Source organism: Populus alba, chromosome 18 (genome assembly GCF_005239225.2).
Source record: "Populus alba chromosome 18, ASM523922v2, whole genome shotgun sequence".
NCBI classification, from domain to species: domain Eukaryota; kingdom Viridiplantae; phylum Streptophyta; class Magnoliopsida; order Malpighiales; family Salicaceae; genus Populus; species Populus alba.
In genome coordinates, this window is record NC_133301.1 from 10,515,130 (window position 1) to 10,569,269 (window position 54,140).

The following is a 54,140-nucleotide window of genomic DNA, read 5'->3' on the forward strand; positions in this document are numbered from 1 at the left end:
TAAAGAAACTAATATTTATCTTAAGAAAGTAGAAATGGCTGTGACTGAAATGAAAGGCTAGCTTCTGAAAAATGTATAATATTAGTGATGAACATAATTACAGAGCTCAAGCATATATATTTTAGTGTAGCATATGTTAAATAAGCAGACAAGAAAAAAAATGAAATTGTCGAGTTGATGAAGCATATTCTTCTTTCAATTGATTAATTATTTCATAAATTGGCTCTCCTGCTTGCTCATGATCAGACCATATTCTGTCATACCACTATGTGGCTAGCTGTCTTTGTTGGACTCTCAAGATCCTCTTATACATATCTCCGGCCACTTGGAATCAACATATATATATATATATATATATATATATATGATGAGACCTGTCTGTTCCAGCTGCTTTCTTCTCGATTCTTTTCTCTTTATTCTCGTAATTCTTTTAACAAGCATCCAATGAGCTCCAAACATCTGGTCACAACCGTGCACTGTACAAAGAGATCTTCTCTGAAGCCTCCCAAGCATAGGAAAAATAATTAAAATCAATGAGTATTAAAGAAGACATTTATGTCATCTTGTAAGGAATTGGATGGTTTCATGTTGGTGGATTATCTTCGTTTTGTTTATTATAAAAAGAATCTCTTACATGATTTATAGGATTGCTTGAGGACATAATTTAATTTGGCTTATGCATAAATAACCTAATTATTGATGTTAATATATATAAACAAATACATACATAAAATATCCAAAATATTATTTCAATCTAACAACTTAAATTATTAAATGAGATTTCAAGATATGATTTATATTATCATTTTAAGTAAAAACTTTTTAAACTTGAAATTTATATTTGAACTCGTGACTTTTTAATTATATATATATTCTAGTCTTTAGAATAGGAATATTAATTTCCAAATTAAGACCCCATACCTTGCTATCACATATATACCAACAACATGTAGCTGTTGAGGAAGAGGAATAATGCACAAAATCTCATAATTTCTGCTTGAAAAAGAAACCAGAAGACTAAGAACGCGTAAATTTGCTATATGATAAGAATAATTGGGGGTCCACCGCTCCACTTTTTCAAATTAATTCGTCTTCCAAAGTATCATATTCTTATTGAAAATCAGTATATTATTCCCTTCCAAATATCACATATGTCTAATTAGCAGTGGAATAATTCCTTACTATATTCTCTTAGCCCCATATGTATCATATGCAGCGTATGGATCCAAGTATTAGAATTCATTGTTCTTATGAGTGGGTTAGAGAAGCATCTTACATGTTTCATCATTGATTCTCGCCAATAAGAAATTTGAACGTAGCAGCCCAGTTTATTCATCTTTTGTTCTTCCTTTTTCATGGAAACCTATCAGTACTGTACGCACCCTTAGAAAATCAATGAATCGTAACCCTTCATCTATCTATATTTTCTAATTAATATGGCCAACTGTTGATTCTCCATCAAAATCAGTGATCATGTTCATCGTTCATGTTACCTTAATTCTTATATTTAATTCCATAATTCTTTCAAGATTATGTAAGAAAAAAAATCTAAATAAAAAACAATAGAAGAAATTGACAGAAGTACATATAATAAGAAAATATGGATAATTTTTAAAGATTATCATTAATTGATTTCTTTTCATACAATCATGTGGTGGAGGAAATTATTATTGATAAACTAAAATAAAATCACTAAACTAATCAGAAGCTCAAGACTTATTTCTATTGTGGACAACTATTTAATGACATTGAAGAAATTTTTGTTTTTTGCATTTTGGTCTTTGTTATTTCCAACATTTATAGTTGACCTATTAAGCTTCATTTTTTTACTATTTAATCCTTGGATGTTGAGAGCGGGGAAAGAAAATCACTGAAAAGAAGCAGAGTGAAAGTTTTCAGAAGACTCATATTCCAATGACCAAAAACACTAATCTTAGTGTTGATAGGTTCATCTTGAAAGAGTATTTAATGAAAATGGTTTGGATATCTAATCTTATTAAAAAAAAATTAATGATTTGAAAGATTTTTTTTTAAATTTAATTTTATTTTTAGGTTTTAGATTAAACAGAGAGGCTTTCTGAATTGTAAATGAAATTATCAAAGTTTTTAGAGTTTTTTATAGGTGAAAATGAATTGAAATTTGTTGGTATTTGAATCCAAATACCTTGAATTTAATAATTATTTGTTGTAGTAGATGACATATCATCTATCTTATAAGCTAGGTGTGCAAGCCTTGTCTAGTCCATGAGCATCTAATCTTTTTTTAGCCTCCTTTCTATATATATATATATATATATAGATATATATAAAATCTTTTTTAAATAAATAAATACAATGATTTTTTAAAAACTAATCAATTATATCATGTTTTTAAAATGAAATTAGAGATTTTATATGTTAATACGCATAATATTTTAAAGATATTGCACATAAATATTCAATCAATAAGAATAAAATAAATATTTCACTATTTTTATCATTTCTTTTTTACATTTTTTCTTGAAATTATTATTCTTTAATCTTTGTATATAGTTGAATAAAAAACATGATGTATTATTTTTTATTTTATTGCTGAAAATTAGTTCACAAATTATTATAAGTTTTTATTTGAAAACCCATGCTTCTAAGAAAAAGATATTTTTAACAAAATAAAAAAAATAAGTTAATAAGAAAAAGGGAGTTTTGACTAAAGAAATAATTAAAATAATTATTTCAGGTACAATTTTTACTCTAAATTTAAAATTGAAATTCTTTCAGGTATTTGTTTTTTAAAAAAACTAGTATTTATTATATAAATAATCCTACTAGCTGGTCATGATACAAAACAATTTGCGCAAATTTAATTATTTTACTAATAAGGTCTGGATTTGGCATGCCGAAAAGACCTGAGACATGAAACTATGTAAATTCAAGAGGAAACATTAGAAAAAATAAAATCCTGCAGAACATTTTTTTCAAAAAAGAAATGCCTAATTTATATGCTATAGTTAAAAGAAGATAAAAAAAAAATGAGATTTTATAAAAGCTAAATAAAAAATAATTATGACGATGAAGTTATCAACATAGACATGTATGCAGGTTGATTAGTAAATTAATTATAATAACTCAAAATTACAAGATAATTTCTTTTAACTAATTCAACATTATGTCTTCCGTTTTGGTTATATATAACATTGATTTTATTCAAGTTAAGACATATTTATTATTAATAAGAATTTTTTTTTATCTTTAAATATTTATATTTGATTAATGAATCTAATATATGATTAATGAATCTAGAATAGAAGATAAAAATTCATAGAATAAAAATGTTTTTGCATAAGAAATTATAAAGTTTTTATAATTATGAGATTTATATTATATAAAACATTTATTTCTAAATATTCCTAGTCAATTATCTATTAAGACTAGACATTAATTAATAATTAGAATTGTTGAGAACCATACATATTATGTATCTTTCTTTCACGAAAGAAATCAGCTGCTTTCATTAACAAAGTATATGGATACTTGAAATTAATATATGCAGGTGTTTGTTAAATGATATGTATACTAAACTAACACACAAGATGAATTTCATATGGAGAGAATACCAATGTCTATGAAAAGAGTCACATGATAGTTGTGTAAGTGATTATTAGACTTGAGATCATTAAGTTATTATATATAGGAAGTATTATACTTTGATCCTGACCATATATGGTTCTAATTAAGGGTAAAAAAACGAGAAAATATTTTGTATAACATAAATTATATGAAGATTTTTGAATAATCAAGATAGGATTCATTCACTCTTGGTGAATTAGAAAAAAAAAAATATTTTATTTGTTCTTAAATAATATTGATTATGAAATTCTTGGACCAAGATAGAGTGAGTTTTAAATTTTATTCAAATAATCATGACTATAGTGTTGAAAACTAAAATGATTTAACAGATAAGATATAATTTATGCTATAATATTTAAATCAAAATATTCTTAATGAAGGATAATAATTATACTGAGAAACAAGCTGGTTACTAAAAGGTTAAGTCAAAAGCACTTATGACTTTTTTTAATATTTGGTAAATTATGTAGACATTGTATTTGATCTTTAAATATAAATCAATTAAATATTAAATTGATAATAAATTAAATTATTTAATTATTTAATCTTATTTTATTTAAGATTATGATTTATATTTGAGCCAACTTAAAAGAACCTAATAGGTCATATACATAAAAACCATTGTCAAAAATTAAAATTGGATGATTAATTAAGTGTGATTTGATTGTAAATAAATTTTAAAAATTAAAGAACTAAAATGCAATTAATGTAGCGGATTACAATTCTAGATCTAGAAAAAATCAAGTACATGGACGTGATTAAATAAATTTCTAAAATTATCTTAAAATAAATATTGTTATATATAGGATTTTTAGACTAAAATATATATATATATATATATATATATATATATATATTATTTAAGAAAAAAATTGATATTTTACCATTATAGGATTTTTAGACTAAAAATAAATTATTATGCTTCTTATATTTTGTACATTAAATGATACTATAAGAATATAGTACATAAACAGTTAAACACAAAAAAAAATGAGTTAGCATTTAAAGATATAATAATTTTTTTTTTAAAAAGATTATAAGAAGATTTTTCACTTTGTGTTTGTATAGATTACTATTAGATGTCAATTATTTGGAAATGACTTGTAGTTTGTGACATCTCAATCTTAAAATAATTATTTAAATATAAAAAGAATATATAATTTTATAGTAATTTTTATATAAATCCTAAATAATTCTACACGTTTTTTCATGAAACCCAACATAATCTTCATAAGTTTATCAATACTTATAAACGTGCAATTATCGATCAATAGTTCTTTATTTGGATACTTGATGGAAGAACATTATTTTACTCAGACACAGATGCACTAAGACTATAAGAATTTACACATCGTGTATAATTACACTAATCAATACTATCCTATGCGCACACTAATCTTAGCTAGACTCTTCTTAATTGGGTTTAGTTTTTTTTTAAATCAGCTTTTCCTAATTATAACGTGGATCACCTTCATTTTTTTGTCTGGTTCAAATAATAAACGTGGATAAATGGAAGTTACCCCGGCTTTCCGCCCAAAAATTAGCCGCCTTTAACGGCGCTGCCGCCCCTCTTCGTCAGCCATTTTTGCTTATTAACCCTATGGAAGATCACCTGAGTAGATTAGGTTAAGAATCACTAGTTCTTGCTTATTAACACGCCAGGCAATTAGTGGGGCTTAATAATAAAGAATTACATGCCTGAAACAATGTGCTGTTAGCAATACAAAGACACTTGTGAACACAGTTATAAACTATCATTATTTTGACCATATTTCTTGATCGTCACCAGAGAGCAGAGGCTACAGACTGCATTTTTAAACTCAATTTTCAAAGTTGGTCAAAAGCATTCAACGCGGCCAAAGCAATTTCAACATTCTCACCACCTTTACATTGTTTCTTGCAATCAAATAAGCAGATACATTGAATTCCCAGAGTTTTTTTTTTTCCCTGATGATCAAGCACATGAATCATGTGCCAAATGTAATTGTTTTTGGTTCATTTATGATTCGTTGTGATTATCTGCCTACCCTAATTCACAAACATTATATCGCGGGATAACTTAGATTAATTTGCAACCCGAGATAAATTTATATATAAAAAAAAAAAACAAAACAAATTAAAAAATTTAAAATTTAATATTAAATGATAAAATAAAAAAAAAAATGTAAAAAAATATATAAAAAAAAAATAAGTTAACTTGACTAATTCATGACTTATGATATAAGATCATGATAAAAAACAAAAAAAAAAAAAAACCATAGCTAAATATTTTTTTAGAAAAAAACACGAGTTAATTGGGTTAACTTGACTAACTTGCGAGCTATAATAACCTCACAGAAAAGAACAAAAAAATCATAAATGTTAAGAGTCAATAACCAAATCCCAAAAGATAAAAATGAAAAAAAAATTCAAACTTAGGAAAAAAAATCTTAATTAATTTAGGTTATTTTGACTAATACACGACACATGATCAAGATAAAAATAAAATGAATTTTAAAAAATAGAAAAAATAATCAAAATTAAATTAATAAAAAAAATCTGATATATAAATAAATAATTAAAAATAAAATAAATGAAGAAACGTGAAAGAATAGTAATCAAGAGAATAACTTTTCTCCTTCTATGTTGACTATTTATGTTTTCCTGTAATTCCCCTCGTCTTTATCCAAAATATAAAGGAAATAGCATTTTTCTACATAAATTTGGCAGATAGCGATGAAATTGTTTTTTTGAAGGTAGATTATGGTGAATTTTACTAATGAACTTCTTTATTATTATATTTTTTTTGGTAAATATCGAGCAAATTGTACTAAAAAATATATAAAAAAAATACGATGATATTTAATTTTTTTCAACAGTTTTGATAGAATTAACCCGATAATAAAGTTTTTATATAAATATATTGATAGAAATAATCCTTCAGTATATACCAATGAAATTATAAATAATATTATATTGAAATTGAAAAAGATAAATCATATAATAATATAATGCTTTATATTGATAAAATGATTGATGGAATAATGGACAATTCATTAATAATATTTAATTTATGAGATAAGAATCGATTTTAATAGCATAAAAGAGCTAGCCTTGCAAGTTCTGTAGACACCTTAGTTGCATCATTTCAGTTGTTTTAGCCCAATTCAATCTAGGAGGAACTTGCTCTTTTGTAGAGGTTTCGTCAGCATATATTTGATAATCTACTATTCAATTGTGAGTAAACTTTTAATGATTGAAAAACACTAATATCAAGAGACAAAATAAAATTCCCAATTTTTGACTTCTAGAATATATCACAATCATTGTTAAAAAGGAATAATGATTAACATCAAGATAGCATATAATAAATAAATAAATAAATAACAGAATATATATATATATATATATATATATATATATATGTTGGATTAAAATATCTAAATGGGATCTACTTCCAGGTTCATTGATCCAACTGTTAGTATCTGTTCTTAAAGTTTTTTTAATCATTTTTTATATTTAATATTATTACGTAAGAATTATATTTTTACCACGAAAAATGTGCAGAATAGAAAAAAGAAAAAGAAAAGAGAAAGAGATTAAAGTTTCACAGTAATCCAAGCTATGGATGGATTGATTGATTGATTAGGGTAACAAAGTGGGATTTAGACATGCCAGGTGGGACTTCCTCAACTTTAATCCCAACCCACCAGTTTGTCTATGATGTAAGATTAATCTAAGAAGCGTGCAAGAGAACAGAAAAATAACAGAGTATTTAAAGATGATGGGATTGACTCTACCAACGTCTTCTTCTTCTTCTTGTTCTTATTTGTGGTCACACCAAAAGATTAAGCCCTATTTTATGCAAGGAAAGAACTCCCGAATAAACTGCAAACATTCACCTAAAACCATCTCATCATCAGGCAAATAGATCAAACATTTTGTCACGTACTGGTTTTATTTTGTATTCAATTCCTTTCCCTTCCACACAAACTCAAGGAAATCAACAATGTGTCGAAGATGATGATTGATGGAAAGCCAAAAACGTGAGGTAAGAAGATTAAAATAATAGAGGGTCATCACCTCCATCCCCAAAATGGGGTCCATGCTGCTTTCTTAGTTTGTTTTCCTGTCATCCTCCCCGCTAGTGCTGTGTTTTCTGATTATGGCCATGCAAAAAAATATTAGGGAGACGCCAGCCACTATCATATATGCGATTAACTTTAGTGGCACGCATCTTTATAAGCTTGCTTTTATTGCTGTAAAGCCATTAATCTATCCATGTATAAAGAAAAGAAGCATTTGAACTTTGAAGACGAGATCCATTTGAACGGTGGAACAACTACTGCATGTAGATTAAGGATGCTAATTGGGTATGTTTAGCAATGTCATTGCGGGGATCACTAAATTATCACCCAAGAAACGCTTTTCAATCACTACTTTCTCTATAATGTCATGTAGGGTCAGGCATGAGCGCTCAACTGAAAGAAATGGTGATTAGCAAAAGTAGAACAGTGCGATCCTAGTTCAGCAGAAAGTTTGATCTTGTGTAGACGGATGCATGAGAGAAACAAAAACAGTTTTAGCTCAGTGTTACAGTGCAAAGAGGTTTTGAACAGTTGCAAAAGACTTGCTCAATGTTGTAAGATGCACAGCTGTGGATTTTCCAGGAGTGTCCTAAGGTATTGCTTATGAGGTTATGCCAGCCTACAAGCAGCTCAACAATGTCAAAGTGGAGAGTAATGGTCAGGAAGAAGCAGCACTTCCTCCAGTAAGAAAACCAAAAACCTGTTTCAAATTTCCTCTTGATGGTCGAGCAGTTATTCCAAATTTACAGACAAATACAAGACGACGCCGCATCTCCAATTTAGTAATACATGTTTCACTGAAGGATCTTCCATCATCAAAAGTTCCTGATCCAAGGGCCAAACATCAGAAAATGAGAATTACAAGAAAACATACTTCTTGAATTATTTGGCAATGTTCTAAGGAGCAAAGTAGGGTTGATGCCAACAAAATGAGAATAAAAGGCCAAACAAAATATATGCTGGGAAAGCACTATCATATCTTCAACAACAAAACAAGAAAATAAATAAATAATTTCTTCTGGTGTATAATTTCTCTTTTATGAGTGCCAGGAATGGCACAATCTCAATGCAATATGCAAGCATCATACCTTTATCATCGAATAATGATGTCAAAATAGCTAGACAAATACACACGCTGATATCTTCACCTGGAAACAAGTAAAGACATATTAGTAGTCATCTAACAGTTTCCGTGATTTCACAAGAATATATAAAAATAATATTAATAATTCCATTTCTCTAGCAAATCCATAACATAGCCATCAAAAGGACAATCACATATGCTTGTATTCCCTGTTTTTGAAGTTCAAAAGACACAAAATGGTATTGAACAAATGTTAAAAAAATCATTTCAAATGCTAAAACATAAAACCAAATTGGGCTAAAAAAAACCCGCAACAAATCTATCACTAAGCATATTCAATAAAAATCATTACTAGCAAGATCTCATTTAGGGATCCTTACCACTACGGCAACAAACTAGAAGTCTATGTGCTTTTCTAAGGTTCAATTTTGCAAAGTTCACCGCAGCTGGAAGATTGTTGAACAAGGAAAACCTATCCAGTTTCGAGCTCTGGAAGAAAAAACTTATATTTAAGTGAAACAACATTCCTATAAAAGAATAGTGCTTCCAGAAAATGGTTAAATCTTGTAAACAATTCTTTTTACACACCACCATAGGAAGATGCAAATGGGCTTCAGAATCTGGAAGATTGATAGAGACTGGTTCTTTATCACAGTTCAATATGCAATCAACATTAGACATAAGTGCAGCTGCATCAACAAGTAAACACAAAAATAAGTGTAAGAAGAAGAGAAACAAAATGGATAATCATGTATTATGGCTTGAACGACATTATCTACCACTTAATCATGTTGCCTACAACACTACAGTGTTTCACATATTCTCATAGCCATAGCAATAACTACACCATATTGCAGGCACTTTGATATACTTTCCCCATAGCAATATATGCCCGAGTATCATATACTATGCAAATCACCTCCTTCTGCACCTCCAAAACCCACCAAAATCTTCACAATGACAAGTACAACCCATATAGAGACTAGCACCTGAAACATACACCAACTTCGTTCACTGGACCCACTGCTAAAGCAGCCTCACCTGCTGCAACGCCCTCTGCCATTGACATTGTCCAAGTGACAGTACTCTTATTCATACAGAATCAGTCTAATAGATTCCATATTTATGACCATTTAAATTCCCTCTCTCAACACAATATAAATAAGGGAAGTCTTTCCTCAATTCATGAGCTTGGAAATCCAAAGAAAATACTGGACATATAAAAAGAATTTGATAAACCAGTAATCTAGAAACATGGGTTTGTACTAAATAAAAGATAATGGTGTTCAGAATGCTTATTCATAGTATTCAGCAGAAGCATGCCAACATAGTATGCCACCAAGAATGGGATGCAATGAACAGTTGATAAGCTTCTTCGGATTATTGAGGAAAAATATTATAGACCTATATTAATATAGAACAGAACCATCTTATGAAAATAATTGATAATTCAAGTCAAAAGGCTACTTTCCAAAAATCAAAGGACCAAAAAATGACTGCTAAACAGTACTCAAAATGAGCTTGGAAATCCAAAGAAAATACTGGACATATAAAAAGAATTTGATAAACCAGTAATCTAGAAACATGGGTTTGTACTAAATGAAAGATAATGGTGTTCAGAATGCTTATTCATAGTATTCAGCAGAAGCATGCCAACATAGTATGCCACCAAGAATGGGATGCAATGAACAGTTGATAAGCTTCTTCCGATTATTGAGGAAAAATATTATAGACCTATATTAATAGAGAGCAGAACCATCTTATGAAAATAATTGATAATTCAAGTTAAAAAGCTACTTTCCAAAAATCAAAGGACCAAAAAATGACTGCTAAACAGTACTCAAAATGCCTTGAAAAGAAAATTTTGCTTATAATATACAGTGCAAATGTGAGAAACATTGTGTTGTACTTTGGAAAAGTTGTGTGATAAAGCAACTACTTGATAGATAAGAAAATAAGCCATGTTTTGGAATTTAAGATTCCAAATCAAAAGGCATGTAAGGATTTTAAGCATTCATGATAATCTGATTTCTATGTGTTTTCATAATATCAAATATGTTAATTAAACTGAGGATAATGTACTATTTTTAAATTTCACTAAGCTATTTCAGAAAAAAAGAAAAGAAAAAAAAATAGTAAACTAAAAGAAATTGTGTTCTTTTGATATCTTACAGATCAACCAGGCTCTTCATAAGACGATACAGGTTTTGCTAAAACCTTTTGTTTTGAAGTAAATGCAACAAAATCTGATCTGTAACAGGTCTAGTTGAAGAGAGTTCAATTCCTAATTGGCATGTTTTCTATTCTTACCATTTAGACATTCCCTACAAAAAATACTAGAGAGAAAAGATTCAAAAAACAAAAAAACAGCACATATTCTTTACTGCTCAAATATTACGTTCAAAAAATGAGACATGACAAACATGACAGTAATAAAATAGCAGTTTCAAAATAATGAATCCTAAATTTCTGGAAATCAAATGGAATATTATTTGAACAGGATAATATGTTGAATTAACATATTAACATGCCAAATTAAAAAAATATATATATATGAAATAGAAAGCATACCATGTTTAGTTGTTCCTATAACAAGATTGGTTGATCCTATCCAAAATGTTGTACAATAATCATTAGATGGCTGTAAAGTAGTATCATCACTATGCATATTTGAAGCTAATGGTAGTTCTACATTAGAAACATCAGCCACATCATCAGCCATCTTCAGATTCTTGACAGTAACTTGAGGAGCATGCTCTCCCCTATGAGCACGATATACTCTATCCTTTTCAACTATATCAGCAACCTTTTGGTTACAAAGATCAGGTCCTGAACTAATAAGATCATGCACATGACTCCAGAAATGGGTGGGTGTCAAACCCCTTGCCCAACTTTCTTCATCGTCTCCAGCTCCTGGAATATAATTCCAGCTAAACTCTGAGGTAGTCTTATTTCGAAAAACATCACTTGAAGAAGAAGCAGAAACAAGTATAATAGGAGTGAAATCCCACTGATTATGATCAGGTACTTCATTTAACCAGATTACAGTCTTCTGTGATATCCATAAAGGGCGTAGAGGCTTTTTCAAGCAGGAAGAAATAGATGCAATATCAGCTCCACTTGCTTCCAACTGGTTAGTCCATTTTTCTATACGTTCCTCGATTGCCGCTTTCTCTGTATCTGGAACCCAAAGTGGTAGATGAAAAGAACAATCCCAATTATGATTTTTTAGTTTTACATCTTCAGCACAATTAGAATAATCCGCCACCTCCTGTCACAAGCAATTTGGTCACAAATGCACGATAGAAGAAAGACAACAACACAAAGGAATCCATATCGACATCAAGAAGCAATAAAATTTACGCTTAAATATAACTTGCAATGAGCCATATATACTCCAAGACAACATTTAAAAACAAACGGAAGTAGGATCGAATTAAATTAAGACATATAAACAACAAAGAAAAAGCTCACCCTATTCATCAGCAAACCAGAATCAAGCATTTTATTTCTATAATTAAGAATAGCACGGTTCAGAACACACGTCCAAATGGGTATTGTTTTGGACATGCTATCAGGAAACCTCTTCCCTTTGCGAGTAGAATCCACGATAATACATCCTCCTTTCTGTCCTAACCAATTTAACAAGAACCCAAAAATTCAGTATCAGCTACAAAAATAACAAAAAAACCACATAGAAAAATGTTATTAATAGGACTTGCCAGAAAGAAGAGCAACATGGAGATTAAGGCGAGAGGTATTGAAGGACCAATTGTTGGTGTGACCATCAGTGGATTTGAAGTAACAAGTAGAATGGAATTTTGGAGAGTACCAGAGGCCACAACGGAGGTTGGCTATAAGAGGAAGGTCTGGCCATAATTGAGAGATTTCGCCCACAAATATTGAGTCTTCGTGGATTGATTGCAATGCGTTGTAGACTGTGTTGTCTCTGCGTTTTATGCTTCTTGCTGCTCTGTATATGCTTAGTTTCCCGTCTCTGTAGTCCTCCATTTCAACTCAGTTTCGCCTGATTTCTATTCTTAGGTTTTAGAATTAAACAAGGCCAGGCCGCCGGGCAAAGAAAGATTTTATTTTTTTTGTGTCAGAATCAGACAGGGATGAATGAAGAGTTGATAATTACGAGGAAAAATTTTCTTTTAAAAAAAAAAAAACAAAAACCTTAATAAAATTAATATTTTTTAAAACACAAGGAATTATTAATTAATTAAGATATTATATAATCAATAAATTAACAATTTATTAATTTATATATTAATTAATAAAAAATAATTTACAAAGGTATTTTTTAATATTGAAATTAATATATATTTTATGTATTATGATTATTCGAATATTATTTAATTATTGAATTAACAATTATTATTATTCTATATATTGATTTTACCAAAACAAGTCCATGAATATAATTAGTATTATGAAATAGATGCCATATATCTTTCTATTTTTACAATAAACTAAAATTATATTTGATGTGTACTTGTACTTGTACTTGTACTTAATTAATATACTTTATAAATATTAAATCAAGCAAAAAACATCTATAAAAATATATATATATATATATATAATATCACAAATATTACAATAAAATAATTCAGAAATTAACAATATAGATGAAATGCATACCCAATTGTGTGAGAATAACATAAAAAATCTAACTTGTACCTAAAAGTAATTGCAACAATGAATGTCAAAAAGGTTTAAGCAAGCAAAGCAATAATATCAAATATGATAAAAAGATTATTATCTATCAATTAATATTGAAAAAAATAATGTCAAATGACACAAAACCATTAACAAAAATTTTAAATCGTGTGGGTTTTTCATTGTAGCAGGAGACATAGATTGCTATAATAAAATTATATTTTTGCCCTTGAGTAAAAAAAAAAGTGTGATGATATTGAGGGTGTTTTAGTCTTTATTATTGGTCCATTAGTCATTAAAAGATTGTTTAGGGATATATTATTATTTTTTATTTTTATTTTTTGCACAGTAAAAATATAGTTTTGTCCCTAGATTTAACAATTTCTTGAGTTGTTGCTAGGGGATTTTTAGTCTTTTCAAAAGCATTGAAATAGTTAAAATACTTAATTACCTTTAGAGTAAAAAAAAAAAAAAAACTGAGTTGTTAACCTAGGGCTTTTTTGGTTTTTTGCACTTTGAAATACAATAGAAATATTATTATACCCTGTGCAATGATTAATAATTTATTATGTTTTATACAATCATCCCATAATAGTTGATCAGAATATTTTAAAAGATCAAAAAACCTGATCTCGTTTACATTAAGGTTCTTCATTTATGATTGAACATGATCCTGATTCATTCCTATCACATCCATAACCATATTTCTATAAGAATTATTATTGTCATTTACAACTCCAAGCACGATGCTAACACTAAAAGTTAACTCAACCATCTTTACTGTCATGGTATTGTAAGAAACATATGGTTCTTCATGTGGATACTAATATAGGTATTTTTTTCATGAATGTTTTTTTGTAGAAAATGCATCGTTATAACATCTGGATCGAGAAACTTTTTATTCTTACACCTCTTATATGAGCATCTAATATCGCTTTTACTAATATTTCTCGGATTAAATATTGTATAAGTAATAAAATCCTGAATCTCATTATAATAATTCATCACCTACAACCATTAGGGTGAATCTCGATATAACCATTACGATAATTCATTAATTATATCAAACCTATATAAAAAAATAATGACAACATATATTAACTAAATAAATTTGCAAAAATATTGTTTAGCTCAAATTTATTTAATCTATTTTAATAGTTCTCTTAATTTATTATCAATTATTTATATAAATTTAAATTTTTACATATTTACCAAAAATTACAACTCCGCAATGAAATTGAAAAAAATATAAAATGAACTCATTAAATAAGTAATTATTTATTTCATCACAGAACACTGAAGTAAAAAATTCGACATAAGTTTTCATCAATTTACAAACAAATATATTTTTTTAAAAAAAAATCTAAAATAAACCCTAAGATGTACAAATCATAAAACCATACAATAAATTTAATTTGTATGTGAAAAAACTATAAAACAAGTAAACACCCAAACAAAATATATATACTTCAAAAAATACAAAAAAAAAATTAACATTTTAAAATTGTGTTCAAATAAAAAAATAATAGATTTGCTTATTTAAGATGAAGAATCCTTAATAAAATTTTTATCAGAACATGGATGCTAACAAATCAAGTGTTGTGGTAGCTAGATTTGTTGTGGGAGGTTGATTAATTGTGTTGAGATTGGGGGAAAGGGTGGTTGTTTGTTGAATAAAAAATGTATAAGGAAGAAAGAGAAATAAGGAAGGAGAAGAGGAGGGTTGATTGGCAAGTCATAAATTAAATATTGTTAAAAGAATGATTGATATAATTATTATGATGGTAACTATGTCGGTCATTTTGTCGGTAAAAATATCATGTTACCGTGCAATTTGTTTTTTTTTAATCTCATTGTAATACTGTCTGTAATTTTATTGATATATATTGAGGAATTTTTCCCGTCGGCGTATTTAAGGACGTAATTTACCGTCGAGTTAATCCTGTCGGTAAAAGTTTCACGTCATCATATTGTTTGACTTTTTTTATTCCTTATTTTTTCACTGTATATTCCATTGATATATACTAATGAAAAAGTTTTGTCCGTGCTTACCGAATGATACGGAGATGAAAAATTATGTCGGTAAAGTTCACTGCAATATACCGACAAAGACATTTCATCGGTTTTTTTGCTTGCATTAGTCAATTTTTTAGTAATGAACCCTATCCAAGTTATTTATTTTAAACAACCAAATTTCATGACAATCATTTCTTCATAATCCAAACCAACACTTCATTAATTATATGCAAACAAAAAATCTAATAACTATATCTTTGTGTTTGAATGATATGTTTGGCTTATGATCATGTGATCTAGAATTCCATACAAAAGTAAACGTGCAGCTACAAGGAGAGCAACATGCACGAATTTTCTCTTTATAGGAAAGCTCAAGGGATCAAAGCCAATAAAAGGATGGCGGCCACACACAAAAAAAAAAAAGAAGCCTTGATCAAATTAAAACCACGCTAAGTGAAGATAATTTTTAAAATGGGTGTATGGTTGTGGTTGTTTTTTTAAAGTATTTTTAAAATAATATTTTTTATTTTTTAAAAATTATTTTTGAAATTAACATGTCAAAACAATTCAAAACATAAAATAATAATAATAATAATTTTTAACAAAAAAAAATTAAATTTTTTTGAAGCATAGTTTGCACAATGTTCCCAAAATGGTGTTGCATGGAAATATTGCTTGGCAAAGTGTTTGTTTGCTTTCAAGTCCTTGTTCTTGTTTTCTTAACAAGTGTTTACAAGTTGTCTTCTTCTTAGAGACAAGCTGCAGATTAATTTCAGACAGAAGTAGAATTTGATTCAATTAGGATTCAAGTTCAAGTAGTGTATCTTTAGGATTGCTATCCATTGTTTTAAGTTTTGTATTTGTAATTGAAATATATATTATGTTAAAACATATGAATAAAAATATCTGATTTTCTTCATCCTTTAATTTCTACGTTAACTTCCATGAGTCTTTCAAATCAACTTAAGTTAATTTTAGGGTTTCAAAGAAAAAGAAAAAAAAAAAAAGAATAGATATAAGCACGCAAGATGAAGCAAATGGGTTAAAACAATTGTAAATGGATTAGGATTTCTTAATTTGTTGTTGTTTGGATAGTGATTTCCTTCATTGTAAACTCATTTTCCTATCTGCCGAAGAAAACAAGGTGAGTTGAAATTTGCAAAACAATTAGGGTTTTCTTTTTCTTGTTTTGAATTGTGACAGGGTCAAGTTAACATTACAACGTGAATATATATATACACACACCTGTGTGGAATTTGTTGGAAATGTAGTAAATATTATGTTTTAAAATGTTTTTTTTTTTGTAAATTTATTTTTGAAATAAACATATCAAAATTTGTAATATTCTACATCGAGAGAAGAGTGTTCAAAACCAGGACATATTAAAGCAGTTGGTGCCTAACCTTGTAGGACATGTTTTGGAGCCTATGAGCTGCCAAGAACAAAATAATGAGGCGTGGAAGTCAAGTTGAACTGAGTCATAGCAGACAATATTCTGCAAGGAAAAATAAATCAGGCCTTACATATGGTATCAAAGTTGAGGACAACTTGTTCTTAAATTAAAGGATTGTAGCATCCCACATCGAGAGAACAGTATTCAAAGTTAGAACATATTAAGGTAGTTGATAGCTAACCTTGTATAAAGTATTTTGGGAGCTGCGAGCTGTTAGGAATAAAATCGTGAGGCATTAAAGTTTAATTGGGATGAGCCATAATGGATAATATTTTACTAGGGAGAATTAGTCCGGCCTTAAAAAATCAATCCATAAACATTGAAAAATTATTTTAAAAAAAAAACAAATGACATTTTATTTGCAATGCAAAACACGCTATTTGTGTGTGTCATAGCCACATTTTTTTCTGTGGGTGCACGGAGAGTACTTATTCATCATATCATGTTTTTAATGCCCAAAAAAAATAAAAGGTGTGTGGCATACATTTCAAATTGTGAATTAGAAGATATGTGCCATAATCTCAATTTGCGCGGGTCATGTTCTATGAATTATTTCTAATTTTCTATAATTAATCCATCGCCAACCCGGAAGTCAGCCATCCTTAGCCAACCATATCTACACCTCATTTATTTATTTATTTGGTAGAGCCATGAATTTGACCGCATCAAGCACACTTTCAAAGCTGCCAAATTTGAATTAGGATTCACTTTCACATTAGGGTTGTTGATTAACATGAAGTAATTTTTTGTTTAAAAATATATAATAAAATAATATTTTTTATTTATTTTTTAAAAAATTATTTATAATATCAATACATTAAAATAATATAAAAATAAAAAGTAGAATGACCGGCATTTCCCTGGCAGGGCCATGGATATTAGTAGTTGTCCGAAACCGTTTCTATGTTTTCTAAAATGATTTTCTTTTTTCTTTTTATTATTTTTCGGAACTGGTAAGATATTTCTCGGAACAAGTCAATTGAAAATGCAATAATCTAGAATAATGATTAGGTTAATAAGTAACGTATTAAACTTTGATTAGGTCTAATCAAATACGTGGGTGCATGCGAACCAAGGTATATATAGATAGATAATAAATACTAACGTGCAAACCATAGGAAGCTCTGATATTCCGGCCTGGTTCTTAGGTGGAACATTGAATTATAACTTAAATATTGTAATTTAAAAAAAATCATCACCTAGCTCTAAACAAATTAATTGACTGTGTTTCATAGCATCATGCAAATCTTCTGCATGATCGAAACAGGAGGCCCGTTTCTTGATTTCCAAATTATTTAATTTATTTGTAAACAAATATATATCCAACAATGAAGCTTTATCAATAGGGTTTTATAACAGCACAAATATTCTCCTTTGTTCGCTCCCCGTTGAAAAGAACTTAAAGCATCTGATCTACATTCAGACTTCATCTCCGGTCCAGTTTCTTTTCAATTTGGGACCGGTAGGCCCTTCTTCCCCGAATATTTCTTTCGGCAGGCTCTTCACCAGCTTGTCAAAGGCAGATTTGAGTTTTCCAGGCAACAGTTTCTCCACCGTCTCGGCTTCTTCGGCAAGATCATAAGTGATGTTGGGACCCCATTTCCTCAGATAGTTGAGCCACGGTGGTTCAACGACACTGGAGCCCATATACTCAGCTGACACCACGGAAAACCGTGCTCCGGCGTCTATGAATTTATTACTCTTGGCTGTGTCGTTCCTGATTCCTATATTCCCAGTCCCTTGTAAGACGAGACCTGGCTTCGCATACATCGCATGGCCATTTAAGGATGAATAGACGACAGCCTTGTTTCCGTCTTGAAACTCAAGCTCTGAAGCATCATACCATGTCCCCCCGCTGTGGGCCGACAAATAGAGACCACATAGCTGTCCATTGAAGTTACTAATCCTCAACGTGACATGCTCCCAATCACCAACATGCTGTCCTGTCTTTCCTAGTGGAACGGTGATCAATTCAACCTTAGCCCTGCCGGGACCGTTGAAAGGGTAGAAAAGCCAAGCAACGATATCAGTAAATGTGGCCCCGAGCATTGGCTTTATGTGTAGATAGACTTGGCAATCTTGTAAATCTCCTCTCTTCACTCTTTCTCTTGCTGCTTCCTCCACAGGTAGATCCAGCCAGTAAGAACCGTCATTGGAACCACCTTGAGGAAGGTTTGAGCCGGTCGGTTCGATTGGGACAGGTTTGGACTCTTCATCTTTCTTATATAGTAATGCTCCGTTGGTGAAATACCATCTTGTTGAGGAAGGAAGGTATTCCTCATCGGGATGGAAATATATCCGAGGAGAGTAGGCCTGGAAGATTGCTTGGACTTGGTCCAGAGTAGGCATACAAGATAAATTCGACTCCATATTCTTCAAACATGCTAGAGAAATAGAAGCACTGGTAGTGTTTTGGGCTACAAATGTGCCAACAGAGACGCCCATAGCTTGAGTTCCTCTGTTGCTTGGCCGCAGGCTGAAAACATTGAAACCATTTGGATCGCTTTCCTTGCCCTGTCCCCATATCCATTTGTCAATCTGGCAGTCGTCGGTAAGGTCAGACCGAACACAACGGACTTTTTCCAGGGAAGGCTTTTCAGGGGAGGTGGTGACTACACAGCCTAGAGCTTTGTAACCGTCAAGAGGAGTAGGTAGCCAAATGTAGCCAGCACCCTCTTGCTTGATCTGCAAGGATTCACTGCTCCAAACAAGAGTGTAATCTACTGGTTTCGTCAAGGCTTCACCTGTCTCATCTTTACCTGCAAGAACCCACCCGTGTAGCATCTTGTTGTTGGGCTGGCTGTAGCAACCCAGCATAGAGAAGCCTTGTGGCATCTGTGAGGGCTCAAAGAAGGTAGCTCCAAGGTTATCAGGTCCACCTTCATTTGTAGCCCAAATCTTGTTGAGAGAGACTACCTGACACACCTGTAATCCACTCCCTAGATTAATGATTCCATTCCCAAAGCCTTCACCTGTACATGATTTATGCATAAGTTTCAGTTAGTTCCGATGTATCTTCTCTTAGAACATCAAAGTTAAACATGATGAGATATTGCAAGGAAGAAGAGAAAAGAGAAGAAAACTAACCTTGTGGTAAAGATGGCAATGGAGAAGGAAGCTTGAAAGGGGTATCAATGGGTAATGCCACTTTTGTAGCTGAGGTACCGTTCCCCATTACTGAATTGTGCAAATTAATTAGAGAAATGAGTTGGAAATGAATTTGAGTATATGGAAGGACGGGAGATTAAAGCCTGCAAGAATTTTCTCCTCAGGAGACAAGTGCTTGAGGATAAATGTTGAGAGGCTAAGCCTATGTATATATAGAGAGAGCCTCCAAGAAAAAATGATAGCAGCCGATGGACATTACAAGGAAGACAGGAGGAGACTTCTCTGGTTTGAAACGTGGAAAATTATTAACGTCTATTTTAGACCACGCTGTCTTTTTTCCTTTTCTCTTTTTTTTTTTTTTTTCCCTGCGAGAAGGCACAGCTAGCTGGATTTTTTTTCCTTAAATTATCACCTAGCTGAGTAGCAGATGGTAGCAGTTGACTATGGTTCTATATAGACGTGTGACATAAATGAGATACTTAAAACTGAGTGGGCCAAGCCACAAATTATTGGAACAAATTGTGTAATTATTATACAAAATAAGAAAAATAAAGAATTAACATATTAGCATAATGTTTTGGGGAAATGACATATTTTTAGATACATTAGTTGTGAGCTGCGATATTTAGTGTTTGTTTAGGAATGTATTTGAAATTGTATTTTTAAAAAATTTTAATTTTTTATTTTAAATTATATATATATAGTTTTGATATATTAATGTCAAAAAAATTTTTTTAAAATATAAAAAACTATATTATTTTATGTTAAAAACAAACACTTTGAAAATCAACTGGTAGGACATTTCTTTAATTAAATATAGTATTTCTAAACCACGATATTAATTAAATATCGCAATTGAAAATTGTAATAAAAATCTAGTTGGTGTTACAATTTATAATCTTGACATCAATTAAATTCAACCACAATATCAATTAATCGACTAGATCATAAAAAGTATAAAACCATGCCGTATTTTTTTCGCTTCAAAAAAAACTAGACAAGCTATAACAATATTTAAACAAGTAAACAATAAGAACTTGTCATTCAAGTCTTAAATTCTTGTTAAAAGCTATTATGATTATCCATCTATTTGGATGTAATTAACTCACAAACATATCATAGCAGGAAAATATATCTCTAACAAAAGTATCCAATAAAAAGAAATATCCAAACTTAAACATTGTTATGATTTCAGAATTCACAGTTATCACCTTTGATGTTCTATTTATTATTTTATAATAAAGTGAAGTCCTAACATATATAACATGCCTTCAGGTTTAAGGATAATTAAGTAATAACACCAGTGTAGTTATTGGTTAGTAGACCCAACCTTATAATTGCTGGTTTGCCAGTTAGTTCATACATCAGCAAAGTCAATGAGTCTATCATGAAATAATATGATTAAAAAAAAATTAAATTCAAACATCATCATTTTAAAAAAAAAATAAAGAGGATATAAAGAAAAATAAATAATAAAATCCTTCAAGGTGACCCGTTGGATTACTCAAACTTGAAATGGTCAATTTTTAAGATGGCCCGGAGAAAAACTAGTCAGGACCAGATTTTGCATCACCGAGTCACCAAGATAACTCGTAGAAGCATACTGGGTTTCATATACGTGGCAGTGCCAGGAGAGAGCATTTTAATTGCTTCAGCTATTAGGAAGTCTCTAATAAATACTAAAAAAATGTAAAAAGTGTTTTCGAGATAACAAATCAATTTCCTACAACCAAACAAGGCGTATATGATGGAAAATCTTCACCCTCCAATGGTTACCCGTTTGTGATTATGAGCTGGATCGAAAGAAATGGGGCCGCGCTGGAGAGTACTCCGAGACAATAAAAAAAGGTTTGTTTGGCTGTCCTGATGATGGGAGAACATGTCTTTTTATAAAAAAGAAATCATCTCTCTTTTGTCCGCGCAATGATGCGCCAGCTACGGTCAAATTCGCGGTGCTACCAGAGACAATCATCTCTCTGTCAAGGAATGCTTTTCAATTTGTGATTTTGATAGGTTCATAAAACAAAAATAAGTATTTAAATAAATTTTTAATTAAAAAATATTCAACACATTTTTATTATTATGTGAGAAGAGAAGTGTGGTGTGAATTTTTAATTGGGTGTGATTCAAACCAAAGAAATTAATAGCGTTTCTAGCGATTCCCTCCTAATGGCTCCAAAGATTTCAATTTTATTTAAAATTCGAAGTGGTCCTCCTTTGATTCTCAACGAAGAAGTAAATAAATAAATAAGAAGCGGTCTTTCATTTCTCTACTCCATAAGATCTTTTCAACGCATGTGGAAAACCTGTAGCATCCAATCAATTTTATTAACAGTACACCGACTATTTTTTTTTTTATGGGATTAATAAAATATTTGCTTTTATTTTTTTTTTATTTTTTTTAATATTAACTTTATTTTTTATTAACTTATCTCAATTTTATAATACGAATGACAGGTTTAATTAGTAACTCCATTGGTTAAAGTTTTTTTTATTTAATTTTTTTATTTAATATTAGATTAATTGAAAATTAAAATTCATAATTTTTTTTTTACTTTATATTAAATTAATTTAATCTTATGACGTGAGAATAGTGTTTAACATGTTAAGTTTTTTTTTTAATTTTATTATTTAATATTGAGTTGGTTACAAATTAAATTTTATTATTTAATATTGAGTTGGTTACAAATTAAATTTTATAATATAATTTATTTTATTTTATATGAGAATATTTTAATTTTATGATCGGTTCTACTAGGCGGAAAATGTATAATCAACAGAAGCCGGATGGGTTGCCTCCTAGCGTATGGATTCCAAATGTAACGAAAGCAGGAAGCCCAAAAGGGCTAGCTGAGCCGAAAAGAGTTCTATTTGCAAGAAAAGCTAGACTGGTGAAAAGAGACCCCGACTGGCCCATAAAGCCCAATAAGACAACTCTTCAAGAGCCCATGGTAAAGGCAGGAGACAATGCCGAGGAAAGTGGAGAGCCTTGTGAGAGAGAAAGCAAGAGGCAGTGCTTTCAAACTGTGGAAGTTTATCTATGAGGAGAAGTGAGGAACATAGTAATAAGCAAACAGAACAAACTGTGGAAGTTTCAAATCAAAAAATTAAGAGGAAATTAAGCATTAAGTCTGTGGGGGTTAGTGGCACACAATGAGGAGAAAGGAGTGTCTAAAATAACCAAGGTAACACCAGCTGTCTTTGTTTTGTATTTACTTTTGTGTTTGCGGTGCAAAAAAATCCAGTAAAATATTTGATAACTGTAAAAACTATGTTTTGTACTGCAAGTCTTATTAAAAAATTGAGTTTGAAATGCAGTTTTTGTGAAGCAGTTTTTATATATTTTTTAACTGAGTTTGTAAAACTCTGTTTATTTTTACATTTTAAAAGCGCTTTTGAAAAAATTAAAAAAATTTTATTTTTTTCTTTGTTTCAAATTAATATTTTTTAGTGTTTTTGGATCATTTTGATGCACAGATATCAAAAATAATTTTTTAAAAAATAAAAATATATTATTTTAATTTATTTTCAAGTAAAAAACACTTTGAAAAGCAACTACAATCGCACAACTACCAAACATTTTATATATTTTTTTTGCTGCACATAAACTTCAACTATAATTTTTACCAAATATATATATAAATCCAATTAATCTCAACTAACTATATTTTTTTTTTTATTTTTTATTTGAAAACCACAATCATAAGATCTACCTCAAAAAACGTTGTCTTTGTGCATGGGTCATGGAGCAAAATGTGCTGAGTGAAAAACCCATTTTGTTTGCTGCAGATACTACTTTAAAAGGTTATCCCATTGTGTTTATGGAGATTATGGTATTAAATTCGATGTATGAATTATTTATTTATTAAATAAATAAAATAATGAGAATCAAACTTATAATTATTTAATTATTAAAAATTTGATACTATATTAAAAAATAATCTCAATATCCAAAATCAAAGTAAACATATAATCAAAGACTAAAATAGGTAAAATTTATACCATGCCTACTAAGTAAATATTCAAAGTAATATAAGCGATTGAATATTAATCATCCTGACATGCATAATATATTAGAATAAACAAAATCAAATAAGAATATTTGTTGAAATATAGTAAAATTGATTAAACATTATTTTTGTAAAAAAATAAATTATTTATTTTTAAAATTTTATTAATGTGCATTTAAGTATCTCTTAACAAAATAAACATAAATCCTAGACTAGTAAGTAAAGTCAAAGCTCAAAACTTTTTTTTTTTATAAAAAAAAAAAACACTTAAATCTGAGATGAGAAAGTGCGTAAAATCTAAACAAAGCATGGCTAAAAACTTTTCTTTCAACCCTTTTTTTTATAGAGTTGATTTTAGAAGTTAAAATAATAAAAAATTAATTATAATAAACGAAAATTAAACTTGAATATTTTAATTATAAATCTAATGTTTTATAATTTAAAAAATTATTCATGTTTGCATAAAATATTTCTGGAAAAAAATGATTAACTTCTTTATTTATGAGTTGGATAGGATAAAAATTGAGTTAGAAAAAATAATTTTTTATAGATTAGATCCAAGTTCAAAATTTTAGTTGGCAAAATATAATTTTTTATAATAAAAAAAATTATCTTATAATAAACTCAAACTTGAGTTTTTTTATGACCTTTCTTTTTAAAAATTTGATTATCTCTTTAGCTTAATGTTAACTTTTAATTTTTTTATAATAATACTAAAAAAGTTTTTTTTTAAAAAATAGATTTTGAGTTTCATCAAAATAGGTTAAGTTTTTTATATTAATATTTTATTTACATACAATTTATTTAAATTATATTAATATTTTATATTGAAGAGCTTACATTACAAATTAAATTTTAACCTAAAAATAAATAAATGTACTCCATTTTTAATTTAACTTTAAAATTATTCATTAACTATTATCTTAAACAAATTGGACAACGTACGGCCCCAGCAACTTTATCGCTGTTAATTTCAGTTGCTTTGAATCCAATTTTTTCCTCTGCAGCATTAGTTAAAACACTGTTCTGAAAAAATCACTCCATAGCTCAGAGAACCTCCATCCATCATTAGTAAAGAAACAAATAGTTGAGGGAATCAAGCTTCACAGCTGGCTCATCTTTTGTCAGTGGCCACTGGAGATTGTCACCAACTTCTACCATGTTAGCAAGTGTCCAAGATTCGAGCTATCGTTGAATTTGCCCTTGGCAAGCTCTAGAGCTTCTCCTTCATTCATCAGATGAACTGTGCATCCTGGAATCTGCGAAACTCTTTGTTGATAGTTTTGGTTTCTGGGTTCTTCTGTTTTGTTAAGAAAGTGATTTCAGGGCCACCATGCCGGAAAAGGCCTCCTCTAATTCTACTCTTGCCTTGTGTCCGAAGAGAAATTATTTTGCTATGAATGAAAAGGAAGAAGAAAGACGAGAGGCAGATGAAATGACACAACGTTATACCCCAGGTTTAAAACAATATATAATAAGTTAAAACTGTGAGATTGATTCTCCTTGAGCTTAATTCTATTCCTGATTCCTGTTTAATAATTTTATCTTCAGGTAGAGTTATTTGCTTCACCTACTATGTTGAAAGGCTGTGCTCCTTTTGTGGTGAGGAATGAGAGCTTGAAATGGAGATTTCATGCATCAGGAGCCAGAAGAATTAAGATAACCCAACGGGATGTAAGTTTTCTGTCCAAAACTTGCTTATTCTTATGGAGACAAAATCCCAAAGATAATCTACACTTTTTTGTCGCATTAGAGCATAGATCGTTCACATTTCGGAACATTAATACGATTAATAGTGGCAACAAAACAGAGCATTTTGTCATATTATTCAAGCTTGACAACAATTTGTGGCTCTGGTGACCAGTTCTTTGAACCAATTGAGCAAAATGGTCAATTAAGTTCTACAAGATAAATACACTCCGCAGGTTAATAACTCCTATTTCTATTCCTTGCTGCATTCTTAAGCACTCCTGTGGAAACAGATGTTGCTGGATTGATGGCTTTCCGTATCTTGAATATATTCCAAGCAGCGCACACACAATGCCCTGCTGTTGCAAACGCATCCTCAGCTGCCTCCCCTGCGCTATCTCCAAACCTGTTGCTCAAAATAGCGATGAAGATAGCCAAGGAAAAATGAACATGGTAAAGTTTACTCATTACTGAATGGAGAAATATAATGCCAAAAAGAGGGGAAATGAACTTAGTAAAGAAGTGAACTTTTTTCGAGTAATTGTATTTATGATGTCAATTGAGAATTAACTGAAAATTTATCTTTAAACAATGCTTCTTTACTTGGGGTTGGAGCTGGATCACTACACCTTTTTATCAAATTATAATTGTGACATGGTCACTAAGTTATGGGAAACGCACACACGAGTGGAAGCATGCATGCATATTGCCTTTGGAGAGTCATTACCTATCACTGATCATTCTGGTTGTAGCCTTTGAGGTTGCAGATAAAGCCTGTCTTTCAGCAACCTCAGCTGCATCCATAATCTTATCTGTGGTTTGGAAAATCAGAAAACGTCATCACACTTTTGAAGGAAGAGAATAGGATCACTAGTTTAGCTTCAGTACTTACTGACAGCATCAAGTGAAGCCAAGAGTACTTCTCCTGGGACCATAGATAGGAATGCCTTTCCAGCTTGAGATTTAACCAGAGGTGTAATTACAGACCCGGTGGCGACGCCAACACCGTCGAGCATAGTTTTGCTTAGCTTTTCTGTCATCCTGGACAGCTTTCTCACACTATGTGATTAAAAGTAAAAAGCAATAATCAAACATTTGCTTTGAAAAGAAGGGTAAAGTTTTGTCATGTTCTCATTTGTAATGGAAAATGGCCTGATCTTAGGATACCGTTTTATGCTTTTGTTGACTTTGCTCTTCTTTGTGGACCCAGCACTTCTGTTGCTGCTAATTTCTGTTGCCATGGCACCATTTTTCTCCTCTGCAGCTCTGGATAAAATCATTTCTCCTCCCTTGTGGACCTGCTTTTCTATCTTCATTTTTAGAATCACTATCCATGGCAACATGAATGATGGCACTTCTTTTTCTCTTATACAAGCTAACATTTTTTATGTTTCAAGGTAAGCTCTTAAATTATTGAAGTCTAAGACTCAATTATCACTCAACGAACCATAAATTGAGTTCAAATAAATAATACTGATTAACTTATTTACAAACAGAAAGAAACAACGATTCATGATTCGTAATAAAGCAAACCTGGTTAGTGTAAGAATTGCTACATTTGAAGATCCCCTTGACAATCTGACCAGTACCTCCAGCAATAGCCTTGGCCAAAAAATTGTTATAATATTCAACATTTGGAGCAAACTCTTTCCAGTCAACATTTCTAGTACTTCTAGCAGAAGAAGCTGCCGCCCCAGAAAAGCATGAGAGCTCACAAAGAAAAGAGTCCAGCAAGCCCAAGCTGCTTCCATACTCATCCAAGAATGCGACTCCATAGCTCAAAGGGTCGCCATCTTTCATTGGCAAAGAGAACAAGTAATGCAACACATCAAACTTAACCACTGGCTCATCTTTTGTCAAAGGCCACTGAAGATCGTCACCAATTTTAACTATGGTGGCAAGAGAAATATTCTCGTCAAGGATTCTAACAAGACTGAAGTCTCCCTTGGCAATTTCCAGAGCTTCTCCTGCTTCCATCAGGTGAACTGTGCATGCTGGGATTTGCAAAAGAAGTTCATGTTTGAGATTTTTGGGTCCTGGTGGGTTTTGTTGTTGTGATAGGAAAGCAGCTTCAGGTGTGTTGGTTTTCTTGTTAGAAGTGCTTTTGGATCTTTTAGGCCTCAGACAACCCATTTTTTGGTTGATGGCTTTTCTGAGCAAACGGGACAACAGGCGAGTAGATTTCTTCGTCTGGTAAGAGCTGTTTGTGATAGAAGGAAGGGGAAGGAGTATAAAGGTAAAAAGGAGATTTTGTATCTTCACAAAGAAAGCTGCGCTGTAATTGATTCTCTTTCTCGTGTCTTTTATTCTTGATTGATTGATAAATTTTTGCAACTATACCTTTCGGTGGAAGGGATAATATCAGAGCTTTAGATAAGTTTTTACGCGCTTGTTTATTTTTATATTTTAAAAATATTCTTTATTTTTTTAAAAATTATTTTTTTTATATATATTTTTATATCATTTTAATGTATTAATGTTAAAAATATTTTTTTTAAATAAAAAAATATATTTTAATATATTTTCAAATAAAAAAACATTTTAAAAAATAATTATTACCATACATCCAAATACCTCTATATTTTATCCAAGTCTAGGCCAAGATATATCATCCTAGAGTAATCTTAATTTTCATTCCAAAACCAAAAAATAATCCATTATTTCTTATTTAAGTTAATTATATTTCAGTCTCTTTTCTTTAGAAAAAATAATTAATTGACCTTTGTGATTTCAGAATCTATATATTTAATCTATATATTTTAAAATTTAATTTTAGCTTAACCTTTTTTTTTTATCTATTTCATGTTATTTTTAATTTTATTTTAAGAAATAAAAAATATTAAAAAAAATAGATAGGATGAAAAGATTGTCAAGCCTTTTTTTTTAAGAACATATTACTATCAATGTGATCAAACTTAAAAAAAAAATGCATACAATCAAATCACATGCACACTCATATTGAACTTATCTGTTATAGATGTACACTATATTAGTGATCCACATTAGATTTGACAACCTTTTTCTAAAATAAAAATAAAATTATATATATATATAAAATATATATAAATAATAGTGTTTTTAAAGAAATAAAAGAAATCTTTAAGAGTTGGGTCATTACCTTAATCTGAGAATTCGGTCATCAACTTGATTAGATTTAATAAATTTAATTAACTTAATAACATGATAAAAAAAAAAAAAACAATAGATATACTGAACAAAACTAAATTAGCATAAGTCAACCTAAGTTAACTCATCCAAAATCATGACCTAGCACATAAGATCCCAATAGAAAGAGAAATGAAAAAAAAAATAACAAAGTCTAATCTCTAATAAATCTAATATTAAAAAATATATATTAATTATTAACTTAATTCAACTCGGGCTAACCTTTAAAACCCATGATCTAGGTCTTCATGTTAATTGTCAGGATTATCTTATAGAAGACAAATGTAAAAAAATTATGAAGTCAAAATCTTGACAAACAAAATATTAAGGAAGGAAATTGAAAAGAAACCTTTAATAAAAAAGATCTAAAATAAAACAAACAAAGAATAAAAGAATAACGATAAAATCTAAAATAAAAAATTAAATGAAATTAAATGTTAAGGAATATAATTGAAAAAAATCAATAAAAAAAGATTAAAAACGAAGTAAATAGCGATAAAAAGAATAAAAATTAAATCTGACATATTAAAAATAATCAAAAGTAATAAAACAAATAGTAATAAAAAGATAATGAAAATATAAAAAATTCCTTAGATACAATTAAAAAAAATTTAAATTCAAGAGTAATTCAATTATTTTATTGTGCTGCCAAAAAAAAAAAATTTAAACATCTAGGCTTTAGTTTAATATTTTTTACTTTAAATAAAAAATTAATTATTTTATTGTGAAAAAATATGAAAATACCATATTACTCTCAATAGCAGCCAAGCCAATTGTTTTTGTCGAGAAGAGATCCACAATGTTAAGTTTGGACAACTACAATATTTGTAAAACAAGTTTTTTTGGGACTTTTTGATCTCTAAATCAGTTTAGATAGGAAATGAAGAGCTTATAAGTTTGTGAAAGAAAATATCAGCATTAAGTTAAGAGAAGAAGATAAAGTTCTCTAATAAATAAGATTCTCTCTTATCTTGTGTTTAATGGTGTTTATATAGATTGTATTAGAGTAATATTTAATTTTAATTTTAATTTTAATTTTACTTAGTGAAATCCAAATTTAAACTTGGCTTATGAACACCAACAAAAATATCTTGATGAAATTAAAAGAAAAATAGAAAAAATAATACATTATCCAAGCAACAAAAATCTAATCATAGGTAATTAAGAGAAGTAATTTAATTGATTAGTTATTGAATTTGATCCATAACAGTTACATATTTAAATTTTTTCAGAGTTATTGAAGATTTATATGGCTATTAACTTCAACTTTATAGAATTAGTTAAAAATATATAAGTTAATTATAATATTTATATTAATTAGAAAAAAAACTAATCATGGGCCAGAACTATAACCTCAGGAATACCCGACCCAAGTACCTTAGGAATGAAATACTCGCTGCCCAATGATTACTCAACAACAGTAAAGATTCTGGGACACGAACTCGTCGGCGAGATCGGAAATAACCAAGCAAGCCAACCTTCCGCTGCTACCACCACCACTGCTACTACAGGTTCTCTGTCTCTCTTTAACTCCACCTGTTGTCTTGTCGTCTCACCGAGCAAAACTACTACTATTCTTTTTAAGCTTAATGTGATGAACTGTTTAATTTGGAGTTTCGCATCTCTACACTTTCCGATTCTTTCTATCAACTATTTGGTTTTTCAAGGAGTACAAGAGAAAAAGGAAAATTCTTTAAATGGTTTAAATCACTTTCAAAATGCTAAAAAATCAAATGCCCATTTGAAACTTTCATGTTAAAGATGAGAGAACGAAAAAACTAATCTTTGCATTGAGAATGGCATATGAATGCTTCTTTTTTCTTATTATTAACTTTTATATTAGAGTTCAATTTGTTACTTATGAATGGAACACGGCATTGTAATTGAATGTTGGTCTTTTCTTTTCTTTTCTTTTCTTTTCTTTTTTTGAGCAGTCGAAGGGGCTGAATCTGAGATATGGTCATAGCTGTGGTGGCTTTGATTTTTGGAGTCTTATTGGGAGTTTTTATTTTGATTCCAAGAAACCGTAAATCTGGTATTGCTTCCTTTCCTGCTTTCTTCTTTGAGCATTAATCAATAATTTAATAAATGCTCTGTTTGATTTCTGGAAGTTTGCCTAATGCAGCTCAAACAGAAAAGGCTTATTCGAATGATAACAGAATTAAGGTGCGTCTCTAGCCTAATATTACAGATCCTAAATTTTTGTCATTGGAAACAAGAGAAAGGAAGCATGGGTTGGGAAGGGGAACGCATGCATGCTTCTGCATTATATATATCAGTTGCTTAATTTTTATGACTTAATATTATAGATCCTAAGTTTTAAAGATCAGCTTTATTATGTGGAAAGTACTTTAATTTATGAATGTAGATGTGATTCTCTTACATGCCTTTATTTTATTCTTTTGGTCTGTTCAAATATAAGTTCTTGTTCAAAGCAGATCTTGTTGTTCCTTTTCTATTTCTTGGTTACAAAGGAGAGGTTCAATCTTGAGACCTCGTGGGGGGAGGGGGGACACTAATGTTACTTGAGTTACAGGTCCTTGGCTTGTTTTATTATGTTGGGAGTGTTTTTATTGAACTCTCAGTTGTCTTGAACAATTTTTTTCATTCTCTTAGGCATCCAAGACTTTCAGTAAAGCTGAAGTCTCTCTGCATAACAAGAGAACTGATTGTTGGATCATTATTAAGGACAAGGTATAGCCTGAGTTCATTGCTTAATTCTCCATATGAATCTCAGAGTGTTTGATAATTTTGTCGTAATTTTTTGTTTTCTTTCACTTGTTTTTTATGATTCCAGGTGTATGATGTTACCTCATATGTAGAAGAACACCCAGGTGGGGATGCCATCCTAGCACATGCTGGAGATGATTCAACTGAAGGGTTTTTTGGGTATGTATCTACCAAGCTGAATTAGTTTTCTTACTTACAAGTGATCTGGTAGTAACATAAATGTTTTCCCATGAGTCTGTGCACATGTATTTAAAGAATCTGTCACATGACTGCCCTTGGGAGCCTTGTTCTTGACTCTGAATTATATAAGATCATTGCAGCGGTGCTTGGACTATAACAACTCCATGCATTGCTTAAACTATTTAGTCAATTTGTAAAGACCTGTCAAACTTTGAGCTGGGGTGGCACAGCTTTCCCTTAACTGTGTGCAGACATTAATTCCAATTTTTAATTCGACGCTTGCAGGCCGCAACATGCGACACGAGTGTTTGACATGATCGGTGACTTCTACATTGGTGATCTTGAGCAGTAACATTTGTTGCCGATTTTAGTTTTAAAATTATCCAGAGAAGTGTGCTTCAAAAACATTATTTTAGCCATTCATGTCACATTGGTTTGTATCATTCTGACTTTTACAATCGGTGCTTTTTTAGAGACCAAGCAGTTGTTGGCCTCTATCAAACTCTGTGGCTTCATGGTGTAAGCCTTACGAACCAGAAATTGCAAGGTCGTAACAAGAAGGAACAACATGATAATCGTCAAGCAGGTTTTCAATCGATTGTGGCATTCCATGTATCTTTCTACTCATTCTAGAGAAGACACTAAACTATGGAGATCTAACAGACCAACACTATATGGCTGCACCATGTCCACTATAAAAGGTTTTGCCTTTTACAAAATTAGGGTATAAATCCTTTAAATGAAATCCTTGCTCGCATCTATTTGGTTTTCTTTCTGTCTCCACTGCCTTGCAATTTAAAACATTCATGCGACTCTGCTTAAGTTGTGTATAGCTACTGCCTGATTTGCCATCCTCAATCTCAGATTTTATGTGGCCAAGCCCATCTAATAGCATAAAAGGCACAATTTTTTTCAGCAATGCTCAGATCATGCATCCACGGACCATGAATTTAGTGAATATTTGTCAACTGCGGAGAATACAAATACCTTCTTGGGGCAGCAGCACTCACATTTAATTTAAAAAAGAAAAAAGAAAATAGATTACAGAAGAACTGTGTGCATATTACAAAACCAACCCAGACTGATCAGAGGAACTGAAGCATCAAATTTGATTGAATGAGGAACAAAAAAAATGAGACTAAATTCCTAAAACACTAAAATCAATCAATCAATGGGCTAAACCAACCTATCCAAGAGTACAATTTAATCCACCAATACTATTTGTTTCCCAAACCTTAACTACCCCACCAGATCTTAAAAGGTGGCGAAGAATTCATAAGATTTTTAGTTTGCCACGCCCATCTCTAGCCATCAAATTTCTTAGGTTGTTGCCACTGTTCCAAACTTCTAAGCAAACCACCAAGGAAAGATGGTTTGGGAGGAGCTGCCTTCTTCCCAGATAAATGTTTCCATGCCAAGTCTGTGTATTTAGGGCCCTTATCCTTGCTTCTTTCAATCTGCAAAAGAACATAAACTGCTGCTCAGAGAGTAGCAACCACACAGTTTGCCTCATTGCACAATCTGTACCTTTTTCAACCATGATAAATCTTAATAATTCAACCCAAGCATTAGGAGAACAAAAAACAAAACTAAAACAGACTATTTTAGTTCTTCCATGGCAATTCAAAAGGTTTCAAAAATTATAAAAATATAATTTTATCTAAAAAGAACAGCATGAATGACTAGGGCTATGAGAAGTGAAGGAATCTTCATTTTAGACTCCGTGCCCTTTAAAAAGATCATTTCACTTGTATACAAAAGGGAACCGGCATCTACAACTCAAATTAAAATCTGAAATCTGATTTACTCAAACATGCGAAGCTACAACAAGCTACTTTTAAAATAGGGAAAGATGCACTTTCTAAATTCACAAAAGATCATTGTGGGCGTACCTTGTTTATCTTTCCATCCTTCAAGTAATACCGGACACCAGACCAATTGATAGATTGAGAAAAATGGGAACGGAATGCAGATATTGGATATAAAAAGTTATCCACCAGCATTGCAATAAATACCTGTCAAAGACAAATCATTATCTTAATAAGAAGTTGCCATCATAATGGCCCAAGCACAGCATGTAAGTTGATTTTCTTCTATGTTTGAGTTGTGGATAGACTTGTCTGGTACAATTTTCAATGCAATGGTTTTCAATGAAAATATAATTACAACTTGCAATAAAGGTGGCAATAAAAGTGTTTGAACCATAATATAATGTCCACAATAAAGTCTAGCAAGACCGCATTTGTGTGAAATAAACAAGTACTTACTAGGACCCAGTTATAAGTAGCAAGAGAGAGTCGGGGTGCCTCAGGGGAAAGTATGTTGCATAGTTGAACTTCTATCCTTGTCAAGTTCCACATTGAGAAAAGTTCAATAAAGGTGCATGCAGCTAGGCAGCTGACTAGTAACAACCCTGAGGAAAAGCATTTTGCTTAGTGTAAGACTTTATATTTTTTCGTGTATTGTGTAAGAACAACATCAAAGCCCTTATGTAATAATGGTATCTAGCTCTGACTTCTTATTCCTAGCATATGTTATTTTTTTCTGGGCATATTGCAACCTCCACATGTGAACGGAAAGAGGGAAATTTAATTGATGGATCCATAGACAGGCAAAAGTGCCAAAAATGTCTAGTACCCTGAATTCAAAAGCTAGAGACCCAACCCATGGCACTGTCATATATGGGCTAGACATGATGGGTATTTGTAATGGATTTATACATCAGTTACTCCAACATTTTAGTATAATATGTTATAATGAATTAAGTGCATGGTGATGCACTGCCTTATGATACAGAAAAGCAGACACCAGCATCATCTTTTAATCTTTGTTAATGCATTATCAAATGTTTAATAATCCACGGTTGGTCTCATAGAGCTATAATAAATATAAATATAAAAATATAATAAAATAAAATATTCCAAAACTTATCCATATAAACACCCCTCACTCCTCACTCCTCACCCCACATCACACTAACAGGGTTATAAAAGTTACTTCTGAATAACCACTGTACCAGAAAAGGAAAAGTTGATGTGCTCACCATTAGAAACAAATGTAGTTTCCTCACGAGCATATCCTTGGATATAGATTTGCAGTGCTGCTGCAACATGGGTCAAGGCCATAAGGTATGGCATTACGAATCCCCATGATAAATAGCAGTGAGAAGAAAATAATGCACGGTTCATTATCCAGTTAACCTTGAACATATATGATTCCAAGACAAATGTTTGCTTCCTCAAGTAATTCCAGTACCTAGACAAAGTCAATAAATCAACATTGAATGAAATATAGCACATTTAAGTCTAAGCTAGTGAATATCACAAACCTTGAAAAGCTGAGATCACTGGAGAGGGGGTGAGGAAAAACAGCAACAGGCGGGGATGTTATGAGCTTCTTATGAGCACCTGTGAAAAAATCATAAAGTTTGCGATGAAAAATTTGGTACCATATGATAGGATAAAAGTTGTGAAGTGAAGAATGAGAGAGGCTGATTCTATGTCCAAAAAATTGTCTTCATAGAAAGTTGATTACCCGCTACAGCTGCAAGTGTCATGTCATCAGAATATCCCCCATCTCGAAGTCCAGATACCACACCACAGCGGTCATATCTAAAATCATCAGCATGCATCTGAAAAATAATCTAGAGCAATCAAAAACCATCTCAATCATATGCACATAATCTTAGAAGGTAGTCGAAGCTACTTGCCATCATGCACCCTCCCCACAGAAAGAATGTTTTTCCACCGGTGGCAAACCCCATCGAACAAGGCTGATGGAAAATATTTGACATGTGAACAAGTTAATTAACTAAGTGAAAATGAACAAAGCTTTGGTAATTTCAAAAGCAAGGTAGCAATTAAAAGTCATAACAGTATCAGCCCACAAATTCACAGTAGTTTGCTTGAAAGAAACTCAAGGCCATGTGGACTTGCATCTCTGCCCCAAACAACCACAAAGAATATGATCATACCTTTCCCAAGATACAAACATTATACTTTGCAATGCAAATATAAGCAATTAAAGTGCCACATTGAGTTTAAGTTTCTGGAAATGTTCAAGGTATATAATCTCATTAAGTCTCATGGTTACATTTGTTTTCTTTCAAATCTCTGAGCTGGGAACATCGCATGTTTTCTAACAAAATGCTTGGGACAGATGACGCTGTAACTGGTATCATATGTTCATCGATTCACCAACTTGCAGTCATCTACTATCATTTAGTGATTAAGAACTGAAAGACTGGAATGAAGCAGTAACTTTGCTAGTAATACCATAATGAAATAAATAATTTTAAAAGCACTAATGTCATAAAGCTCAGAAAATGAATTATCAAAATTACAGAAAGGTCATATAAGGTGCTATACCATGTGATATTCATAGATGCAGTAACTTCCTAAGCTCCCAGAAGGTAGATCAAGAGGATATCCAGTTTGAATAAATATCTGCATTCCAATTGCCAAAAACTTAGGACTATAAGATGAAAATAATGCAGCTCACTACAAACATGACCATATCAAAGACCCATACCTCAGGATTTTTTTCCATCTCAGCAGTGAGGGCCCCAATTGAACCAGGGTGCAGCCTAATATCATCATCCAAAAACAACACATACTTGCTGTCTTTGTGCATTTGCTCCACACCAATCTTTACAGCAGAATAAAAATGCACTGGTGAAATTCCAAACAAATGTGTGGCTCTAGAGGAGACCAATAAATAGAATTTATGCAACAAGCATAATGTGGACCAACTTTTATATAAGCTTTGAAATCCTAGTTTTCTAAAATACAACTTGCAAAAGCATCACACAGCATCAGTCCCTTTTGGCAACTAGTCTAAGCATAAACTCCTACTTAATAAAAAAAATTGGGATTTATATATAGACTTGTCCTAGCAACAAATGCTGCATTGCATCACATTGTAAGACAAGGAAACGAAGTATGAACACAAATGAGGTTAAGTTAACAGTATAGGAGGTATTGCTAGAAACCAATAAACTAATGGTAAACTTGTTGCATACCAACTGGTTGTGAATTTTCTGACTACAAGTCGTTGATAAGCCGGCTACCACAACTCTAGCATCAATGTTATCCTGCTCACATGAAATATAATTACACATCAAGAAAAAAGGTAATTCACAGAATCAACATGTATCTAAAGGATGCAAGAGACAAAAATGCAGTGACAGCATTACTAATTTTCACAACATCAATAAAATGAGAGCCTATGTGTTTCTGTGCAGAAGTATATCTGTTGGTCCATACTTTATATTTTCATACTAGCAAAATGTTTGTTGACTAGGAGCAAAACTCGTGATTTTTGTTAAAAGAAATGGAGATGAACACATTTTACTATGAATGGACATAATTAATGATGTTCTATTAAATGATGGAATTTCAAAGATGGACAAATAAATTGAGAACTAAAAAACCAATTCCATGGGTGTCAAATCATATATTTGCAACTAATTACTATTTAATTTCTCTCAGTACTGGTACAGGAGAATCCATGTTTTGAAGCACAAAGTACGCCAGTGAAAGCAAAAATATACCTTGATATCTGATATTAAGCGAGAAACAGCATGGTAAGCAGGGTCTTCAGTACTTTCCACAACAAAAAGGAATTCTAGAGGACCTCCATAAAGAGATATTACCTGCACTTAACAATACCTAAGTCATAATCAATGACTCACTTAACATTGCACAACTTCTTCCAGTCAAAAGTAAAGGAAGAGCATAACTACAACAAGCAGGAATACATAAACCCTAACAAACAAAATCATAAAAGACTTTATCATGATGTCTACATATCAGCTCGAAGCAGAAAATGAATCCTGTTTTCTGAGAATCTACAGATCTAGGAAACAAAGAGAGCCATAAAAAAATGGAAGGAAGAAAATATTTCAAAACTAGACTATGAAACACGCAGCGCATACTCGTTTGACTCCAACTCTTTTCCACCCAAACAAAGAATGGGAAAATCAGTTGTTTAACTAATTTGATGAAGACAGCAGCAAAAACGGAAAAGGGTTAGCGGCTTTCATGGGGAAGAAGCAAAAGAAAGAAAAGGCACCTACTTGACTTCTCCAATTGTGTAGATTATGTTCTCCAAACCCCTTTAAAGGCATAACCACTGAAACTCTAGGCAGATTGGCCTGATAAGAGTGCTCAAGTTCATTAATATCTTGACAAAGAAATGCCAAGCTGTTGCCAGCTCTCATACTATCTTTTATCCTTCTGATCTCTCTATTCCTGTGAGAAAGAAGAAGATGTTGGTGACAAAACGATTCATGCATGCAAAGACAAGCCACAAATAAATGATAACGAAAGGCAAATACATTAAAAATCATTTTTAAAAACTATATTGAGTACATCTCAATACCTGACATAAGCAGCACAAGCCCAACCAAAAGCGAGAGTTAAGCAAATTACACATCCCTACATCAGGAACAACATGGAGAAAGAGAGAAGAGGGTGGTGAAGAGCTGGTAAAATTAAAATAAAACCCCAAAAGAAAGCACCTTTTTGCTTTTCTAGAATTAAGAATAGGAAAAAAAAAAAAGTACATCTCACTCAATGTTTATTGATATATTGAAACTAATGCCTAATGCTTCTAAAATGCCCCAGAAAATCAGGGTCCAATGAACTTTAAGATACCGGTTTAAAAAAAAAGAGAGAAACAAGGTTAGCCCAATGCACTTGGCAAGTTTGCAGAACAATAATTACTTAAATCACGTCCCAGATATAATTAATCTAAGCATTTCCTTTCCTAATCCCATTCGATCAGTCACTGTCATAATAATTTAATGTCGCCCAAAAAGATTAAAAAAAAAAAGTTGAAAACTTTGAAATACATGCAATCCAATTCAATCCTTTACGTAATTCTTTTTTTTTTTTAATTAACTTCCAAAGAAGATCAGATCCTAATAAATAAATAAGAGAGACAAACAATAAGGAAATTCAAAGCTAAAAAAATTGAAATTCAATCCACTGCATTCCAAGAAGAAAAGAAAATCAGGAAAATAAATGTGGAGTTACGCGTCAGCATTGTAAGAAAGGAACAAAAGGGGGTGGATCTGAAATAGAAAAAAAGAGAAGAAACAAACCTGAATCTGAACAAAAACAGCCAGAGGACTACAAAATGCTTTACTCAGAGAGAAGAGGACACTATCCATTGCCTCCGACATTGCTTCCCCTCTCTCTCTCTCTCTGTAAGAATACAGTAAATTTATTTATTTATTCAAATCTCCATAGAGGAGAAGGAAAGGGAGAGAGCAAAGAGGGGCAAGAAAGAGCGGTGAGCTAGAGAAGACGAGACTTTTATACTACTAATTACCCGAAGATTTAATACAGTAATTAATTTTGCTTTCCATTTATCTCTCTTTCTCTCCCCTTGTTTTCGGCGGTTTGTTTGGGAGTAAAAATTTGCAGAGGGAGATTTGGGAGAGGGAGAGACCGTTTGGTGATGTACAGGTCAGAGCGACAGAGAGACGGGAGCTGCGCCAATCAGCAGCCAGCAAAATATATATATTGATTACGGTACTCTATATTTCTTAATGTTTTATTCTTAACCCTATATTTTATTTTATTTTATTTTATTATTATCTCCATATTTTCTTATAATGTTTCAATTTCTTCGTTTATCGTTAAATACTACCAAACAAAAAGCTGGCTGTATTCAGATTTTATTTATTCGCTCTCTCTTTTCTTTCCCTGTCAAATTGGCATATATTTTAATAATGTTTTTGAAAAAAAGCTTGGGGAAAAATTAAAAAGTGGACTGTTTAAGGGTGACGTGGGAAAATCATAAATCATAGGAGTAGAATTGGGACCTTGTTGAATCTATAGGGGTGAAAATAAAGTTGACCTATTGAATAACGAGAGATCACGCCGGGGAGTGACTCGTGTGTGTAGATATGACAGCTGGCACGTGTGGGATTTGTGAAGGGCAAAAAGGGAACCCTCGTTTTCTATGATTGGTTTAAATGTTTTTATTAATTTGAGAGAGAAATAGGGGTAAAAGATGCTGCTTCCTGATCCGAATCTTCCCTCATTCGCTGTCCCTTTCATGACACCTTGTCATTTGTTCCCCCCCCTTTTTTAATGTTTTTTTAACTGATAAAGTATAAGACTCTATGCTGTTGACGTGGCATATGTTCTGTCTTCTCTCCACTTCGGAAAATCCAATGTCATTAATATAAAAGATAAATACCTCATAATTAAAATTCCCATAATAATTAAGCAAATTATTTTTTAAAATATTTTTTATATTAAAATAATATTTTTTTTTATTTTTTAAAAAATATTTTTAAAATTAGTGCATTAAAATAATTCAAAAAAAATAAAAAAAATTAAATAAATAAAATCATAATTCATGTCATATAATATTCTAAGAGTTTTTTTGTGTTGATATTACCTTTTAGCATTTTTATTTCAGTTCCATTTAGCAAAATCCAAGAGAAAAAGCAAGGGCGTCCTTTCCTTAATGTGTAAGTTTCTTCTCAACGTTCAATGACGCGTGGCATTAGCAGCAAGCTTTTTTAATTTATCGTAGGGATCAACACGTGCGATACGGTAAATGGGTTGGTTTGGTATAAAACAATGGTATATCAATCTTGGAATAAAAGGCACCTTGTTGATTCTGTTTTGTTCTAAGAAATCCATATCTTATTTATAACTTTCTTAATTCCCTTTCAAGAAAAAATTAATATATAGGTGTTGAATTTTATGTTTTTTGTTTTGAATTGTATTCAAAACGGTTTAAAAATACATATAATTTTAAGTGTTTCGTGTTTAAAATAAAAATATTTTTTAAAATATTATAATATACATAATTTAATGTTTGGCAATACTTGTAATCTTCTGAATTATTTTTTGTAAATTTATATTCCGTCATGTTCTTTTAAGAATAAAATCAAATATAAATTATTAAATTTAAATTGAATACAAATAATTTAATTCATAATAATTAAAAATGGTAACAAGTCAAACTTATTATTATTGTTATTCTATTACAATAAAACTCAAAAACACATTTCTAACCGGATAGAAATCATATTTTCGTCATAAAACTAAAAATAAAAGATCCGGTGTCGAGAGAGCCCATGTGGAGCCGTGAATAACGTGGAATGCCATGTTTTCAGGCCACATGACCTTGCCGCCAGAAAAAGGCGGTGCGGTGGGGGTGGAGCCAGAAATCCAGGCAGTCATGGTGGGTCGTATTTGTAGCAATTTGGAAGAGGAGGAATAAAATCGCAAACAAGTTTCAGCTTTTGGGAAGAAATGGACTGTCAAGAAGCTGGCTGGTTTGACGTGTCATCATCTTACAGGGGGAGAGGATAGTCGACTTGGTGCTCGACTGGGTCACATGGCTGCCAGCTCTTGCTTCCCCCATGGATCATGCTAGCAGAGATAGATCCCAGCTTTATAGCCTGGCCCACCCAGCGCAGATTTAGTGTTTTTGATTGCTTCTTGCTAATTTCAACCGAAACCTACCAGTCTATCTTGACTAGAATTGCCGGCGACTACTGCTTGCCTTTTGATTTTTTATGGATTATTTGTTGCCCTCTCTCCCACTTCTCAGGTTTGAAGTTTGAAATATCCTGCTCACAGTTTGTTTTTTCTGGTTTATTGAGCAGATGGATAATGTCACCTTGTTTTTTATGATTATGATTTAAAAAATAATTTTAATTATGGTTGGTTTGAAAAAATATATGTTTGGTTAAAATTATAGTTGAAATTGAGGTTGAACAAAAAAATAATTTAATATGTTTGGTTTAAAATTATGATTTAATTTGATATTATAATATAATTACTACTTTATTTATAATATTAATAGACAATTACATAAAAAAAGTAATCTTACATCCAATAAAATGCCATGGGATACATGTTCAAACCCATTGAAAAAGAGTTCAACTGCAAATATTGACCAAACTTGAGTTTTTATAAAACAATTACTGGTTTTACAATAGCAATGCCCTGCATTTCTCTTTCATGCCCCCTTCCTTGCCCCTCGTTTTTTCCCCATAATTCAATGGTTTTATGTAGAAAGAGACACATCCATTACTTTAATTGTTGTTAGTAGTAATAGTTTCATGTAGGGTTGTTGTGCGCAGTGAAGAGAAATAAATGCAAAGAATGGTTGCGAAGAGCAACAAAAGAGAAGATGATAAGCTGGTAAATTTCTCATCTTTGTTATCTTTAGAAAGTTCAACCTGTGATTGAACTCGTAATAAGTAGTATTTTACTGCTTTTTTAAAATCACAGTCCTGCCTCGACAAAATAATGGGACCCGCGTGTTATATATTTTTAACATGCGGTAACCAAACACATGCATCACTCTGTATTAAAGAAACACAAACGTTGTTGTTTAGACAAACGGACTCTTAGTTTTCAAGAAAACACACTTTTGATGTCGGTGGAGCTTTAGGGTTTGTTTTGGCTTATGATAGCGGATATGGTTTAAAATGTTTTTTTATTTATAAATATAGTAAAATAATTTTTTTATTTTTAAAAATTATTTTTTAAAATCAGAACATCAAAACGATGTGAAAACATAAAAAATATATTTTTTAGTAATTTTTTTTTATAGAAATTTTAGGGAACAAAAACTCTAATATAATCCATGGTGAAGGGTTTTTTTTTTTTTTCTTACAATTTTATCTTCAAACTTTATTTCTTTTCATTTGCATTCTTTTATGCCTTCAGGTTACAAGAAGTTGTAAGGAGGGATAAAATTAAAAAAGAAGGGATCAAAGTATAAAATAGGAAGAAAAAAAATATGAAATTTCGGTAATAAAAAGAGAAAATATCGATTAACATCAATTTAGCTTATAAAAAAACATAGTTAATGGTGCCATTAGGTTCCATTCAATAAAAGAAAATATCACTCTAGTGTTACTTGGTTTTCTCAGCACTTTAAATAATAGATTTAAGCTAGAGAAGATTTTTTTTTTTTGAGTTGATTTTGGATCTATGAACCAGTTTTTGGGTAATTTGAGAAATATGCGATTTTATAAAGGAATGTAAAGTATTTTCAAAATAAAAAAAAAAAAGGTTGAAAATTTGATTTCTAGGTAAAAAAACACAAACATTGAATTTTCAACCATGGTGGAAATGGGGGGGGGGGGTTAACACTTAATGTTTTTTTCAAAACAACATGTGGCGGATGACACATATTCAAAATAATAATAACAATCTTTGTTTCAAGTCATTTTCAAAATTAGCCATGTGCACAAGTCTGATTTTTCAGGCTAATCAGCGCCTTATTTTTTTTATTTCTTTTTTAATTGACACCTCTTTTTATATGTATTTTTAAAAAAATATTTTTTTTAATTTATATTTAGATTGATACCTTTTCTCTTTGATTTTTTATATTATTTATTTAGCATTTTTCTAAATAAAATTTATATTTTTAATTATTTATATGTATTTAATATTTTCAAAGAGATTCATTTATGAATTTATATATATATATATATATATATATATATATATATATATAAAGACTTTATTTTTTAAAAATTAAAAAATATTTGTTCTTGGTAAGAAAAAGGGACATTTTTAAGATAAAAATAAATGTGTGCATTACATGGAAAAGTTAGCATTAAATATCATATTTATCTATCTTTTACTTTTATAGATATGATTATCCTTTTATTTTAGAATTTAATTGGCATTAGTAAACTCTTTCTCAGTTTATTAGTTGAAGCATTTTAAGATTTATTTTGTTTAACATAAAATATATTTTTATGTTTCTTAGTTAAAAGAATCATGATATAGTAAAACGTACTCGTAACATTGTCTCATTTTTATAATTGAAAACTAACTTGAGATCCTACCCACAATATTGTGTCAACAACTTATATATATATATATATATATATATGAACCTCACTTTATTATGTTATATGTAAACACTATTTTTTTAGTTCACGTAACAACATTTATGAATATTAATTTCGTATACAATTTCTATTAGAAATAGTTGTTATTTAATCATGCTTTAAAAATTACATGTATTTTGCAAATTAATTAACCGTAACAAAAACTTAAAATTTTCATGAAGATTCAATGGTCAACAAATAAGATTTAAAATCCAATAGGTAAGAAATAAAAACAAGATAAGATGATGTGGCTCAAGAGAAATATGAAAAAAAAAAAAATCACCAGGGACACCAAAATATGTTCTTGATACATTTGATATTATTAGAAACATCTCGATGAAACAATTCTAACCACATCTTAAAAAACAATCAAACAAGGTCATGATTAATTCAAAATTAACCTTGAACAAAACTTCTAACCAATTACAATATTGCTTGATGTTTTTTTCTTTAAATTAATTTTATATGATTTTCTTGGATTATTTTAATATGTTGATGTCAAATGAGAATTTTAAAAAATAAAAAAAATATATTATTTTAATATATTTTTAAATAAAAAACACTGAAAAACAATATTAACCCAAACACCCCCCAATACAAGCAATGCCAAACTCTACTAGCACACGGAACAGAATTCGTTCCATGAAACGCATTGGCAGTTTCATATGGATCTTTGGTAACGAAGAAAATCCATAGGAGAAAGAAACTTGGATGCTGAAAATGCAGAAGCAGAAAAATACCCAAATCTCACGGTTTACTTCATGATGCAACATTTCTCATTTTCCCTAATTAACCAATAAAAGAGGGTAAAGCTAACCCCCAGCCCTCTTGGTAACGCTAAAGATGCAGAAGATTGAAGAATTGCAGCAAAAGGAAAGACACTTGGATCAATGCAGCAGTTGATTACTGACAGGACAAAAAGAGCTTGATTCCATGGCCATTAAAACTCTTGCTATTGCTATTGGAGATACGAAAGTGGAAGTGCTTCCATGCATGTTTGATGGTTTCAAAATGCCAGAGAATAATATACTTTTAATCTAGCTTCATCATCAAAGAAATCTGAACAACGCTGATAAAATTGCAGCTCCTATATAACACCAAGAGGGGAGGAGAAAGCAACTAGTTTCTTTGTAACTGAAATTTAGCTTGTCATGCAAAACATCCATGAAAAGTCATTCCAGTACGACTGTTGAAGTATGACCTATGCTGCGATTCTCATTGTTGTTTCCAATTAAATGGTGAAGAAGCACACCTGCTGCAACACTGACATTCAAGCTCTCCACGGCCAAAAAGGATCGGAACTCTGCACTCGAGCATTCAAGATTTATTTCTTCATCTTTCACTTCATCACCTCCTCCCACAGTTGCATCAACAGGAATATTTCCAGGGATTCGAACTAATTGCGTACATGATCTCTCCACCAATGGCCTCAAACCAGTGCCCTCACTGCCCAAAACAAGGATTGTGGGTTGACCAGGCAAAACCTCACTCAGAGAAACAGCTTTTGAGGAGACAGAACCACCAAGAACTCGCCATCCATTTTCAGCTGATGAAACCAAGAATTGCATCATATTTTTGCAATACCTAAGCTCCATTAGTTCAAGTGAACCTGCACTTGCTTTGCTCACAACTCCACTCAATGGAGCAGAATTTTTTGCGCATAGCACCACCCCTGAAGCCCCAAAGAAGTAAGCAGACCTGATAATTGCCCCCAGATTCTGAGGATCTGTAACCTCATCCAAGGCTACCCAAAGAGAACCCTTTTCTTCATCAGGTAAAACTGCATCTAATTCCTGTATTTTCACCATCTCCAATGGAGATGCATCAAGAACAAGGCCTTGATGGGGGCGATTATCAACAATCATATTAAGGTCATGCTTTGAAACTTCCTTTGTGCTTAACCCAATTTTCTTAGCCATCCTCAACACTTTCTCAAACCCTTTCTTGTCCTTCCTCTTCCTATTATTGCCACTCAAATCCAACCCTTCTTGAATATACAATGCATAGAATTCTCTTCTTCCAGCTGATAAAGCAGCCAAAACAGGACCCACCCCAAAAACCCCTTCACCAGCAATCTTAGGAACAGTAAATTCTGTAGCCTCTTTCCATGTCTTTCTACCCCAATTGTCCTGCCTATTCCACCTTTGAAACTCAGGTTTCTCAGTCTGGCCTCTCACACTCACCCTTCCTCTGAACCTATTTTTGATCTTATCCCATCTTGGATCATCAACAACCTCCAGATCCTCTTCTGCTTCTCCTCCTTCAACACCATCTTCCCTTTCATTGTAACCATAACCACTTGGCTTGTTCTTAGCAGCACCCGCCATTCTCCTTGTACTTTCTTTATCCCACACCTTGTGAATCTCTCTCCCAGAAGCAGCTTCTGCTATGTCCTCCCAAGAAGATCGATCAGTTTTTCCGACAGCCACTTCTTCTAACCTTTTCTTAGACTCCTCCCAAGATGAGTAACCTGTTTCTGCAACAGTTCCTTTCTCTAACCTTTTCCTCGAATTCACCCAGGAAGAGTCACCACTAACTTTCTCCAATCTTTTCACAGACTCCCCCCAAGAAGAATTACTACCCTTTCCACTTGCCCCGATCTCCAACCCTTTTGCTTCTTTAAGTTTCTTAGAATTCAACCAAGGAAGTGACTTTCCAACTCTAACCACACCACTCCCTTCATCGACTCTCTGCGAAAAACGATCTAGAGAAACTTCTAGCAGAACAATGCACAACAGTTTTAATTCTAAACCCTCCTGAAATACTTCTGGCTCTAGCTATCCCTCCCATTTCCATGTCCTTCCACTGAAATCCAGAATTAGTTTTTGTTGGTCTCACAAAGTTGCGAACTTTATGCGCTTTGTGGCCAAAACCATGTGAAAGTGTTGTGAAGTGGTCACATAGAGGGTTTAGTGAGGGTTTTGAATGGCACCCAATTGGTAAAAACTGGGGTTTTAGACATCTAGGTTTTAAAGAAACCCTGGTAGCCAAGGGAAATAATTGGCCCTTTGCTAGATTTGAGTACATTGCGCTCATTAAAATAATGAATGAAATGAAAGCAACAAGCAATTCAAAGAGTAAATACCTGGTGGATGGATTCAACACACAGGTTCTTATTGCTTAAGGAAGCAAAAACCCTATCTTGATTTATCCTCACCACTGATAACTCCCTTTATCTTCCTCAGTATAGCAGTTTCTCTCAACCTCAAACGAAGCCGCCACAGAGGAAATAGTGGAGTAGTAAATCCAGCTCACTTTTCTCAGCAACGCTATTATCCTTACAGATTTTGGATAATTGTATTATCAGTACAGAAATTTTATTTATATAATTTTTAATTTTTTTCACTTCATTAACCGACTTTTTTCAAAAATTTCAATCGAGTACTTCCTTGGTCAATTTTTTTTATATATTATTTGATGATATGATACTTTTTTAAAATTATTAATATTATTTTAACTTTTATTTTATATTATTAAATTGGATCAACTTTAAACCAGAAAATAATTTTTTTTAAAAGTGAATTCATGTAAAGTGAATTATTTTTTTAATATTTGATAATATCATGAAAAATAAGTTGAAAAATATTTTCTAGTGTTTGGTTATGTTATGAAAAATGAGCTGAAAAATAATTTATGAATATTTTTTTCAAGTTTATTAAAATAATAAAGAACAAATCTTACAAATTAAAAAGTTGAATGAGAATGAAATTGAAAAAAAAATCTAATTTCATAAATTATCTCAAATAAAATAAATAATAATCAAAATAATAGAGATCAAATCTAACAAATAAAAAAAATTAAAAGATGTAAAATTAAAATAATAATAATTAAAATTTCATAAATTATTTCAAATAAAATAAGTAACAATTAAAAGAATGAGAACCAAATTTGATAAATAAAAAATTTCAATTAAAAAATTAATAAGAGAAAAGCGAATAACAATTATAAAAATAAGGATCAAAGTTAATATAAAATAAAATAAAAAAAATTTTAAGGGAATAAATTAAAAAAAAATTCAAACAAAATATATATCAATCAAAAGTTTGAGCACCAAATTTGATATAATCAGCAAATAATATGATATTACTATTTTTTTTCACAACTTCTAGAAAGTGTTTTTCCACCCAAAATTAAAAAAAAAAAAAAAAACACTTTCCTGGAAATCAAGCTAAATTTTTCTTTGACTGGAAAGTGTTTTCCGTTGATCAACTTTTCTAATGGCAAACAAACATAGAAAAATTTAAAAAGTGGTTTCTAGAAAACCACTTTCCGTGAAAACAAACTCCCCTTGATCTTTTTTATTTTGATATACTAATATTTTCTATTATTTCAACCAGGTACTTTTTAAATTGACAAAATTTCTTTACTTCAATTTTTTTAAGTATGATTTATTTTTCATGATTTCATCAACTTTTCATTTATGTCGCAATTACATGATATTTGTTTTATTTAGTTAAAATAATAAATATTTTACTTGTATGAATAATTGATTTATTAATTTTAGATAATTGGGTTTTTAGGTTTTGTATGATGATTGATGAAAAGATTACAACTTTAAAAAGATTTACCTTAGTTATTTTATATTTTATCTTAATTTAAAGGAAAATTATCTCTTATAATATGATCAAAATTACAGTTGCCTATCATGTTGTATAAAAAAATATAGTTTGCATACTAAATCAAAAAAAAATTCAAATATGAGAAAATGATCAAAATATGCCAATATATATTATAACCAAAATAGATATAAATTATAATTTCTCTCTATTTTCTAACTAATAAACACCGAAGAATTTCTCACATGATTTTGTGGTTCAAAGTTGTTGTCTCTTCTAGGTGATGGAATCTTGAACAAGTTTCATCCTCAAATCAAAATATAACATGTATTTTTTTTAATCAAGGCTTTGAAAATCGATGATAATATGATGTGATGTTGTTAAAAATTATTTATTTGATTGTTTAGGAGTTGTTTAGTGTCCCTGTAATTTTAAAAAAGAAACCCAAATTTGTGAATGTGCAACATGGTTTTGGTAGTAGGAAACCTTTTATTCTTGTTTATTTGAATACCCAAAAAGAACCCCCAAATTTAATTTGAACTGATCATTGTTCCCCAAAACCTCATTAGTTAAGAACTTAAGATAGAATATCTAGATTTTGATTATAAGAATGTTGATGTTGAATTGGGTTATGATATGAGAGGTTTTAATATTAATAATTGTGATGGTGTCGGTGGTCGAGTTGGTGCTAATGTTGGAGGTTTTGTTGTTGGTGTTGATATTGGTGCTAATATGGGTGGTCTTGCTGATGGTGATGATAATGGAGTTGAAAAAGGTGTTGGTTTTGATATGGCGTGGGTGGTGTTATAAGTGATGTTGATGCTACTATGTACAGTGATAGTAAGGATGATGAAGAGAAGGAAGATCAAGACTATATCTTTTTTGTTTTAGGGGATTCAAAAAAGGTGGTAGGAGTATTTGTTCATTGTGATAATCGCTCTATAATTAGAAAGGCAAAAACTAGTATGTATAATGGTAAATCTAGATATATTCATCAAAGATATAGTACCATTAAACACTTGTTCTCAAATGAAATTATTATTAACTATGTAAAGTTAAAGAAAAATATTATGTATCCGTTAATCAAAAGTTTATCCAGAGAATTTGTGTATATAAAACCTTTAAAAATGAAAGAATGAAATGGTTAATAACCATACCTAATTTACTAGAGATCTCAACATCTATGTTTATATGAAAAATTAAGTTATATAACATTCTTAGCATAACTTGAAAATTATTATTTCCTGTTTATTTATATGATGAAAGTATTGCTAACTGTAACATGATAAATGGTGAATTGTGCTCTTAGTGATTTTCATATCTTGGTATACCAAGTGGAGTATAACATAATATTCTTAATGAAAGATCAGCTATAATAGTGAGAAAGATTATCGTTTTTTTAAAAAGAAAATCTGAAAAAAGGTTGAATTCTCAAAAGTACTCATGAATCCAAGAGTTATTCAGAAACAAAATGAACACAACGACGAAAATCAAATAAAATCATTATGTAGAGAGCTATGTGAATACTATTGTCTTGATTTATATAAAATTTTGAATAGTTTAAGACAACACATTTATTAGTTAGCCAAGTAAATATGATATTATTTCATTAAGAAATGTTTAAAGCCAAAAGCTACTTATCATGTTGTGTGATCCAACAAATCAATATCTTTTTACCAATCTTTAAGTTGTTTTTAAACTGATCAGATAATTTTCATTCATAAGGGTGATTATTGGAACTTCGTTTAAAACATGGTTAATAGATGTATTTGAGGTCAAATTAAAAGTGAGGTCCACTCACTTTTGAGGTTAAAACTTTATTAGAATTTAATCTATAATATAAGCTCTTTAACATATAATATTAACATAATTTAAACAATTATGGATGGATGAAAAATTGATCTCAAAGAACTCATGGTTGAGATATTTTGGAGAAACCTAAACTCTTTTAAAACTTGTATCCTACATAGGAGAAAAAAAAAAAAAAAAGCTTTGCTTGTTGTTTATATAGTGGGAAGGTGAAAAGTTAAAATTAGACAAAAAAAAACACCTAAATTTTAGAGGGGAGATAACTTAAACAGAGTGAGATTTGAGATAAAACATAACCTAAACAGAATGAGATTTGAGATAAAATTCATGTACACATGCACAACTTAGCTCATACTCAGGATTGGGTAGGGACCAAGTTTGGGTTAAATGTAAAATAATTTATTAGGCTACAAAAGTTATTTATTGCAAACTTGAATTTAGGCTTTGGTTTAGTCTATAAATGATTATTTTCTCCGGTCCATAGACTAAGCTTGATCAGTTTCATTTTTCTAGAACTGATTCTTCATAAACCTAGATAGTTTTGGATAGTTTTTGCATCTCTTTAAAACCAAAACTATTAGAATTAACTTCGGTATTATGATGGGTAATCAAAGCTAATTATGGATGAAATTTATTCTATATTAATTAAAATTAATTTTTACAAATTTTGGATCCGAAACTCACTATAAAAGGGGTTTTGCGATAAGAGTTTTTTTGCACTTTTTTTTTTCATATTTCTCAAACTCTTCACCACCTTATTTTTTAGTGTTTTCTTCTATGTTTTAAGCTTCATTTTCTTCCAGGTTCAGAGTTTAGGTTTGATTTTGTTGAGAGATACTTGGATTATATTTTCTTAATTTGTTGACGTTGTTTAAAAGTGATTCTAAACAAGATGATGTTGTTGAAATTTTGGAAAGCTTGTTGCAAATAGTAATAAAGTTTTAAAGATAAAATATTTATTCTAGAGTATTTCAACAAGTAATCTTTCTTTGATTTGTTTTAATAAGATATATTAGTATGCATGCTATGATCTTATTTCAATTTTTTTTATGGCTATTTGAATATATGGTTAATGTGCATACTAATATCTTTATATGTTTTGTATTGATTTGCAAGTTTGACATGGTGTGTTTGTACATATTTCACATATTTCTTATGCTCTCTAGTTTTAATTTGAATATTTAATTTAATTAGAATATTTATATCATGATAAACTAAATAATTCATTCTTGCTTATAGTTTTAAGAAGCATAAACAATAGATTTTCCTTGTACATCTAATTGGTTTAGAACACTCTTGTTATTATAAACTAAACTTGCTGACTAATCTAGCCTAATATGTTATATTGTACATGGACTTCTAATACTGCTAATCTTCTTCCAATACTCGTGAGTGCATATATATATATATATAATATATATATATATATATATATATATATATATATATATATGTGCGCGCACGCGCACGCGCACATCAATAATACATATATTTTATTAGATAAAAAAAAAATTGATGACACAAAATCAACTAGGCACGACAACAACATATATTTGAGAAGATAAGACTTTAATTAAGATTCTTGTTAAGTGTAGGATATATAGAATTCTTGTTACATGGAAAAAGGGAAAGGGAATTGAAATTGATTGTTTAAGAATTTGATTGAAATGTGTAATATAATACGCTACTCCACTTTCTTATTACCTATAAATGATTGTTGGCAAGTATGCTGGTTTGTCAACAATATTAAAGTTTAAACAAATATTAATAGTATAGATAATATATATTTTTTATTTTTTAAAAATTATTTTTAATATTACATATCAAAACAATCCAAAAACATTTTAAAAAATTAATTTTAAATATTATTTTTCAAAATTTACCTAAATAAGTGTGTATTTGGCGTTGTGGTTGCGTTTACAATAAAACACCGTTTATAAGTGTTTGGTTAGATATTAACCACACATGTATTATTGCGGGTCCCACCCAAAATTGAGGCTGGAACTCAATTTCTTGAAAAGCAATTTTGATTTGCTTTTAGGGGCGTGTTCTCCTCTCTCATTCATCGATAATGCAGATTTATTACTAGCTGGTCTTCGTCATTTTGTTTTAGTAAGAAGAGAACTCAAAACTTCTTAAAACCGCCGTGCAGGGTAGCTTGTTCTTTCGCTTCCCCTTCTTCTTTTTCTGCTGCATGGAGACACTCTCCACTGTTTATGGTCTGGACCTGGTCCAGCTCAAACCTAAATACATTGGACTAGGTCTGACCCATTACAATAAAAAAAAAATCCAACAAAATTTCTTAGATATTGTGTTTTATTAAAAAAAACTAGTGTTTAATATTATTCAATGGAAATATATAATTACATTAGAAGGAGATCGCATGATGACGTAACATTTGCAGAATTTGATCGCAATCCTAATTTTGTTCCTAATGATATTTTACCTAATGTTGTTACATGCTCAAGAAGCCATGGAAACTGTAGTCCTTGTCGGATGGATTTTATACGTGATGGAATTGTATATAGTTTAATGGAACAATACAAAATAATTTATATAAAATATTGTTTATTTCATGATGTAATAACAATAATTAAATCTACAATATTTCAATTAAAAACTATCAATATTAATATGTCTTTTTTAGTTATTTTATAACCTTAATTTGAAAAGCATTCTTAACCAAACATATTGAACTACTTTTTGTTCAACTTTAATTTCAACCACAGTTTTAACCAAACATATATTTTATCAAACCAGTCTCAATTAAAAGTGTTTTTTATAAAACAATTTTTTTCAAACCATAACTATAAAAACTATCATAATACCAGACACACTCTAAAAGATAATACCCAGCATTGAGTTTATTATAATATCCAGAGTTATATATTATAAAACAATTTTTTTCAAACCATATCATTCAATTATGACTTAAAAGAAAACTTAGCTAAGACGGACTTGATGTTTTGTGTTATGCTCAGGTGCTATTTAAGATTTAACATGGTTCTCTGTATGTTATTTCCCCCTCGTCTGAGCTTAAGGTTGTGTTTAGAAATGTGGTGTAAAATATGTTTATAAAAATTTTGAATTTTTTTTTTGTTTAAAATAAATTTTTTTATATATTTTCAAATCGTTTTGATGTGCTGATATTAAAAATAATTTTTAAAAAATAAAAAAATTATTTTGATGTATTTCTAAGCGAAAAACACTTTGAACCATCACTGCTACGACAATTCCAAACTTGCTCTAAATAGCTTAATTGTTGTTATTCATTAAATAATGTTATGTGACAGAACTAATTACTATCAAGTTTTTTATTATTTATATTTTCAGATTTCTTCATTATTTTGATTGATGAATCAAAAGTTATCCACTGTATTTTATAAATATTGCATACTAAATAAATATAATATAAGTTTCTTAGAAACTATTTGCGTATTAGATTGAACTAAATTGTTTAAGTAATAGCCTTATAATAATAGTTTTAAGTTCCAAATATTTAAATAAATAAATAAATAACAATTCTTACAATTCTTGGTCATTAAAATTCTTACAAATATTCCAGAGATTAAAAAAAACTAATTATTTTTTTTTAAATTAAACTTTTGAATATAATTAAGGAATTAAAAACTCAAAATGCTCAAATAACAAAATTAAAAAAATTCTAAGCCACTAAAGCTCTCTAAAAATTATTCTTGTAAGAAATTATTTTGAAGATGTTAAACAAATAATAAGATTACAAAACAACACAAATATTGAAATTAAAGAAATCGTAAACAAATAAAAAAACCCTCTAATATTCGCAGCCATTAAATTCTATTTTAAAAAATTTCCAAAAATATTTAAGATAAAAAGGTAGAAACTTATCAAAAAATTAAAAAATTTAATAACATTTTCGAATAATTTTTTAATTTTGTCAAATTAAATTTTAATTTTATGAAAAAGGCATTTCAAATAATTTTTTTTTAATTTTTTTTTTCAAGTGTTTCTATTTCATAAATGAATTACATGGTTCAACACAAACATCATTCATCGCACTTCCTGAAATTAACAGCCTACGAAATTGAGATTTACATCACTTTATTATACATACAAAACTACTTGTTTATGGAGCT

The 54,140-nt window shown here is 30.5% G+C and overlaps 6 protein-coding genes and 1 long non-coding RNA gene across 11 annotated transcripts; 2 read left to right on the plus strand and 5 right to left on the minus strand.

Annotated features, from left to right (window-relative positions):
* Positions 1-7,479: 7,479 nt before the first annotated feature.
* LOC118051608 (uncharacterized protein C3F10.06c) lies at positions 7,480-12,890 on the minus strand. Of its 4 annotated transcripts, XM_035062284.2 has the most exons (8): positions 12,480-12,890; positions 12,232-12,389; positions 11,329-12,028; positions 9,346-9,446; positions 9,138-9,246; positions 8,762-8,821; positions 8,374-8,498; positions 7,480-7,744 (listed from the first exon to the last, which is right to left on the minus strand). In XM_035062284.2, the coding sequence occupies exons 1-8, from the start codon at positions 12,766-12,768 to the stop codon at positions 7,730-7,732; spliced, it is 1,557 nt and encodes a 518-aa protein (XP_034918175.1). In that variant the 5' UTR covers positions 12,769-12,890; the 3' UTR covers positions 7,480-7,729. The 4 variants fall into 4 exon arrangements, with proteins under 4 accessions (XP_034918175.1, XP_034918174.1, XP_034918176.1 ...); XM_035062283.2 differs by lacking the exon at positions 7,480-7,744 and having other exon boundaries at positions 8,148-8,498; XM_035062285.2 differs by lacking the exon at positions 7,480-7,744 and having other exon boundaries at positions 8,148-8,498; positions 12,232-12,384; positions 12,480-12,685.
* A 5,276-nt stretch (positions 12,891-18,166) lies between these two features.
* Positions 18,167-20,244, minus strand: LOC118051607 (hypothetical protein At1g04090). Its single transcript, XM_035062282.2, has 2 exons — positions 19,979-20,244; positions 18,167-19,863 (listed from the first exon to the last, which is right to left on the minus strand). The coding sequence occupies exons 1-2, from the start codon at positions 20,064-20,066 to the stop codon at positions 18,311-18,313; spliced, it is 1,641 nt and encodes a 546-aa protein (XP_034918173.1). The 5' UTR covers positions 20,067-20,244; the 3' UTR covers positions 18,167-18,310.
* Positions 20,245-24,851: 4,607 nt separating this feature from the next.
* LOC118051606 (uncharacterized) lies at positions 24,852-26,888 on the plus strand. The gene is made up of 2 exons (XR_004688064.2): positions 24,852-25,466; positions 25,561-26,888. It is a non-coding gene; the product is annotated as an uncharacterized lncRNA (long non-coding RNA).
* Positions 25,806-28,010, minus strand: LOC118051605 (senescence/dehydration-associated protein At4g35985, chloroplastic). Its single transcript, XM_035062280.2, has 5 exons — positions 27,232-28,010; positions 26,866-26,996; positions 26,591-26,757; positions 26,426-26,510; positions 25,806-26,104 (listed from the first exon to the last, which is right to left on the minus strand). Exons 1-5 carry the CDS (start codon positions 27,829-27,831, stop codon positions 25,936-25,938), a joined length of 1,152 nt encoding a protein of 383 aa, XP_034918171.1. The 5' UTR covers positions 27,832-28,010; the 3' UTR covers positions 25,806-25,935.
* A 2,204-nt stretch (positions 28,011-30,214) lies between these two features.
* On the plus strand, positions 30,215-32,543 carry LOC118051604 (cytochrome B5-like protein). The gene is made up of 6 exons (XM_035062279.2): positions 30,215-30,374; positions 30,798-30,898; positions 30,989-31,029; positions 31,480-31,557; positions 31,661-31,752; positions 32,059-32,543. The coding sequence occupies exons 2-6, from the start codon at positions 30,820-30,822 to the stop codon at positions 32,123-32,125; spliced, it is 357 nt and encodes a 118-aa protein (XP_034918170.1). The 5' UTR covers positions 30,215-30,374; positions 30,798-30,819; the 3' UTR covers positions 32,126-32,543.
* A 241-nt stretch (positions 32,544-32,784) lies between these two features.
* Positions 32,785-39,267, minus strand: LOC118051603 (uncharacterized). Of its 2 annotated transcripts, XM_035062277.1 has the most exons (14): positions 38,879-39,267; positions 38,155-38,210; positions 37,850-38,024; positions 37,325-37,426; positions 36,794-36,865; positions 36,304-36,420; positions 36,141-36,218; positions 35,483-35,545; positions 35,308-35,404; positions 35,102-35,180; positions 34,817-35,028; positions 34,041-34,186; positions 33,666-33,788; positions 32,785-33,230 (listed from the first exon to the last, which is right to left on the minus strand). In XM_035062277.1, the coding sequence occupies exons 1-14, from the start codon at positions 38,957-38,959 to the stop codon at positions 33,078-33,080; spliced, it is 1,554 nt and encodes a 517-aa protein (XP_034918168.1). In that variant the 5' UTR covers positions 38,960-39,267; the 3' UTR covers positions 32,785-33,077. The 2 variants fall into 2 exon arrangements, with proteins under 2 accessions (XP_034918168.1, XP_073262444.1); XM_073406343.1 differs by lacking the exon at positions 38,155-38,210.
* Positions 39,268-44,585: 5,318 nt separating this feature from the next.
* On the minus strand, positions 44,586-46,954 carry LOC118051602 (uncharacterized). The gene is given in 3 exon segments (XM_035062276.2): positions 44,586-46,359; positions 46,361-46,376; positions 46,467-46,954. Coding segments are annotated over 3 exon segments (1,773 nt in total). The 5' UTR covers positions 46,697-46,954; the 3' UTR covers positions 44,586-44,832.
* Between the last annotated feature and the right edge of the window lie 7,186 nt (positions 46,955-54,140).

Coding starts and splice junctions, on each gene's coding strand:
- LOC118051608 (XM_035062283.2), bottom strand. CDS start 12,768: ATGGAGGACTACAGAGACGGGAAACTAAGCATATACAGAGCAGCAAGA. Junction 12,390..12,479: donor CCATGTTGCTCTTCTTTCTG/GCAAGTCCTATT, acceptor TAAATTGGTTAG/GACAGAAAGGAGGATGTATT. Junction 8,822..9,137: donor TCTAGTTTGTTGCCGTAGTG/GTAAGGATCCCT, acceptor ACTTGTTTCCAG/GTGAAGATATCAGCGTGTGT.
- LOC118051607 (XM_035062282.2), bottom strand. CDS start 20,066: ATGGGGAACGGTACCTCAGCTACAAAAGTGGCATTACCCATTGATACC. Junction 19,864..19,978: donor ATTGCCATCTTTACCACAAG/GTTAGTTTTCTT, acceptor AATCATGTACAG/GTGAAGGCTTTGGGAATGGA.
- LOC118051605 (XM_035062280.2), bottom strand. CDS start 27,831: ATGGGTTGTCTGAGGCCTAAAAGATCCAAAAGCACTTCTAACAAGAAA. Junction 26,997..27,231: donor GCAATTCTTACACTAACCAG/GTTTGCTTTATT, acceptor ATAGAAAAGCAG/GTCCACAAGGGAGGAGAAAT. Junction 26,758..26,865: donor GTCAACAAAAGCATAAAACG/GTATCCTAAGAT, acceptor TTAATCACATAG/TGTGAGAAAGCTGTCCAGGA.
- LOC118051604 (XM_035062279.2), top strand. CDS start 30,820: ATGGTCATAGCTGTGGTGGCTTTGATTTTTGGAGTCTTATTGGGAGTT. Junction 30,899..30,988: donor TCCAAGAAACCGTAAATCTG/GTATTGCTTCCT, acceptor TGCCTAATGCAG/CTCAAACAGAAAAGGCTTAT. Junction 31,753..32,058: donor TCAACTGAAGGGTTTTTTGG/GTATGTATCTAC, acceptor CGACGCTTGCAG/GCCGCAACATGCGACACGAG.
- LOC118051603 (XM_035062277.1), bottom strand. CDS start 38,959: ATGTCGGAGGCAATGGATAGTGTCCTCTTCTCTCTGAGTAAAGCATTT. Junction 36,866..37,324: donor GCTTAATATCAGATATCAAG/GTATATTTTTGC, acceptor TCATGTGAGCAG/GATAACATTGATGCTAGAGT. Junction 36,421..36,793: donor AGAAAATTCACAACCAGTTG/GTATGCAACAAG, acceptor TCTGCTGTAAAG/ATTGGTGTGGAGCAAATGCA.